Below are 72,089 nucleotides of genomic sequence, written 5' to 3'. Positions count from 1 at the left end.
GACTTACCTGGATCAAAATTTCACTCTTATGTATAGTCCTGGCACTCTAGATTCGACATCGAAAATTTTCAAAAAATTTGTTTTTTATCAAAAAATGTCAAATTATGATCATTTTTGGCTTATTTAGACTGGGACCAATCATAAAAAACCTAAATATATGCATATCGACTTACCTGGATCAAAATTTCACTCTTTTGTATAGTCCTGGCACTCTAGATTCGACATCGAAAATTTTAAAAAAATTTGTATTTTATCAAAAAATGACAAATTATGATCATTTTTGGCTTATTTAGACTGGGACCAATCATAAAAGACCTATATATATGCATATCGACTTACCTGGATCAAAATTTCACTCTTTTGTATAGTCCTGGCACTCTAGATTCGACATCGAAAATTTTCAAAAAATTTGTATTTTATTAAAAAATGTCAAATTATGATCATTTTTGGCTTATTTAGACTGGGACCAATCATAAAAGACCTATATATATGCATATCGACTTACCTAGATCAAAATTTCACTATTTTGTATAGTCCTGGCACTCTAGATTCGACATCGAAAATTTTCAAAAAATTTGTATTTTATTAAAAATGTCAAATTATGATCATTTTTGGCTCATTTAGACTGGGACCAATCATAAAAGACCTATACATATGCATATCGACTTCCCTGGATCAAAATTTCACTCTTTTGTATAGTCCTGGCAATCGAGATTCGACATCGAAAATTTTCAAAAAATTTGTATTTTATCAAAAAATGTCAAATTATGATCATTTTTGACTTATTTAGACTGGGACCAATCATAAAAGACCTATATATATGCATATCGACTTACCTGGATCAAAATTTCACTCTTTTGTATAGTCCTTGCCCTCTAGATTCGACATCGAAAATTTTCAAAAAATTTGTATTTTATCAAAAAATGTCAAATTATGATCATTTTTGGCTTATTTAGACTGGGACCAATCATAAAAGACCTATATATATGCATATCGACTTACCTGGATCAAAATTTCACTCTTTTGTATAGTCCTGGCACTCTAGATTCGACATCGAAAATTTTCAAAAAATTTGTTTTTTATCAAAAAATGTCAAATTATGATCATTTTTGGCTTATTTAGACTGGGACCAATCATAAAAGACCTATATATATGCATATCGACTTACCTGGATCAAAATTTCACTCTTATGTATAGTCCTGGCACTCTAGATTCGACATCGAAAATTTTCAAAAAATTTGTATTTTATCAAAAAATGTCAAATTATGATCATTTTTGGCTTATTTAGACTGGGACCAATCATAAAAGACCTATATATATGCATATCGACTTACCTGGATCAAAATTTCACTCTTTTGTATAGTCCTGGCACTCTAGATTCGACATCGAAAATTTTCAAAAAATTTGTTTTTTATCAAAAAATGTCAAATTATGATCATTTTTGGCTTATTTAGACTGGGAGCAATCATAAAAGACCTATATATATGCATATCGACTTACCTGGATCAAAATTTCACTCTTTTGTATAGTCCTGGCACTCTAGATTCGACATCGAAAATTTTCAAAAAATTTGTATTTTATTAAAAAATGTCAAATTATGATCATTTTTGGCTTATTTAGACTGGGACCAATCATAAAAGACCTATATATATGCATATCGACTTACCTGGATCAAAATTTCACTCTTTTGTATAGTCCTGGCACTCTAGATTCGACATCGAAAATTTTCAAAAAATTTGTATTTTATCAAAAAATGTCAAATTATGATCATTTTTGGCTCATTTAGACTGGGACCAATCATAAAAGACCTATACATATGCATATCGACTTACCTGGATCAAAATTTCACTCTTTTGTATAGTCCTGGCACTCGAGATTCATCATCGAAAATTTTCAAAAAATTTGTATTTTATAAAAAAATGTCAAATTATGATCATTTTTGGCTTATTTAGACTGGGACCAATCATAAAAGACCTATATATATGCATATCGACTTACCTGGATCAAAATTTCACTCTTTTGTATAGTCCTGGCACTCTAGATTCGACATCGAAAATTTTCAAAAAATTTGTATTTTATAAAAAAAATGTCAAATTATGATCATTTTTGGCTTATTTAGACTGGGACCAATCATAAAAGACCTATATATATGCATATCGACTTACGTGCATCAAAATTTCACTCTTTTGTATAGTCCTGGCACTCTAGATTCGACATCGAAAATTTTCAAAAAATTTGTTTTTTATCAAAAAATGTCAAATTATGATCATTTTTGGCTTATTTAGACTGGGACCAATCATAAAAAACCTATATATATGCATATCGACTTACCTGGATCAAAATTTCACTCTTTTGTATAGTCCTGGCACTCTAGATTCGACATCGAAAATTTTCAAAAAATTTTTATTTTATCAAAAAATGTCAAATTATGATCATTTTTGGCTTATTTAGACTGGGACCAATCATAAAAGACCTAAATATATGCATATCGACTTACCTGGATCAAAATTTCACTCTTTTGTATAGTCCTGGCACTCTAGATTCGACATCGAAAATTTTCAAAAAATTTGTATTTTATCAAAAAATGTCAAATTATGATCATTTTGGGCTTATTTAGACTGGGACCAATCAAAAAAGACCTATATATATGCATATCGACTTACCTGAATCAAAATTTCACTCTTTTGTATAGTCCTGGCACTCTAGATTCGACATCGAAAATTTTCAAAAAATTTGTATTTTATTAAAAAATGTCAAATTATGATCATTTTTGGCTTATTTAGACTGGGACCAATCATAAAAGACCTATATATATGCATATCGAATTACCTGGATCAAAATTTCACTCTTTTGTATAGTCCTGGCACTCTAGATTCGACATCGAAAATTTTCAAAAAATTTTTATTTTATCAAAAAATGTCAAATTATGATCATTTTTGGCTCATTTAGACTGGGACCAATCATAAAAGACCTATACATATGCATATCGACTTACCTGGATCAAAATTTCACTCTTTTGTATAGTCCTGGCACTCGAGATTCGACATCGAAAATTTTCAAAAAATTTGTATTTTATCAAAAAATGTCAAATTATGATCATTTTTGGCTTATTTAGACTGGGACCAATCATAAAAGACCTATATATATATGCATATCGACTTACCTGGATCAAAATTTCACTCTTTTGTATAGTCCTGGCACTCTAGATTCGACATCGAAAATTTTCAAAAAATTTGTATTTTATCAAAAACTGTCAAATTATGATCATTTTTGGCTTATTTAGACTGGGACCAATCATAAAAGACCTATATATATGCATATCGACTTACCTGAATCAAAATTACACTCTTTTGTATAGTCCTGAAACTCTAGATTCGACATCGAAAATTTTCAAAAAATTTGTATTTTATTAAAAAATGTCAAATTATGATCATTTTTGGCTTATTTAGACTGGGACCAATCATAAAAGACCTATATATATGCATATCGACTTACCTGGATCAAAATTTCACTCTTTTGTATAGTCCTGGCACTCTAGATTCGACATCGAAAATTTTCAAAAAATTTGTATTTTATCAAAAAATGTCAAATTATGATCATTTTTGGCTCATTTAGACTGGGACCAATCATAAAAGACCTATACATATGCATATCGACTAACCTGGATCAAAATTTCACTCTTTTGTATAGTCCTGGCACTCGAGATTCGACATCGAAAATTTTCAAAAAATTTGTATTTTATCAAAAAATGTCAAATTATGATCATTTTTGGCTTATTTAGACTGGGACCAATCATAAAAGACCTATATATATGCATATCGACTTACCTGGATCAAAATTTCACTCTTTTGTATAGTCCTGGCACTCTAGATTCGACATCGAAAATTTTCAAAAAATTTGTATTTTATCAAAAAATGTCAAATTATGATCATTTTTGGCTCATTTAGACTGGGACCAATCATAAAAGACCTATACATATGCATATCGACTTACCTGGATCAAAATTTCACTCTTTTGTATAGTCCTGGCACTCGAGATTCCACATCGAAAATTTTCAAAAAATTTGTATTTTATAAAAAAATGTCAAATTATGATCATTTTTGGCTTATTTAGACTGGGACCAATCATAAAAGACCTATATATATGCATATCGACTTACCTGGATCAAAATTTCACTCTTTTGTATAGTCCTGGCACTCTAGATTCGACATCGAAAATTTTCAAAAAATTTGTTTTTTATCAAAAAATGTCAAATTATGATCATTTTTGGCTTATTTAGACTGGGACCAATCATAAAAAACCTAAATATATGCATATCGACTTACCTGGATCAAAATTTCACTCTTTTGTATAGTCCTGGCACTCTAGATTCGACATCGAAAATTTTAAAAAAATTTGTATTTTATCAAAAAATGACAAATTATGATCATTTTTGGCTTATTTAGACTGGGACCAATCATAAAAGACCTATATATATGCATATCGACTTACCTGGATCAAAATTTCACTCTTTTGTATAGTCCTGGCACTCTAGATTCGACATCGAAAATTTTCAAAAAATTTGTTTTTTATCAAAAAATGTCAAATTATGATCATTTTTGGCTTATTTAGACTGGGACCAATCATAAAAGACCTATATATATGCATATCGACTTACCTGGATCAAAATTTCACTCTTATGTATAGTCCTGGCACTCTAGATTCGACATCGAAAATTTTCAAAAAATTTGTTTTTTATCAAAAAATGTCAAATTATGATCATTTTTGGCTTATTTAGACTGGGACCAATCATAAAAGACCTATATATATGCATATCGACTTACCTGGATCAAAATTTCACTCTTTTGTATAGTCCTGGCACTCGAGATTCGACATCGAAAATTTTCAAAAAATTTGTATTTTATCAAAAAATGTCAAATTATGATCATTTTTGACTTATTTAGACTGGGACCAATCATAAAAGACCTATATATATGCATATCGACTTACCTGGATCAAAATTTCACTCTTATGTATAGTCCTGGCACTCTAGATTCGACATCGAAAATTTTCAAAAAATTTGTTTTTTATCAAAAAATGTCAAATTATGATCATTTTTGGCTTATTTAGACTGGGACCAATCATAAAAAACCTAAATATATGCATATCGACTTACCTGGATCAAAATTTCACTCTTTTGTATAGTCCTGGCACTCTAGATTCGACATCGAAAATTTTAAAAAAATTTGTTTTTTATCAAAAAATGTCAAATTATGATCATTTTTGGCTTATTTAGACTGGGACCAATCATAAAAAACCTAAATATATGCATATCGACTTACCTGGATCAAAATTTCACTCTTTTGTATAGTCCTGGCACTCTAGATTCGACATCGAAAATTTTAAAAAAATTTGTATTTTATCAAAAAATGACAAATTATGATCATTTTTGGCTTATTTAGACTGGGACCAATCATAAAAGACCTATATATATGCATATCGACTTACCTGGATCAAAATTTCACTCTTTTGTATAGTCCTGGCACTCTAGATTCGACATCGAAAATTTTCAAAAAATTTGTTTTTTATCAAAAAATGTCAAATTATGATCATTTTTGGCTTATTTAGACTGGGACCAATCATAAAAGACCTATATATATGCATATCGACTTACCTGGATCAAAATTTCACTCTTATGTATAGTCCTGGCACTCTAGATTCGACATCGAAAATTTTCAAAAAATTTGTTTTTTATCAAAAAATGTCAAATTATGATCATTTTTGGCTTATTTAGACTGGGACCAATCATAAAAGACCTATATATATGCATATCGACTTACCTGGATCAAAATTTCACTCTTTTGTATAGTCCTGGCACTCGAGATTCGACATCGAAAATTTTCAAAAAATTTGTATTTTATCAAAAAATGTCAAATTATGATCATTTTTGACTTATTTAGACTGGGACCAATCATAAAAGACCTATATATATGCATATCGACTTACCTGGATCAAAATTTCACTCTTATGTATAGTCCTGGCACTCTAGATTCGACATCGAAAATTTTCAAAAAATTTGTTTTTTATCAAAAAATGTCAAATTATGATCATTTTTGGCTTATTTAGACTGGGACCAATCATAAAAAACCTAAATATATGCATATCGACTTACCTGGATCAAAATTTCACTCTTTTGTATAGTCCTGGCACCTTAGATTCGACATCGAAAATTTTAAAAAAATTTGTATTTTATCAAAAAATGACAAATTATGATCATTTTTGGCTTATTTAGACTGGGACCAATCATAAAAGACCTATATATATGCATATCGACTTACCTGGATCAAAATTTCACTCTTTTGTATAGTCCTGGCACTCTAGATTCGACATCGAAAATTTTCAAAAAATTTGTATTTTATTAAAAAATGTCAAATTATGATCATTTTTGGCTTATTTAGACTGGGACCAATCATAAAAGACCTATATATATGCATATCGACTTACCTAGATCAAAATTTCACTATTTTGTATAGTCCTGGCACTCTAGATTCGACATCGAAAATTTTCAAAAAATTTGTATTTTATTAAAAATGTCAAATTATGATCATTTTTGGCTCATTTAGACTGGGACCAATCATAAAAGACCTATACATATGCATATCGACTTCCCTGGATCAAAATTTCACTCTTTTGTATAGTCCTGGCACTCGAGATTCGACATCGAAAATTTTCAAAAAATTTGTATTTTATCAAAAAATGTCAAATTATGATCATTTTTGACTTATTTAGACTGGGACCAATCATAAAAGACCTATATATATGCATATCGACTTACCTGGATCAAAATTTCACTCTTTTGTATAGTCCTTGCCCTCTAGATTCGACATCGAAAATTTTCAAAAAATTTGTATTTTATCAAAAAATGTCAAATTATGATCATTTTTGGCTTATTTAGACTGGGACCAATCATAAAAGACCTATATATATGCATATCGACTTACCTGGATCAAAATTTCACTCTTTTGTATAGTCCTGGCACTCTAGATTCGACATCGAAAATTTTCAAAAAATTTGTTTTTTATCAAAAAATGTCAAATTATGATCATTTTTGGCTTATTTAGACTGGGACCAATCATAAAAGACCTATATATATGCATATCGACTTACCTGGATCAAAATTTCACTCTTATGTATAGTCCTGGCACTCTAGATTCGACATCGAAAATTTTCAAAAAATTTGTATTTTATCAAAAAATGTCAAATTATGATCATTTTTGGCTTATTTAGACTGGGACCAATCATAAAAGACCTATATATATGCATATCGACTTACCTGGATCAAAATTTCACTCTTTTGTATAGTCCTGGCACTCTAGATTCGACATCGAAAATTTTCAAAAAATTTGTTTTTTATCAAAAAATGTCAAATTATGATCATTTTTGGCTTATTTAGACTGGGAGCAATCATAAAAGACCTATATATATGCATATCGACTTACCTGGATCAAAATTTCACTCTTTTGTATAGTCCTGGCACTCTAGATTCGACATCGAAAATTTTCAAAAAATTTGTATTTTATTAAAAAATGTCAAATTATGATCATTTTTGGCTTATTTAGACTGGGACCAATCATAAAAGACCTATATATATGCATATCGACTTACCTGGATCAAAATTTCACTCTTTTGTATAGTCCTGGCACTCTAGATTCGACATCGAAAATTTTCAAAAAATTTGTATTTTATCAAAAAATGTCAAATTATGATCATTTTTGGCTCATTTAGACTGGGACCAATCATAAAAGACCTATACATATGCATATCGACTTACCTGGATCAAAATTTCACTCTTTTGTATAGTCCTGGCACTCGAGATTCATCATCGAAAATTTTCAAAAAATTTGTATTTTATAAAAAAATGTCAAATTATGATCATTTTTGGCTTATTTAGACTGGGACCAATCATAAAAGACCTATATATATGCATATCGACTTACCTGGATCAAAATTTCACTCTTTTGTATAGTCCTGGCACTCTAGATTCGACATCGAAAATTTTCAAAAAATTTGTATTTTATAAAAAAAATGTCAAATTATGATCATTTTTGGCTTATTTAGACTGGGACCAATCATAAAAGACCTATATATATGCATATCGACTTACGTGCATCAAAATTTCACTCTTTTGTATAGTCCTGGCACTCTAGATTCGACATCGAAAATTTTCAAAAAATTTGTTTTTTATCAAAAAATGTCAAATTATGATCATTTTTGGCTTATTTAGACTGGGACCAATCATAAAAAACCTATATATATGCATATCGACTTACCTGGATCAAAATTTCACTCTTTTGTATAGTCCTGGCACTCTAGATTCGACATCGAAAATTTTCAAAAAATTTTTATTTTATCAAAAAATGTCAAATTATGATCATTTTTGGCTTATTTAGACTGGGACCAATCATAAAAGACCTAAATATATGCATATCGACTTACCTGGATCAAAATTTCACTCTTTTGTATAGTCCTGGCACTCTAGATTCGACATCGAAAATTTTCAAAAAATTTGTATTTTATCAAAAAATGTCAAATTATGATCATTTTGGGCTTATTTAGACTGGGACCAATCAAAAAAGACCTATATATATGCATATCGACTTACCTGAATCAAAATTTCACTCTTTTGTATAGTCCTGGCACTCTAGATTCGACATCGAAAATTTTCAAAAAATTTGTATTTTATTAAAAAATGTCAAATTATGATCATTTTTGGCTTATTTAGACTGGGACCAATCATAAAAGACCTATATATATGCATATCGAATTACCTGGATCAAAATTTCACTCTTTTGTATAGTCCTGGCACTCTAGATTCGACATCGAAAATTTTCAAAAAATTTTTATTTTATCAAAAAATGTCAAATTATGATCATTTTTGGCTCATTTAGACTGGGACCAATCATAAAAGACCTATACATATGCATATCGACTTACCTGGATCAAAATTTCACTCTTTTGTATAGTCCTGGCACTCGAGATTCGACATCGAAAATTTTCAAAAAATTTGTATTTTATCAAAAAATGTCAAATTATGATCATTTTTGGCTTATTTAGACTGGGACCAATCATAAAAGACCTATATATATATGCATATCGACTTACCTGGATCAAAATTTCACTCTTTTGTATAGTCCTGGCACTCTAGATTCGACATCGAAAATTTTCAAAAAATTTGTATTTTATCAAAAAATGTCAAATTATGATCATTTTTGGCTTATTTAGACTGGGACCAATTATAAAAGACCTATATATATGCATATCGACTTACCTGAATCAAAATTACACTCTTTTGTATAGTCCTGAAACTCTAGATTCGACATCGAAAATTTTCAAAAAATTTGTATTTTATTAAAAAATGTCAAATTATGATCATTTTTGGCTTATTTAGACTGGGACCAATCATAAAAGACCTATATATATGCATATCGACTTACCTGGATCAAAATTTCACTCTTTTGTATAGTCCTGGCACTCTAGATTCGACATCGAAAATTTTCAAAAAATTTGTATTTTATCAAAAAATGTCAAATTATGATCATTTTTGGCTCATTTAGACTGGGACCAATCATAAAAGGCCTATACATATGCATATCGACTAACCTGGATCAAAATTTCACTCTTTTGTATAGTCCTGGCACTCGAGATTCGACATCGAAAATTTTCAAAAAATTTGTATTTTATCAAAAAATGTCAAATTATGATCATTTTTGGCTTATTTAGACTGGGACCAATCATAAAAGACCTATATATATGCATATCGACTTACCTGGATCAAAATTTCACTCTTTTGTATAGTCCTGGCACTCTAGATTCGACATCGAAAATTTTCAAAAAATTTGTATTTTATCAAAAAATGTCAAATTATGATCATTTTTGGCTCATTTAGACTGGGACCAATCATAAAAGACCTATACATATGCATATCGACTTACCTGGATCAAAATTTCACTCTTTTGTATAGTCCTGGCACTCGAGATTCCACATCGAAAATTTTCAAAAAATTTGTATTTTATAAAAAAATGTCAAATTATGATCATTTTTGGCTTATTTAGACTGGGACCAATCATAAAAGACCTATATATATGCATATCGACTTACCTGGATCAAAATTTCACTCTTTTGTATAGTCCTGGCACTCTAGATTCGTCATCGAAAATTTTCAAAAAATTTGTTTTTTATCAAAAAATGTCAAATTATGATCATTTTTGGCTTATTTAGACTGGGAGCAATCATAAAAGACCTATATATATGCATATCGACTTACCTGGATCAAAATTTCACTCTTTTGTATAGTCCTGGCACTCTAGATTCGACATCGAAAATTTTCAAAAAATTTGTATTTTATTAAAAAATGTCAAATTATGATCATTTTTGGCTTATTTAGACTGGGACCAATCATAAAAGACCTATATATATGCATATCGACTTACCTGGATCAAAATTTCACTCTTTTGTATAGTCCTGGCACTCTAGATTCGACATCGAAAATTTTCAAAAAATTTGTATTTTATCAAAAAATGTCAAATTATGATCATTTTTGGCTCATTTAGACTGGGACCAATCATAAAAGACCTATACATATGCATATCGACTTACCTGGATCAAAATTTCACTCTTTTGTATAGTCCTGGCACTCGAGATTCCACATCGAAAATTTTCAAAAAATTTGTATTTTATAAAAAAATGTCAAATTATGATCATTTTTGGCTTATTTAGACTGGGACCAATCATAAAAGACCTATATATATGCATATCGACTTACCTGGATCAAAATTTCACTCTTTTGTATAGTCCTGGCACTCTAGATTCGACATCGAAAATTTTCAAAAAATTTGTATTTTATAAAAAAATGTTAAATTATGATCATTTTTGGCTTATTTAGACTGGGACCAATCATAAAAGACCTATATATATGCATATCGACTTACCTAGATCAAAATTTCACTCTTTTGTATAGTCCTGGCACTCTAGATTCGACATCGAAAATTTTCAAAAAATTTGTTTTTTATCAAAAAATGTCAAATTATGATCATTTTTGGCTTATTTAGACTGGGACCAATCATAAAAAACCTATATATATGCATATCGACTTACCTGGATCAAAATTTCACTCTTTTGTATAGTCCTGGCACTCTAGATTCGACATCGAAAATTTTCAAAAAATTTTTATTTTATCAAAAAATGTCAAATTATGATCATTTTTGGCTTATTTAGACTGGGACCAATCATAAAAGACCTATATATATGCATATCGACTTACCTGGATCAAAATTTCACTCTTTTGTATAGTCCTGGCACTCTAGATTCGACATCGAAAATTTTCAAAAAATTTGTATTTTATCAAAAAATGTCAAATTATGATCATTTTGGGCTTATTTAGACTGGGACCAATCATAAAAGACCTATATATATGCATATCGACTTACCTGAATCAAAATTTCACTCTTTTGTATAGTCCTGGCACTCTAGATTCGACATCGAAAATTTTCAAAAAATTTGTATTTTATTAAAAAATGTCAAATTATGATCATTTTTGGCTTATTTAGACTGGGACCAATCATAAAAGACCTATATATATGCATATCGACTTACCTGGATCAAAATTTCACTCTTTTGTAAAGTCCTGGCACTCTAGATTCGACATCGAAAATTTTCAAAAAATTTGTATTTTATCAAAAAATGTCAAATTATGGTCATTTTTGGCTTATTTAGACTGGGACCAATCATAAAAGACCTATATATATATGCATATCGACTTACCTGGATCAAAATTTCACTCTTTTGTATAGTCCTGGCACTCTAGATTCGACATCGAAAATTTTCAAAAAATTTGTATTTTATCAAAAAATGTCAAATTTTGATCATTTTTGGCTTATTTAGACTGGGACCAATCATAAAAGACCTATATATATGCATATCGACTTACCTGAATCAAAATTTCACTCTTTTGTATAGTCCTGGCACTCTAGATTCGACATCGAAAATTTTCAAAAAATTTGTATTTTATTAAAAAATGTCAAATTATGATCATTTTTGGCTTATTTAGACTGGGACCAATCATAAAAGACCTATATATATGCATATCGACTTACCTGGATCAAAATTTCACTCTTTTGTATAGTCCTGGCACTCTAGATTCGACATCGAAAATTTTCAAAAAATTTGTATTTTATTAAAAAATGTCAAATTATGATCATTTTTGGCTTATTTAGACTGGGACCAATCATAAAAGACCTATATATATGCATATCGACTTACCTGGATCAAAATTTCACTCTTTTGTATAGTCCTGGCACTCTAGATTCGACATCGAAAATTTTCAAAAAATTTGTATTTTATTAAAAAATGTCAAATTATGATCATTTTTGGCTTATTTAGACTGGGACCAATCATAAAAGACCTATATATATGCATATCGACTTACCTGGATCAAAATTTCACTCTTTTGTATAGTCCTGGCACTCTAGATTCGACATCGAAAATTTTCAAAAAATTTGTATTTTATTAAAAAATGTCAAATTATGATCATTTTTGGCTTATTTAGACTGGGACCAATCATAAAAGACCTATATATATGCATATCGACTTACCTGGATCAAAATTTCACTCTTTTGTATAGTCCTGGCACTCTAGATTCGACATCGAAAATTTTCAAAAAATTTGTATTTTATCAAAAAATGTCAAATTATGATCATTTTTGGCTCATATAGACTGGGACCAATCATAAAAGACCTATACATATGCATATCGACTTACCTGGATCAAAATTTCACTCTTTTGTATAGTCCTGGCACTCGAGATTCGACATCGAAAATTTTCAAAAAATTTGTATTTTATCAAAAAATGTCAAATTATGATCATTTTTGGCTTATTTAGACTGGGACCAATCATAAAAGACCTATATATATGCATATCGACTAACCTGGATCAAAATTTCACTCTTTTGTATAGTCCTGGCAGTCTAGATTCGACATCGAAAATTTTCAAAAAATTTGTATTTTATCAAAAAATGTCAAATTATGATCATTTTTGGCTTATTTAGACTGGGACCAATCATTAAAGACCTATATATATGCATATCGACTTACCTGGATCAAAATTTCACTCTTTTGTATAGTCCTGGCACTCTAGATTCGACATCGAAAATTTTCAAAAAATTTGTATTTTATCAAAAAATGTCAAATTATGATCATTTTTGGCTTATTTAGACTGAGACCAATCATAAAAGACCTATATATATGCATATCGACTTACCTGGATCAAAATTTCACTCTTTTGTATAGTCCTGGCACTCTAGATTCGACATCGAAAATTTTCAAAAAATTTGTATTATATTAAAAAATGTCAAATTATGATCATTTTTGGCTTATTTAGACTGGGACCAATCATAAAAGACCTATATATATGCATATCGACTTACCTGGATCAAAATTTCACTCTTTTGTATAGTCCTGGCACTCTAGATTCGACATCGAAAATTTTCAAAAAATTTGTATTTTATCAAAAAATGTCAAATTATGATCATTTTTGGCTCATTTAGACTGGGACCAATCATAAAAGACCTATACATATGCATATCGACTTACCTGGATCAAAATTTCACTCTTTTGTATAGTCCTGGCACTCGAGATTCCACATCGAAAATTTTCAAAAAATTTGTATTTTATAAAAAAATGTCAAATTATGATCATTTTTGGCTTATTTAGACTGGGACCAATCATAAAAGACCTATATATATGCATATCGACTTACCTGGATCAAAATTTCACTCTTTTGTATAGTCCTGGCACTCTAGATTCGTCATCGAAAATTTTCAAAAAATTTGTTTTTTATCAAAAAATGTCAAATTATGATCATTTTTGGCTTATTTAGACTGGGAGCAATCATAAAAGACCTATATATATGCATATCGACTTACCTGGATCAAAATTTCACTCTTTTGTATAGTCCTGGCACTCTAGATTCGACATCGAAAATTTTCAAAAAATTTGTATTTTATTAAAAAATGTCAAATTATGATCATTTTTGGCTTATTTAGACTGGGACCAATCATAAAAGACCTATATATATGCATATCGACTTACCTGGATCAAAATTTCACTCTTTTGTATAGTCCTGGCACTCTAGATTCGACATCGAAAATTTTCAAAAAATTTGTATTTTATCAAAAAATGTCAAATTATGATCATTTTTGGCTCATTTAGACTGGGACCAATCATAAAAGACCTATACATATGCATATCGACTTACCTGGATCAAAATTTCACTCTTTTGTATAGTCCTGGCACTCGAGATTCCACATAGAAAATTTTCAAAAAATTTGTATTTTATAAAAAAATGTCAAATTATGATCATTTTTGGCTTATTTAGACTGGGACCAATCATAAAAGACCTATATATATGCATATCGACTTACCTGGATCAAAATTTCACTCTTTTGTATAGTCCTGGCACTCTAGATTCGACATCGAAAATTTTCAAAAAATTTGTATTTTATAAAAAAATGTCAAATTATGATCATTTTTGGCTTATTTAGACTGGGACCAATCATAAAAGACCTATATATATGCATATCGACTTACCTGGATCAAAATTTCACTCTTTTGTATAGTCCTGGCACTCTAGATTCGACATCGAAAATTTTCAAAAAATTTGTTTTTTATCAAAAAATGTCAAATTATGATCATTTTTGGCTTATTTAGACTGGGACCAATCATAAAAAACCTATATATATGCATATCGACTTACCTGGATCAAAATTTCACTCTTTTGTATAGTCCTGGCACTCTAGATTCGACATCGAAAATTTTCAAAAAATTTTTATTTTATCAAAAAATGTCAAATTATGATCATTTTTGGCTTATTTAGACTGTGACCAATCATAAAAGACCTATATATATGCATATCGACTTACCTGGATCAAAATTTCACTCTTTTGTATAGTCCTGGCACTCTAGATTCGACATCGAAAATTTTCAAAAAATTTGTATTTTATCAAAAAATGTCAAATTATGATCATTTTGGGCTTATTTAGACTGGGACCAATCATAAAAGACCTATATATATGCATATCGACTTACCTGAATCAAAATTTCACTCTTTTGTATAGTCCTGGCACTCTAGATTCGACATCGAAAATTTTCAAAAAATTTGTATTTTATTAAAAAATGTCAAATTATGATCATTTTTGGCTTATTTAGACTGGGACCAATCATAAAAGACCTATATATATGCATATCGACTTACCTGGATCAAAATTTCACTCTTTTGTAAAGTCCTGGCACTCTAGATTCGACATCGAAAATTTTCAAAAAATTTGTATTTTATCAAAAAATGTCAAATTATGGTCATTTTTGGCTTATTTAGACTGGGACCAATCATAAAAGACCTATATATATATGCATATCGACTTACCTGGATCAAAATTTCACTCTTTTGTATAGTCCTGGCACTCTAGATTCGACATCGAAAATTTTCAAAAAATTTGTATTTTATCAAAAAATGTCAAATTTTGATCATTTTTGGCTTATTTAGACTGGGACCAATCATAAAAGACCTATATATATGCATATCGACTTACCTGAATCAAAATTTCACTCTTTTGTATAGTCCTGGCACTCTAGATTCGACATCGAAAATTTTCAAAAAATTTGTATTTTATTAAAAAATGTCAAATTATGATCATTTTTGGCTTATTTAGACTGGGACCAATCATAAAAGACCTATATATATGCATATCGACTTACCTGGATCAAAATTTCACTCTTTTGTATAGTCCTGGCACTCTAGATTCGACATCGAAAATTTTCAAAAAATTTGTATTTTATTAAAAAATGTCAAATTATGATCATTTTTGGCTTATTTAGACTGGGACCAATCATAAAAGACCTATATATATGCATATCGACTTACCTGGATCAAAATTTCACTCTTTTGTATAGTCCTGGCACTCTAGATTCGACATCGAAAATTTTCAAAAAATTTGTATTATATTAAAAAATGTCAAATTATGATCATTTTTGGCTTATTTAGACTGGGACCAATCATAAAAGACCTTTATATATGCATATCGACTTACCTGGATCAAAATTTCACTCTTTTGTATAGTCCTGGCACTCTAGATTCGACATCGAAAATTTTCAAAAAATTTGTATTTTATCAAAAAATGTCAAATTATGATCATTTTTGGCTCATTTAGACTGGGACCAATCATAAAAGACCTATACATATGCATATCGACTAACCTGGATCAAAATTTCACTCTTTTGTATAGTCCTGGCACTCGAGATTCCACATCGAAAATTTTCAAAAAATTTGTATTTTATAAAAAAATGTCAAATTATGATCATTTTTGGCTTATTTAGACTGGGATCAATCATAAAAGACCTATATATATGCATATCGACTTACCTGGATCAAAATTTCACTCTTTTGTATAGTCCTGGCACTCTAGATTCGACATCGAAAATTTTCAAAATTTTCTGGGACCAATCATAAAAGACCTATACATATGCATATCGACTTACCTGGATCAAAATTTTACTCTTTTGTATAGTCCTGGCACTCGAGATTTGACATCGAAAATTTTCAAAAAATTTGTATTTTATCAAAAAATGTCAAATTATGATCATTTTTGGCTTATTTAAACTGGGACCAATCATAAAAGACCTATATATATAGGCATATCGACTTACCTGGATCAAAATTTCACTCTTTTGTATAGTCCTGGCACTCTAGATTCGACATCGAAAATTTTCAAAAAATTTGTATTTTATCAAAAAATGTCAAATTATGATCATTTTTGGCTTATTTAGACTGAGACCAATCATAAAAGACCTATATATATGCATATCGACTTACCTGGATCAAAATTTCACTCTTTTGTATAGTCCTGGCACTCTAGATTCGACATCGAAAATTTTCAAAAAATTTGTATTTTATTAAAAAATGTCAAATTATGATCATTTTTGGCTTATTTAGACTGGGACCAATCATAAAAGACCTATATATATGCATATCGACTTACCTGGATCAAAATTTCACTCTTTTGTATAGTCCTGGCACTCTAGATTCGACATCGAAAATTTTCAAAAAATTTGTATTTTATCAAAAAATGTCAAATTATGATCATTTTTGGCTCATTTAGACTGGGACCAATCATAAAAGACCTATACATATGCATATCGACTTACCTGGATCAAAATTTCACTCTTTTGTATAGTCCTGGCACTCGAGTTTCCACATCGAAAATTTTCAAAAAATTTGTATTTTATAAAAAAATGTCAAATTATGATCATTTTTGGCTTATTTAGACTGGGACCAATCATAAAAGACCTATATATATGCATATCGACTTACCTGGATCAAAATTTCACTCTTTTGTATAGTCCTGGCACTCTAGATTCGACATCGAAAATTTTCAAAAAATTTGTTTTTTATCAAAAAATGTCAAATTATGATCATTTTTGGCTTATTTAGACTGGGACCAATCATAAAAAACCTATATATATGCATATCGACTTACCTGGATCAAAATTTCACTCTTTTGTATAGTCCTGGCACTCTAGATTCGACATCAAAAATTTTCAAAAAATTTTTATTTTATCAAAAAATGTCAAATTATGATCATTTTTGGCTTATTTAGACTGGGACCAATCATAAAAGACCTATATATATGCATATCGACTTACCTGGATCAAAATTTCACTCTTTTGTATAGTCCTGGCACTCTAGATTCGACATCGAAAATTTTCAAAAAATTTGTATTTTATTAAAAAATGTCAAATTATGATCATTTTGGGCTTATTTAGACTGGGACCAATCATAAAAGACCTATATATATGCATATCCACTTACCTGGATCAAAATTTCACTCTTTTGTATAGTCCTGGCACTCTAGATTCGACATCGAAAATTTTCAAAAAATTTGTATTTTATTAAAAAATGTCAAATTATGATCATTTTTGGCTTATTTAGACTGGGACCAATCATAAAAGACCTATATATATGCATATCGACTTACCTGGATCAAAATTTCACTCTTTTGTATAGTCCTGGCACTCTAGATTCGACATCGAAAATTTTCAAAAAATTTGTATTTTATCAAAAAATGTCAAATTATGATCATTTTTGGCTCATTTAGACTGGGACCAATCATAAAAGACGTATACATATGCATATCGACTTACCTGGATCAAAATTTCACTCTTTTGTATAGTCCTGGCACTCGAGATTCGACATCGAAAATTTTCAAAAAATTTGTATTTTATCAAAAAATGTCAAATTATGATCATTTTTGGCTTATTTAGACTGGGACCAATCATAAAAGACCTATATATATGCATATCGACTTACCTGGATCAAAATTTCACTCTTTTGTATAGTCCTGGCACTCTAGATTCGACATCGAAAATTTTCAAAAAATTTGTATTTTATTAAAAAATGTCAAATTATGATCATTTTTGGCTTATTTAGACTGGGACCAATCATAAAAGACCTATATATATGCATATCGACTTACCTGGATCAAAATTTCACTCTTTTGTATAGTCCTGGCACTCTAGATTCGACATCGAAAATTTTCAAAAAATTTGTATTATATTAAAAAATGTCAAATTATGATCATTTTTGGCTTATTTAGACTGGGACCAATCATAAAAGACCTTTATATATGCATATCGACTTACCTGGATCAAAATTTCACTCTTTTGTATAGTCCTGGCACTCTAGATTCGACATCGAAAATTTTCAAAAAATTTGTATTTTATCAAAAAATGTCAAATTATGATCATTTTTGGCTCATTTAGACTGGGACCAATCATAAAAGACCTATACATATGCATATCGACTAACCTGGATCAAAATTTCACTCTTTTGTATAGTCCTGGCACTCGAGATTCCACATCGAAAATTTTCAAAAAATTTGTATTTTATAAAAAAATGTCAAATTATGATCATTTTTGGCTTATTTAGACTGGGATCAATCATAAAAGACCTATATATATGCATATCGACTTACCTGGATCAAAATTTCACTCTTTTGTATAGTCCTGGCACTCTAGATTCGACATCGAAAATTTTCAAAATTTTCTGGGACCAATCATAAAAGACCTATACATATGCATATCGACTTACCTGGATCAAAATTTTACTCTTTTGTATAGTCCTGGCACTCGAGATTTGACATCGAAAATTTTCAAAAAATTTGTATTTTATCAAAAAATGTCAAATTATGATCATTTTTGGCTTATTTAGACTGGGACCAATCATAAAAGACCTATATATATAGGCATATCGACTTACCTGGATCAAAATTTCACTCTTTTGTATAGTCCTGGCACTCTAGATTCGACATCGAAAATTTTCAAAAAATTTGTATTTTATCAAAAAATGTCAAATTATGATCATTTTTGGCTTATTTAGACTGAGACCAATCATAAAAGACCTATATATATGCATATCGACTTACCTGGATCAAAATTTCACTCTTTTGTATAGTCCTGGCACTCTAGATTCGACATCGAAAATTTTCAAAAAATTTGTATTTTATTAAAAAATGTCAAATTATGATCATTTTTGGCTTATTTAGACTGGGACCAATCATAAAAGACCTATATATATGCATATCGACTTACCTGGATCAAAATTTCACTCTTTTGTATAGTCCTGGCACTCTAGATTCGACATCGAAAATTTTCAAAAAATTTGTATTTTATCAAAAAATGTCAAATTATGATCATTTTTGGCTCATTTAGACTGGGACCAATCATAAAAGACCTATACATATGCATATCGACTTACCTGGATCAAAATTTCACTCTTTTGTATAGTCCTGGCACTCGAGTTTCCACATCGAAAATTTTCAAAAAATTTGTATTTTATAAAAAAATGTCAAATTATGATCATTTTTGGCTTATTTAGACTGGGACCAATCATAAAAGACCTATATATATGCATATCGACTTACCTGGATCAAAATTTCACTCTTTTGTATAGTCCTGGCACTCTAGATTCGACATCGAAAATTTTCAAAAAATTTGTTTTTTATCAAAAAATGTCAAATTATGATCATTTTTGGCTTATTTAGACTGGGACCAATCATAAAAAACCTATATATATGCATATCGACTTACCTGGATCAAAATTTCACTCTTTTGTATAGTCCTGGCACTCTAGATTCGACATCAAAAATTTTCAAAAAATTTTTATTTTATCAAAAAATGTCAAATTATGATCATTTTTGGCTTATTTAGACTGGGACCAATCATAAAAGACCTATATATATGCATATCGACTTACCTGGATCAAAATTTCACTCTTTTGTATAGTCCTGGCACTCTAGATTCGACATCGAAAATTTTCAAAAAATTTGTATTTTATTAAAAAATGTCAAATTATGATCATTTTGGGCTTATTTAGACTGGGACCAATCATAAAAGACCTATATATATGCATATCCACTTACCTGGATCAAAATTTCACTCTTTTGTATAGTCCTGGCACTCTAGATTCGACATCGAAAATTTTCAAAAAATTTGTATTTTATTAAAAAATGTCAAATTATGATCATTTTTGGCTTATTTAGACTGGGACCAATCATAAAAGACCTATATATATGCATATCGACTTACCTGGATCAAAATTTCACTCTTTTGTATAGTCCTGGCACTCTAGATTCGACATCGAAAATTTTCAAAAAATTTGTATTTTATCAAAAAATGTCAAATTATGATCATTTTTGGCTCATTTAGACTGGGACCAATCATAAAAGACGTATACATATGCATATCGACTTACCTGGATCAAAATTTCACTCTTTTGTATAGTCCTGGCACTCGAGATTCGACATCGAAAATTTTCAAAAAATTTGTATTTTATCAAAAAATGTCAAATTATGATCATTTTTGGCTTATTTAGACTGGGACCAATCATAAAAGACCTATATATATATATGCATATCGACTTACCTGGATCAAAATTTCACTCTTTTGTATAGTCCTGGCACTCTAGATTCGACATCGAAAATTTTCAAAAAATTTGTATTTTATCAAAAAATGTCAAATTATGATCATTTTTGGCTTATATAGACTGGGACCAATCATAAAAGACCTATATATATGCATATCGACTTACCTGAATCAAAATTTCACTCTTTTGTATACTACTGGCACTCTAGATTCGACATCGAAAATTTTCAAAAAATTTGTATTTTATTAAAAAATGTCAAATTATGATCATTTTTGGCTTATTTAGACTGGGACCAATCATAAAAGACCTATATATATGCATATCGACTTACCTGGATCAAAATTTCACTCTTTTGTATAGTCCTGGCACTCTAGATTCGACATCGAAAATTTTCAAAAAATTTGTATTTTATCAAAAAATGTCAAATTATGATCATTTTTGGCTCATTTAGACTGGGACCAATCATAAAAGACCTATACATATGCATATCGACTAACCTGGATCAAAATTTCACTCTTTTGTATAGTCCTGGCACTCGAGATTCCACATCGAAAATTTTCAAAAAATTTGTATTTTATAAAAAAATGTCAAATTATGATCATTTTTGGCTTATTTAGACTGGGATCAATCATAAAAGACCTATATATATGCATATCGACTTACCTGGATCAAAATTTCACTCTTTTGTATAGTCCTGGCACTCTAGATTCGACATCGAAAATTTTCAAAATTTTCTGGGACCAATCATAAAAGACCTATACATATGCATATCGACTTACCTGGATCAAAATTTTACTCTTTTGTATAGTCCTGGCACTCGAGATTCGACATCGAAAATTTTCAAAAAATTTGTATTTTATCAAAAAATGTCAAATTATGATCATTTTTGGCTTATTTAGACTGGGACCAATCATAAAAGACCTATATATATAGGCATATCGACTTACCTGGATCAAAATTTCACTCTTTTGTATAGTCCTGGCACTCTAGATTCGACATCGAAAATTTTCAAAAAATTTGTATTTTATCAAAAAATGTCAAATTATGATCATTTTTGGCTTATTTAGACTGAGACCAATCATAAAAGACCTATATATATGCATATCGACTTACCTGGATCAAAATTTCACTCTTTTGTATAGTCCTGGCACTCTAGATTCGACATCGAAAATTTTCAAAAAATTTGTATTTTATTAAAAAATGTCAAATTATGATCATTTTTGGCTTATTTAGACTGGGACCAATCATAAAAGACCTATATATATGCATATCGACTTACCTGGATCAAAATTTCACTCTTTTGTATAGTCCTGGCACTCTAGATTCGACATCGAAAATTTTCAAAAAATTTGTATTTTATCAAAAAATGTCAAATTATGATCATTTTTGGCTCATTTAGACTGGGACCAATCATAAAAGACCTATACATATGCATATCGACTTACCTGGATCAAAATTTCACTCTTTTGTATAGTCCTGGCACTCGAGTTTCCACATCGAAAATTTTCAAAAAATTTGTATTTTATAAAAAAATGTCAAATTATGATCATTTTTGGCTTATTTAGACTGGGACCAATCATAAAAGACCTATATATATGCATATCGACTTACCTGGATCAAAATTTCACTCTTTTGTATAGTCCTGGCACTCTAGATTCGACATCGAAAATTTTCAAAAAATTTGTTTTTTATCAAAAAATGTCAAATTATGATCATTTTTGGCTTATTTAGACTGGGACCAATCATAAAAAACCTATATATATGCATATCGACTTACCTGGATCAAAATTTCACTCTTTTGTATAGTCCTGGCACTCTAGATTCGACATCAAAAATTTTCAAAAAATTTTTATTTTATCAAAAAATGTCAAATTATGATCATTTTTGGCTTATTTAGACTGGGACCAATCATAAAAGACCTATATATATGCATATCGACTTACCTGGATCAAAATTTCACTCTTTTGTATAGTCCTGGCACTCTAGATTCGACATCGAAAATTTTCAAAAAATTTGTATTTTATTAAAAAATGTCAAATTATGATCATTTTGGGCTTATTTAGACTGGGACCAATCATAAAAGACCTATATATATGCATATCCACTTACCTGGATCAAAATTTCACTCTTTTGTATAGTCCTGGCACTCTAGATTCGACATCGAAAATTTTCAAAAAATTTGTATTTTATCAAAAAATGTCAAATTATGATCATTTTTGGCTTATTTAGACTGGGACCAATCATAAAAGACCTATATATATGCATATCGACTTACCTGGATCAAAATTTCACTCTTTTGTATAGTCCTGGCACTCTAGATTCGACATCGAAAATTTTCAAAAAATTTGTATTTTATCAAAAAATGTCAAATTATGATCATTTTTGGCTCATTTAGACTGGGACCAATCATAAAAGACGTATACATATGCATATCGACTTACCTGGATCAAAATTTCACTCTTTTGTATAGTCCTGGCACTCGAGATTCGACATCGAAAATTTTCAAAAAATTTGTATTTTATCAAAAAATGTCAAATTATGATCATTTTTGGCTTATTTAGACTGGGACCAATCATAAAAGACCTATATATATATATGCATATCGACTTACCTGGATCAAAATTTCACTCTTTTGTATAGTCCTGGCACTCTAGATTCGACATCGAAAATTTTCAAAAAATTTGTATTTTATCAAAAAATGTCAAATTATGATCATTTTTGGCTTATATAGACTGGGACCAATCATAAAAGACCTATATATATGCATATCGACTTACCTGAATCAAAATTTCACTCTTTTGTATACTACTGGCACTCTAGATTCGACATCGAAAATTTTCAAAAAATTTGTATTTTATTAAAAAATGTCAAATTATGATCATTTTTGGCTTATTTAGACTGGGACCAATCATAAAAGACCTATATATATGCATATCGACTTACCTGGATCAAAATTTCACTCTTTTGTATAGTCCTGGCACTCTAGATTCGACATCGAAAATTTTCAAAAAATTTGTATTTTATCAAAAAATGTCAAATTATGATCATTTTTGGCTCATTTAGACTGGGACCAATCATAAAAGACCTATACATATGCATATCGACTAACCTGGATCAAAATTTCACTCTTTTGTATAGTCCTGGCACTCGAGATTCCACATCGAAAATTTTCAAAAAATTTGTATTTTATAAAAAAATGTCAAATTATGATCATTTTTGGCTTATTTAGACTGGGATCAATCATAAAAGACCTATATATATGCATATCGACTTACCTGGATCAAAATTTCACTCTTTTGTATAGTCCTGGCACTCTAGATTCGACATCGAAAATTTTCAAAATTTTCTGGGACCAATCATAAAAGACCTATACATATGCATATCGACTTACCTGGATCAAAATTTTACTCTTTTGTATAGTCCTGGCACTCGAGATTCGACATCGAAAATTTTCAAAAAATTTGTATTTTATCAAAAAATGTCAAATTATGATCATTTTTGGCTTATTTAGACTGGGACCAATCATAAAAGACCTATATATATAGGCATATCGACTTACCTGGATCAAAATTTCACTCTTTTGTATAGTCCTGGCACTCTAGATTCGACATCGAAAATTTTCAAAAAATTTGTATTTTATCAAAAAATGTCAAATTATGATCATTTTTGGCTTATTTAGACTGAGACCAATCATAAAAGACCTATATATATGCATATCGACTTACCTGGATCAAAATTTCACTCTTTTGTATAGTCCTGGCACTCTAGATTCGACATCGAAAATTTTCAAAAAATTTGTATTTTATTAAAAAATGTCAAATTATGATCATTTTTGGCTTATTTAGACTGGGACCAATCATAAAAGACCTATATATATGCATATCGACTTACCTGGATCAAAATTTCACTCTTTTGTATAGTCCTGGCACTCTAGATTCGACATCGAAAATTTTCAAAAAATTTGTATTTTATCAAAATGATGCGGGAATTAATGTTTTGGTGAGGAAATTAAAAAAAAGAAACGAATTTTTTCTCTTCCCTAAACTTAAATACTTAATTGATTCTCGACTTACGTCGAGAACAAGAAGTCAGCCTCATCCAAAATTCCTCGCAACCCCCAGAACACTCAGATTAATATTTACCATATCCAAAAAAATATTAAACCGTGTTACTAAAGGGAAACATCCCGGTTTGAAACATTCAAAAAAATAAAAATGTGTTTAAGATTTTTACTAATGTTTAAAAAAAACCGAAACAGATCAATTTACGTGCTAGGCCCAAAGATAACGCCGAAGGCGATTACCCCCCAGAAAGTATTAACAATACAAATAAAAAAGTCCACGTTTAAAATAAAAAAAATATAAAGTTTGTTTATTTCATTAATTCAAAAAATATAAAATGTTTTACATAACGCAATTGATCTTGAAACTTACATGAAATTTCACATGTTGAATTTAAAGCCAAAATACAAAGTTTTTGAAAAAAACATCTTTCGATATAACTTTAGAAAAAAATTAACATATCTAAATATATAATAAAATGTTACCTGTATGTAGTTTGTGATCACAGTGAATACAATTCCATAAAATTACATTTTATAAGGAATTGTGCTCACAAAAAAAATTCTAAACGCCACAAAAAACATACAAAGGAAAATAATATAAAGTTACACAATTTTTAAATTATTACAGAATGTCTCTTTTACATTCTGTATAATTGCGTGTTTTCAATAAACGACATTTAACAAAAATACATGTATAAACTGTCGTATTCAAAAAATATAAATTCTTGAAAGAATTAATTAAATAAATTATAAAAATTAAATAATTTAATTATTGCCACACACTAAAGGTGTGTTAAAAAAAAAAGAGTATCCATCTTGGAATAAATAATTTAAATTAATTATTCCAAGATGTTTTCCTTATGACGCTTAAAATTTAAAGAGAGTGATTTTAAATCAAATTGCACTGAGCTCTGTTCGGGTGACTGGTGACAATTTTTAGAACTAACAGTTGCAAAAAAATAAATAACAAAGTTGAAAAAAATAAAGTACAGTCACCGACAGAGTAAACTTTTCAATTCAGTATGCACCGTCACAGACAGATTTAAAGTTTGATATTTTACATTATTGTTGCATAATTTATTACTAATTAATTAATTATAATTAGTTTGCCAACAATTTGTAACACTCCCCCGCCCTAAAAAAAATTCGAAGAATAAAGAAAAAGAGAATAAAGCGGAGAGAGAAGAGAAAAAAAAAAAATTAATTTTGCACTATTTGTGGTTGATAGGGCTTCAGATGACTAACATGCACACGAGATAAAGTATTATCATTCTCGTCAAAAAGCTCGACCGACACTGGTCCAGTAAAACGTAAAATTCTTTTTGGCCCTGAATATCTAGGTTGAAATTTACTGTCAGTATCAAAGGTCGCACGATACTTAGGAAGCTTTACACAGACTATCTGATCCACCCTGTATTTAACATCTACAGTATTACCTTTACGTTTATTTATAATTTGATTCATTTTAACTAATGCTTGTTTAACCTCTTCATGTGTTGGTGGTTTATCTGCCGTAAAATAATTATAAGTTTCTAGCCCTAAATCCAAAGTGTTATTTAAACGTCGTTTAAAAAAAATTTCGACTGGAGAAGTTCCAATAGAAGTATGGTAACTATTGTTATATTGAAAAGTAAAATATGGTAAAACTTTAGTCCAAGCTTTATGCTCCAAGGCATATTGCTTTATAATACATGCCATATTAATTTTTAAATTTCTATTTAATCTCTCTGACATATTAGCACATGCGTGATAGCTTGAAATATAAGCTGCTCTAACACCTTGATTGAATAAAAAATTTTTGTATTTTTGAGCCACAAAACATTTGGCATTATCACTAACAACACATGCAGGGTAACCAAATTGCATAAAAGTTTTATGAAGAAATTTAATAACAACTTCCGCAGTTGCCCTACGTGTAGAGTATGTAATAGCAAATTTACTAAATGAATCAAGAATAACTAAAATATATTTCATTCCACCATCCAAAGATGGAATTAAAGGACCGATAAAGTCTATGTAAAGTTTATCCCAAATACCAGTGGGAACCGTTGACTTTGTGTGCACATTGGTATTTTTATTATAAGGTTTAAATTGTTGACAAACTGTACAATTTTTAATAAATTCTACAACTTTTTTATATAATAAATTATGATAAAATCTTTTGGCAATTTCTCTATAAGTTTTAGTTACAGCACCATGCTGACCATATAAAGAATTATGATAATATTTAATGACATATTCAAGCATTGAATCTGGTAGAACTATTCGTTTCAATTTATTTCGTCCAACTTCGCGCAGCAAAAGACCGTCTTTAAGTGAAAAGTTATTAACATTATGGCCATTTTTTAATTGATCCATTATGAATTTACACTGATTACAATTCTCTTGTGCAAGCTTAATTGAAAGAAAACCCTGAGGTTCAGTAACTAAAGTATTTAATAGAAAAACCGGGTCATTTTGTAAAGATTCATCCTTGACCAAATTATTATTGTCAACTAAAGATGGATCTTCACCCGAATAATTGCTACCATTTTCATTTTTTAACAAAAAATTATTTATAGAGAAATTACCATTCGAAAACAATCTAGATAAACAATCTGCTGCAGTATTATCTATGCCCTTAATATGTTTCGGTGTAAATTTGAATTTTGACAGTGTCAAAATCCATCTCGAAAGTTTGTTAAATTTTTGTGGTGAATTAAAAAGATACACTAAAGCATTGTTATCGGTTTCTAAGAAAAAATGTCTATCGACAAGGTAGTCACTAAAGGTATTTAATGAAAAAATTACAGCTAAAAGCTCTAACTCATAAGCGGAATATCTCATTTCAGCGGGATTTAATTTTCTAGAACAATATTCAATTGGGTGTAAATTCCCATTAATATTTTGCAATAAAACGGCTCCTAGGCCAACAGATGACGCATCCGTTCTCACAACAAAGGGATATTTATCGTCAAAAATAGGAAATTTCAAAATTGGTGCAGACGTTAAAGCTTTTTTTTAATTTAGAAATAGCCTCGACATGTACATCAGTTATTTTAAATTGAACATTTTTCTTTTTTAATTCATTCAACGGTGCAACAATAGAACTAAAATGCTCAATATAACGAGCAAAAAACGCTGCCATTCCGATAAATTTTTGCAATTCCTTTATATTTTTTGGAATTGGCATGTCACAAATAGCACTAATTTTGTCAGGATTAGGACGTCTACCTTCTGATGATATAATATGGCCAAGAATTTTTAGACGTGCCATAAAAAATTTATTTTTATTTGGATTTAAAGTTAAATTAAGTTTTTTAAATCTACTTAATACCTGGTTTAAATGAATTTTATGATCATCAATAGAGCTTGAAAAAACTATAATATCATCGTAATAAATTAAGATACACACATTCAACAAATCGTTAAATTCTTTAATTAGAAAACGATATAAGCATTGGGAACTAATATTAAGTCCAAACGGACAACAAACAAAAGAAAATTGTCCCCATTGCGTATTAATAGCAGTAATATCTCTGCTCTCTTTACTCAAGCTACACTGGTAGTAGCTCTTTGACATATCCAAGGTAGAAAACACTTTTGCGCCTCCTAGACTAGAAAATACGTGATTGATCGATACATTTGAAATCGGATCAAACACAATTTTTTTATTAACGAACCTATAGTCAGCTACCATGCGAAAACCATCCTGTTTTTTAACAAAAAACACAGGAGATGCATAACTAGACTGGCTAGGAACTATAATATTTAATTTCAAAAGCTCATCCAAATGTTGCTTTAAGAGTAAAGATTTATCTTTTGGTAAAAAATATGCAGTTTTATAAACTGGTGTATCATCTTTAAGTTTAATATGATATTCATAATTTTTTGCTCTCCCAGGAATTTCAGAAAATACTGACTTATACTTTTTATATAATGAATCCATAAATTCTTTATCCTTTTCTGACAAATTTAGTGGTAATTCACAAATAATATTAACGAAAAATTGTGTGCAATTTTTTTCAAAAGGAATTTCAATATTTCTAAATGAATTAAAAAATACTTTGTTATTACTAAGGTCTAATATCATACCACATTTGTTGAGAGACGGTGCTCCAATAATCATATCAAAAATGGATTTTTCCATTAAGTAAAATTCTAAATTCCAGCTGAAATTACTAATCTTGACATGTAACGTAACCTTCTTCTTCATAGCTACATAATTTGATCCCGGTAATGTAACAGTAATTTTTTCATCTTCATACATAACTTTCTTAATTTTTAATTTACTAAACATTTTTCTAGAAATCACATTTATAGTTGATCCCGAATCTAAAAGAGATAATATTTTAATATTGTTCACAGAAACATAAATTAAGGGCATCGAAGATGCATTTATTGAAGAATTTAATGTGTGGCATGGTTCAAGTTTTTTGAACTTGTTGTGTCTCTATTGGCTAATTTAACACATTGTTGAATTTTGTGTCCTGTTCGTTTGCAATAAACACAAAATATAGATTTACTTTTATTTAAATTTGATTTTGCTATCTGAACAGAAGCTTTTTTATCATTTTGACCTGTAGTTTCAGGCTTAAGATCCTTAACATTTTGAACATTTTGAACATTTTGTTCAATATTAACTAAACTAGAATTTTGATCATTAACACTATTTTGTCTTCTATTTTGATACAAGTTAAATTTATTAAATGAATTTTCTCTTGTTATTATTTCTTGTAAATTTCTTACAAAAGAATTTAAAGAAACTAAAGTTTCAGGAATTGGAAGCAATTTAATCAAATTAAAGGTTTTCTGATTAACATGGGCAAATATAATTTGTATAACTATTTTAATGTCCTCTTTAGGCATTAGTATTTGCGAGTATTTCAAAATATCAGTTACGAAATCAGAAAACTTTTCATTTGGAAGTTGTCTTCTTCTAATGTATCTATCAATTGCAATTTGCAATTGTGCAGGGGATATATACTCAGATAATAAAATGTTTGAAATATAAGTCCAAGTTTTATTATTTGAAATTTGCTTTGACCAAAAGTGTTTTGTATTTGAATTACATTTTGTAATTAAAAATTTAATAAGAGAATTTTCATCAACTAAACTTAATGAAACAACACTATTGGTTTCAATAATAAAATTAATAATTGAACTTGTATCAAATAAATCTAAAATTTTAATGTTATTTGTAAGAGATTCAAATCTAAATTTAAAATCTTGAGATTTCTCTTTACTTATCTTGGTATTTAGTGATGAAATAATGTGTGTTAAATGATCCACATGAATATATTTTGTTGCTTGCATAGTTTCACACGACGTTGACGGTACCGGATCTATTAAACATTGTATTGTCTCATCCTTTTGTTGAACTGATACTTGAACATCTTTGTCGAGCATATTAAAATCCGTTTGTATTCTTTTGTTGTTGGCTTGTTCGTTTTTAACAGGCTTTGGAAAACCAAGAAAATCCTCGTCGTCCGACGACATTTTTCCCTTTTATTTGATTTCCTCAAAAAAAATTAACGAAACGAAAACAAAAAAAGAAATTAGTAAAGTTCAACAAAGTAAAAATTACAAACGTTTGAATTAATTTTGATGAAATATGAACTTGTTTCAAAATAAATATTCATGTAAATAAAAAAAAAATTTTTTTTTTTTAAAAAATAGCCAATAAAGAAACATACAAAAAAAAACTATGAAATAAAATTTGGATTTACAACTTAAATAGTAGACCAATAAAGGTAATCAAAATAGCAATATATTTTAAGATTACATAAAATGTGTAAAAAAACAAAAACAAAATCTAATTAATTCAAACTAGTCAATGTTATATAATTGGATTTATAATGTCAATTCCTTGAACAAATACCAAAAAAAAATATTAGATATTATTTTAATTAATATCCAATATTACGTAAAAATTTTTTTAATTTTCAAAATTTAATGTATATACGAAAATATTCAACTTACGTGATTCCACAAACTACATACAAGAAAACTTTACTAGTCAAAAAAAAAATTTAGAGAAAATTAAATGTAGATTTTTTTAAAGTAATGTAAGCAGATATAACGCAAAAACTAAAAGGTGTTACGCTCACTACCAAGTGTACGAAAATCGTAGATCGCGGAGCTCTGCTAACAAAGTGATACGCTCGCTACCAAGTGATGCGGGAATTAATGTTTTGGTGAGGAAATTAAAAAAAAGAAACGAATTTTTTCTCTTCCCTAAACTTAAATACTTAATTGATTCTCGACTTACGTCGAGAACAAGAAGTCAGCCTCATCCAAAATTCCTCGCAACCCCCAGAACACTCAGATTAATATTTACCATATCCAAAAAAATATTAAACCGTGTTACTAAAGGGAAACATCCCGGTTTGAAACATTCAAAAAATAAAAATGTGTTTAAGATTTTTACTAATGTTTAAAAAAAACCGAAACAGATCAATTTACGTGCTAGGCCCAAAGATAACGCCGAAGGCGATTACCCCCCAGAAAGTATTAACAATACAAATAAAAAAGTCCACGTTTAAAATAAAAAAAATATAAAGTTTGTTTATTTCATTAATTCAAAAAATATAAAATGTTTTACATAACGCAATTGATCTTGAAACTTACATGAAATTTCACATGTTGAATTTAAAGCCAAAATACAAAGTTTTTGAAAAAAACATCTTTCGATATAACTTTAGAAAAAAATTAACATATCTAAATATATAATAAAATGTTACCTGTATGTAGTTTGTGATCACAGTGAATACAATTCCATAAAATTACATTTTATAAGGAATTGTGCTCACAAAAAAAATTCTAAACGCCACAAAAAACATACAAAGGAAAATAATATAAAGTTACACAATTTTTAAATTATTACAGAATGTCTCTTTTACATTCTGTATAATTGCGTGTTTTCAATAAACGACATTTAACAAAAATACATGTATAAACTGTCGTATTCAAAAAATATAAATTCTTGAAAGAATTAATTAAATAAATTATAAAAATTAAATAATTTAATTATTGCCACACACTAAAGGTGTGTTAAAAAAAAAAGAGTATCCATCTTGGAATAAATAATTTAAATTAATTATTCCAAGATGTTTTCCTTATGACGCTTAAAATTTAAAGAGAGTGATTTTAAATCAAATTGCACTGAGCTCTGTTCGGGTGACTGGTGACAATTTTTAGAACTAACAGTTGCAAAAAAATAAATAACAAAGTTGAAAAAAATAAAGTACAGTCACCGACAGAGTAAACTTTTCAATTCAGTATGCACCGTCACAGACAGATTTAAAGTTTGATATTTTACATTATTGTTGCATAATTTATTACTAATTAATTAATTATAATTAGTTTGCCAACAATTTGTAACAAAAAAATGTCAAATTATGATCATTTTTGGCTCATTTAGACTGGGACCAATCATAAAAGACCTATACATATGCATATCGACTTACCTGGATCAAAATTTCACTCTTTTGTATAGTCCTGGCACTCGAGTTTCCACATCGAAAATTTTCAAAAAATTTGTATTTTATAAAAAAATGTCAAATTATGATCATTTTTGGCTTATTTAGACTGGGACCAATCATAAAAGACCTATATATATGCATATCGACTTACCTGGATCAAAATTTCACTCTTTTGTATAGTCCTGGCACTCTAGATTCGACATCGAAAATTTTCAAAAAATTTGTTTTTTATCAAAAAATGTCAAATTATGATCATTTTTGGCTTATTTAGACTGGGACCAATCATAAAAAACCTATATATATGCATATCGACTTACCTGGATCAAAATTTCACTCTTTTGTATAGTCCTGGCACTCTAGATTCGACATCGAAAATTTTCAAAAAATTTTTATTTTATCAAAAAATGTCAAATTATGATCATTTTTGGCTTATTTAGACTGGGACCAATCATAAAAGACCTATATATATGCATATCGACTTACCTGGATCAAAATTTCACTCTTTTGTATAGTCCTGGCACTCTAGATTCGACATCGAAAATTTTCAAAAAATTTGTATTTTATTAAAAAATGTCAAATTATGATCATTTTGGGCTTATTTAGACTGGGACCAATCATAAAAGACCTATATATATGCATATCCACTTACCTGGATCAAAATTTCACTCTTTTGTATAGTCCTGGCACTCTAGATTCGACATCGAAAATTTTCAAAAAATTTGTATTTTATTAAAAAATGTCAAATTATGATCATTTTTGGCTTATTTAGACTGGGGCCAATCATAAAAGACCTATATATATGCATATCGACTTACCTGGATCAAAATTTCACTCTTTTGTATAGTCCTGGCACTCTAGATTCGACATCGAAAATTTTCAAAAAATTTGTATTTTATCAAAAAATGTCAAATTATGATCATTTTTGGCTCATTTAGACTGGGACCAATCATAAAAGACGTATACATATGCATATCGACTTACCTGGATCAAAATTTCACTCTTTTGTATAGTCCTGGCACTCGAGATTCGACATCGAAAATTTTCAAAAAATTTGTATTTTATCAAAAAATGTCAAATTATGATCATTTTTGGCTTATTTAGACTGGGACCAATCATAAAAGACCTATATATATATATGCATATCGACTTACCTGGATCAAAATTTCACTCTTTTGTATAGTCCTGGCACTCTAGATTCGACATCGAAAATTTTCAAAAAATTTGTATTTTATCAAAAAATGTCAAATTATGATCATTTTTGGCTTATTTAGACTGGGACCAATCATAAAAGACCTATATATATGCATATCGACTTACCTGAATCAAAATTTCACTCTTTTGTATAGTACTGGCACTCTAGATTCGACATCGAAAATTTTCAAAAAATTTGTATTTTATTAAAAAATGTCAAATTATGATCATTTTTGGCTTATTTAGACTGGGACCAATCATAAAAGACCTATATATATGCATATCGACTTACCTGGATCAAAATTTCACTCTTTTGTATAGTCCTGGCACTCTAGATTCGACATCGAAAATTTTCAAAAAATTTGTATTTTATCAAAAAATGTCAAATTATGATCATTTTTGGCTCATTTAGACTGGGACCAATCATAAAAGACCTATACATATGCATATCGACTTACCTGGATCAAAATTTCACTCTTTTGTATAGTCCTGGCACTCGAGATTCGACATCGAAAATTTTCAAAAAATTTGTATTTTATAAAAAAATGTCAAATTATGATCATTTTTGGCTTATTTAGACTGGGACCAATCATAAAAGACCTATATATATGCATATCGACTAACCTGGATCAAAATTTTACTCTTTTGTATAGTCCTGGCAGTCTAGATTCGACATCGAAAATTTTCAAAAAATTTGTATTTTATCAAAAAATGTCAAATTATGATCATTTTTGGCTTATTTAGACTGGGACCAATCATAAAAGACCTATATATATGCATATCGACTTACCTGGATCAAAATTTCACTCTTTTGTATAGTCCTGGCACTCTAGATTCGACATCGAAAATTTTCAAAAATTTTGTATTTTATCAAAAAATGTAAAATTATGATCATTTTTGGCTTATTTAGACTGGGACCAATCATAAAAGACCTATATATATGCATATCGACTTACCTGGATCAAAATTTCACTCTTTTGTATAGTCCTGGCACTCTAGATTCGACATCGAAAATTTTCAAAAAATTTGTATTTTATCAAAAAATGTCAAATTATGATCATTTTTGGCTTATTTAGACTGGGACCAATCATAAAAGACCTATATATGCATATCGACTTACCTGGATCAAAATTTCACTCTTTTGTATAGTCCTGGCTCTCTAGATTCGACATCGAAAATTTTCAAAAAATTTGTATTTTATCAAAAAATGTCAAATTATGATCATTTTTGGCTTATTTAGACTGGGACCAATCATAAAAGACCTATATATATGCATATCGACTTACCAGGATCAAAATTTCACTCTTTTGTATAGTCCTGGCACTCTAGATTCGACATCGAAAATTTTCAAAAATTTTGTATTTTATCAAAAAATGTCAAATTATGATCATTTTTGGCTTATTTAGACTGGGACCAATCATAAAAGACCTATATATATGCATATCGATTTATCTGGATCAAAATTTCACTCTTTTGTATAGTCCTGGCACTCTAGATTCGACATCGAAAATTTTCAAAAAATTTCTATTTTATCAAAAAATGTCAAATTATGATCATTTTTGGCTTATTTAGACTGGGACCAATCATAAAAGACCTATATATATGCATATCGACTTACCTGGATCAAAATTTCACTCTTTTGTATAGTCCTGGCACTCTAGATTCGACATCGAAAATTTTCAAAAAATTTGTATTTTATCAAAAAATGTCAAATTATGATCATTTTTGGCTTATTTAGACTTGGACCAATCATAAAAGACCTATATATATGCATATCGACTTACCTGGATCAATATTTCACTCTTTTGTATAGTCCTGGCACTCTAGACTCGACATCGAAAATTTTCAAAAAATTTGTATATTATCAAAAAATGTCAAATTATGATCATTTTTGGCTTATTTAGACTGGGACCAATCATTAAAGACCTATATATATGCATATCGACTTACCTTGATCAAAATTTCACTCTTTTGTATAGTCCTGGCTCTCTAGATTCGACATCGAAAATTTTCAAAAAATTTGTATTTTATCAAAAAATGTCAAATTATGATCATTTTTGGCTTATTTAGACTGGGACCATTCATAAAAGACCTATATATATGCATATCGACTTACCTGGATCAAAATTTCACTCTTTTGTATAGTCCTGGCACTCTAGATTCGACATCGAAAATTTTCAAAAAATTTGTATTTTATCAAAAAATGTCAAATTATGATCATTTTTGGCTTATTTAGACTGGGACCAATCATAAAAGACCTATATATATGCATATCGACTTACCTGGATCAAAATTTCACACTTTTGTATAGTCCTGGCACTCTAGATTCGGCATCGAAAATTTTCAAAAAATTTGTTTTTTATCAAAAAATGTCAAATTATGATCATTTTTGGCTTATTTAGACTGGGACCAATCATAAAAGACCTATATATATGCATATCGACTTACCTGGATCAAAATTTCACTCTTTTGTATAGTCCTGGCTTTCTAGATTCGACATCGAAAATTTTCAAAAAATTTGTATTTTATCAAAAAATGTCAAATTATGATCATTTTTGGCTTATTTAGACTGGGACCAATCATAAAAGACCTATATATATGCATATCGACTTACCTGGATCAAAATTTCACTCTTTTGTGTAGTCCTGGCACTCTAGATTCGACATCAAAATTTTCAAAAAATTTGTATTTTATCAAAAAATGTCAAATTATGATCATTTTTGGCTTATTTAGACTGGGACCAATCATAAAAGACCTATATATATGCATATCGACTTACCTGGATCAAAATTTCACTCTTTTGTATAGTCCTGGCACTCTAGATTCGACATCGAAAATTTTCAAAAAATTTGTATTTTATCAAAAAATGTCAAATTATGATCATTTTTGGCTTATTTAGACTGGGACCAATCATAAAAGACCTATATATATGCATATCGACTAACCTGGATCAAAATTTCACACTTTTGTATAGTCCTGGCACTCTAGATTCGACATCGAAAATTTTCAAAAAATTTGTTTTTTATCAAAAAATGTCAAATTATGATCATTTTTGGCTTATTTAGACTGGGACCAATCATAAAAGACCTATATATATGCATATCGACTTACCTGGATCAAAATTTCACTCTTTTGTATAGTCCTGGCTTTCTAGATTCGACATCGAAAATTTTCAAAAAATTTGTATTTTATCAAAAAATGTCAAATTATGATCATTTTTGGCTTATTTAGACTGGGACCAATCATAAAAGACCTATATATATGCATATCGACTTACCTGGATCAAAATTTCACTCTTTTGTATAGTCCTGGCACTCTAGATTCGACATCGAAAATTTTCAAAAAATTTGTATTTTATCAAAAAATGTCAAATTATGATCATTTTTGGCTTATTTAGACTGGGACCAATCATAAAAGACCTATATATATGCATATCGACTTACCTGGATCAAAATTTCACACTTTTGTATAGTCCTGGCACTCTAGATTCGGCATCGAAAATTTTCAAAAAATTTGTTTTTTATCAAAAAATGTCAAATTATGATCATTTTTGGCTTATTTAGACTGGGACCAATCATAAAAGACCTATATATATGCATATCGACTTACCTGGATCAAAATTTCACTCTTTTGTATAGTCCTGGCACTCTAGATTCGACATCGAAAATTTTCAAAAAATTTGTATTTTATCAAAAAATGTCAAATTATGATCATTTTTGGCTTATTTAGACTGGGACCAATCATAAAAGACCTATATATATGCATATCGACTTACCTGGATCAAAATTTCACTCTTTTGTATAGTCCTGGCACTCTAGATTCGACATCGAAAATTTTCAAAAAATTTGTATATTATCAAAAAATGTCAAATTATGATCATTTTTGGCTTATTTAGACTGGGACCAATCATAAAAGACCTATATATATGCATATCGACTTACCTGGATCAAAATTTCACACTTTTGTATAGTCCTGGCACTCTAGATTCGACATCGAAAATTTTCAAAAAATTTGTTTTTTATCAAAAAATGTCAAATTATGATCATTTTTGGCTTATTTAGACTGGGACCAATCATAAAAGACCTATATATATGCATATCGACTTACCTGGATCAAAATTTCACTCTTTTGTATAGTCCTGGCTTTCTAGATTCGACATCGAAAATTTTCAAAAAATTTGTATTTTATCAAAAAATGTCAAATTATGATCATTTTTGGCTTATTTAGACTGGGACCAATCATAAAAGACCTATATATATGCATATCGACTTACCTGGATCAAAATTTCACTCTTTTGTGTAGTCCTGGCACTCTAGATTCGACATCAAAATTTTCAAAAAATTTGTATTTTATCAAAAAATGTCAAATTATGATCATTTTTGGCTTATTTAGACTGGGACCAATCATAAAAGACCTATATATATGCATATCGACTTACCTGGATCAAAATTTCACTCTTTTGTATAGTCCTGGCACTCTAGATTCGACATCGAAAATTTTCAAAAAATTTGTATTTTATCAAAAAATGTCAAATTATGATCATTTTTGCCTTATTTAGACTGGGACCAATCATAAAAGACCTATATATATGCATATCGACTTACCTGGATCAAAATTTCACTCTTTTGTATAGTCCTGGCACTCTAGATTCGACATCGAAAATTTTCAAAAAATTTGTATATTATCAAAAAATGTCAAATTATGATCATTTTTGGCTTATTTAGACTGGGACCAATCATTAAAGACCTATATATATGCATATCGACTTACCTTGATCAAAATTTCACTCTTTTGTATAGTCCTGGCTCTCTAGATTCGACATCGAAAATTTTCAAAAAATTTGTATTTTATCAAAAAATGTCAAATTATGATCATTTTTGGCTTATTTAGACTGGGACCAATCATAAAAGACCTATATATATGCATATCGACTTACCTGGATCAAAATTTCACTCTTTTGTATAGTCCTGGCACTCTAGATTCGACATCGAAAATTTTCAAAAATTTTGTATTTTATCAAAAAATGTCAAATTATGATCATTTTTGGCTTATTTAGACTGGGACCAATCATAAAAGACCTATATATATGCATATCGACTTACCTGGATCAAAATTTCACTCTTTTGTATAGTCCTGGCACTCTAGATTCGACATCGAAAATTTTCAAAAAATTTGTATTTTATCAAAAAATGTCAAATTATGATCATTTTTGGCTTATTTAGACTGGGACCAATCATAAAAGACCTATATATATGCATATCGACTTACCTGGATCAAAATTTCACACTTTTGTATAGTCCTGGCACTCTAGATTCGACATCGAAAATTTTCAAAAAATTTGTTTTTTATCAAAAAATGTCAAATTATGATCATTTTTGGCTTATTTAGACTGGGACCAATCATAAAAGACCTATATATATGCATATCGACTTACCTGGATCAAAATTTCACACTTTTGTATAGTCCTGGCACTCTAGATTCGACATCGAAAATTTTCAAAAAATTTGTTTTTTATCAAAAAATGTCAAATTATGATCATTTTTGGCTTATTTAGACTGGGACCAATCATAAAAGACCTATATATATGCATATCGACTTACCTGGATCAAAATTTCACTCTTTTGTATAGTCCTGGCTTTCTAGATTCGACATCGAAAATTTTCAAAAAATTTGTATTTTATCAAAAAATGTCAAATTATGATCATTTTTGGCTTATTTAGACTGGGACCAATCATAAAAGACCTATATATATGCATATCGACTTACCTGGATCAAAATTTCACTCTTTTGTATAGTCCTGGCACTCTAGATTCGACATCGAAAATTTTCAAAAAATTTGTATATTATCAAAAAATGTCAAATTATGATCATTTTTGGCTTATTTAGACTGGGACCAATCATTAAAGACCTATATATATGCATATCGACTTACCTTGATCAAAATTTCACTCTTTTGTATAGTCCTGGCTCTCTAGATTCGACATCGAAAATTTTCAAAAAATTTGTATTTTATCAAAAAATGTCAAATTATGATCATTTTTGGCTTATTTAGACTGGGACCAATCATAAAAGACCTATATATATGCATATCGACTTACCTGGATCAAAATTTCACTCTTTTGTATAGTCCTGGCACTCTAGATTCGACATCGAAAATTTTCAAAAATTTTGTATTTTATCAAAAAATGTCAAATTATGATCATTTTTGGCTTATTTAGACTGGGACCAATCATAAAAGACCTATATATATGCATATCGACTTACCTGGATCAAAATTTCACTCTTTTGTATAGTCCTGGCACTCTAGATTCGACATCGAAAATTTTCAAAAAATTTGTATTTTATCAAAAAATGTCAAATTATGATCATTTTTGGCTTATTTAGACTGGGACCAATCATAAAAGACCTATATATATGCATATCGACTTACCTGGATCAAAATTTCACACTTTTGTATAGTCCTGGCACTCTAGATTCGACATCGAAAATTTTCAAAAAATTTGTTTTTTATCAAAAAATGTCAAATTATGATCATTTTTGGCTTATTTAGACTGGGACCAATCATAAAAGACCTATATATATGCATATCGACTTACCTGGATCAAAATTTCACTCTTTTGTATAGTCCTGGCTTTCTAGATTCGACATCGAAAATTTTCAAAAAATTTGTATTTTATCAAAAAATGTCAAATTATGATCATTTTTGGCTTATTTAGACTGGGACCAATCATAAAAGACCTATATATATGCATATCGACTTACCTGGATCAAAATTTCACTCTTTTGTGTAGTCCTGGCACTCTAGATTCGACATCAAAATTTTCAAAAAATTTGTATTTTATCAAAAAATGTCAAATTATGATCATTTTTGGCTTATTTAGACTGGGACCAATCATAAAAGACCTATATATATGCATATCGACTTACCTGGATCAAAATTTCACTCTTTTGTATAGTCCTGGCACTCTAGATTCGACATCGAAAATTTTCAAAAAATTTGTATTTTATCAAAAAATGTCAAATTATGATCTTTTTTGGCTTATTTAGACTGGGACCAATCATAAAAGACCTATATATATGCATATCGACTTACCTGGATCAAAATTTCACTCTTTTGTATAGTCCTGGCACTCTAGATTCGACATCGAAAATTTTCAAAAAATTTGTATATTATCAAAAAATGTCAAATTATGATCATTTTTGGCTTATTTAGACTGGGACCAATCATTAAAGACCTATATATATGCATATCGACTTACCTTGATCAAAATTTCACTCTTTTGTATAGTCCTGGCTCTCTAGATTCGACATCGAAAATTTTCAAAAAATTTGTATTTTATCAAAAAATGTCAAATTATGATCATTTTTGGCTTATTTAGACTGGGACCAATCATAAAAGACCTATATATATGCATATCGACTTACCTGGATCAAAATTTCACTCTTTTGTATAGTCCTGGCACTCTAGATTCGACATCGAAAATTTTCAAAAATTTTGTATTTTATCAAAAAATGTCAAATTATGATCATTTTTGGCTTATTTAGACTGGGACCAATCATAAAAGACCTATATATATGCATATCGACTTACCTGGATCAAAATTTCACTCTTTTGTATAGTCCTGGCACTCTAGATTCGACATCGAAAATTTTCAAAAAATTTGTATTTTATCAAAAAATGTCAAATTATGATCATTTTTGGCTTATTTAGACTGGGACCAATCATAAAAGACCTATATATATGCATATCGACTTACCTGGATCAAAATTTCACACTTTTGTATAGTCCTGGCACTCTAGATTCGACATCGAAAATTTTCAAAAAATTTGTTTTTTATCAAAAAATGTCAAATTATGATCATTTTTGGCTTATTTAGACTGGGACCAATCATAAAAGACCTATATATATGCATATCGACTTACCTGGATCAAAATTTCACTCTTTTGTATAGTCCTGGCTTTCTAGATTCGACATCGAAAATTTTCAAAAAATTTGTATTTTATCAAAAAATGTCAAATTATGATCATTTTTGGCTTATTTAGACTGGGACCAATCATAAAAGACCTATATATATGCATATCGACTTACCTGGATCAAAATTTCACTCTTTTGTGTAGTCCTGGCACTCTAGATTCGACATCAAAATTTTCAAAAAATTTGTATTTTATCAAAAAATGTCAAATTATGATCATTTTTGGCTTATTTAGACTGGGACCAATCATAAAAGACCTATATATATGCATATCGACTTACCTGGATCAAAATTTCACTCTTTTGTATAGTCCTGGCACTCTAGATTCGACATCGAAAATTTTCAAAAAATTTGTATATTATCAAAAAATGTCAAGTTATGATCATTTTTGGCTTATTTAGACTGGGACCAATCATTAAAGACCTATATATATGCATATCGACTTACCTTGATCAAAATTTCACTCTTTTGTATAGTCCTGGCTCTCTAGATTCGACATCGAAAATTTTCAAAAAATTTGTATTTTATCAAAAAATGTCAAATTATGATCATTTTTGGCTTATTTAGACTGGGACCAATCATAAAAGACCTATATATATGCATATCGACTTACCTGGATCAAAATTTCACTCTTTTGTATAGTCCTGGCACTCTAGATTCGACATCGAAAATTTTCAAAAATTTTGTATTTTATCAAAAAATGTCAAATTATGATCATTTTTGGCTTATTTAGACTGGGACCAATCATAAAAGACCTATATATATGCATATCGACTTACCTGGATCAAAATTTCACTCTTTTGTATAGTCCTGGCACTCTAGATTCGACATCGAAAATTTTCAAAAAATTTGTATTTTATCAAAAAATGTCAAATTATGATCATTTTTGGCTTATTTAGACTGGGACCAATCATAAAAGACCTATATATATGCATATCGACTTACCTGGATCAAAATTTCACACTTTTGTATAGTCCTGGCACTCTAGATTCGACATCGAAAATTTTCAAAAAATTTGTTTTTTATCAAAAAATGTCAAATTATGATCATTTTTGGCTTATTTAGACTGGGACCAATCATAAAAGACCTATATATATGCATATCGACTTACCTGGATCAAAATTTCACTCTTTTGTATAGTCCTGGCTTTCTAGATTCGACATCGAAAATTTTCAAAAAATTTGTATTTTATCAAAAAATGTCAAATTATGATCATTTTTGGCTTATTTAGACTGGGACCAATCATAAAAGACCTATATATATGCATATCGACTTACCTGGATCAAAATTTCACTCTTTTGTGTAGTCCTGGCACTCTAGATTCGACATCAAAATTTTCAAAAAATTTGTATTTTATCAAAAAATGTCAAATTATGATCATTTTTGGCTTATTTAGACTGGGACCAATCATAAAAGACCTATATATATGCATATCGACTTACCTGGATCAAAATTTCACTCTTTTGTATAGTCCTGGCACTCTAGATTCGACATCGAAAATTTTCAAAAAATTTGTATATTATCAAAAAATGTCAAATTATGATCATTTTTGGCTTATTTAGACTGGGACCAATCATAAAAGACCTATATATATGCATATCGACTTACCTGGATCAAAATTTCACACTTTTGTATAGTCCTGGCACTCTAGATTCGACATCGAAAATTTTCAAAAAATTTGTTTTTTATCAAAAAATGTCAAATTATGATCATTTTTGGCTTATTTAGACTGGGACCAATCATAAAAGACCTATATATATGCATATCGACTTACCTGGATCAAAATTTCACTCTTTTGTATAGTCCTGGCTTTCTAGATTCGACATCGAAAATTTTCAAAAAATTTGTATTTTATCAAAAAATGTCAAATTATGATCATTTTTGGCTTATTTAGACTGGGACCAATCATAAAAGACCTATATATATGCATATCGACTTACCTGGATCAAAATTTCACTCTTTTGTGTAGTCCTGGCACTCTAGATTCGACATCAAAATTTTCAAAAAATTTGTATTTTATCAAAAAATGTCAAATTATGATCATTTTTGGCTTATTTAGACTGAAACCAATCATAAAAGACCTATATATATGCATATCGACTTACCTGGATCAAAATTTCACTCTTTTGTATAGTCCTGGCACTCTAGATTCGACATCGAAAATTTTCAAAAAATTTGTATTTTATCAAAAAATGTCAAATTATGATCATTTTTGGCTTATTTAGACTGGGACCAATCATAAAAGACCTATATATATGCATATCGACTTACCTGGATCAAAATTTCACTCTTTTGTATAGTCCTGGCACTCTAGATTCGACATCGAAAATTTTCAAAAAATTTGTATATTATCAAAAAATGTCAAATTATGATCATTTTTGGCTTATTTAGACTGGGACCAATCATTAAAGACCTATATATATGCATATCGACTTACCTTGATCAAAATTTCACTCTTTTGTATAGTCCTGGCTCTCTAGATTCGACATCGAAAATTTTCAAAAAATTTGTATTTTATCAAAAAATGTCAAATTATGATCATTTTTGGCTTATTTAGACTGGGACCAATCATAAAAGACCTATATATATGCATATCGACTTACCTGGATCAAAATTTCACTCTTTTGTATAGTCCTGGCACTCTAGATTCGACATCGAAAATTTTCAAAAATTTTGTATTTTATCAAAAAATGTCAAATTATGATCATTTTTGGCTTATTTAGACTGGGACCAATCATAAAAGACCTATATATATGCATATCGACTTACCTGGATCAAAATTTCACTCTTTTGTATAGTCCTGGCACTCTAGATTCGACATCGAAAATTTTCAAAAAATTTGTATTTTATCAAAAAATGTCAAATTATGATCATTTTTGGCTTATTTAGACTGGGACCAATCATAAAAGACCTATATATATGCATATCGACTTACCTGGATCAAAATTTCACACTTTTGTATAGTCCTGGCACTCTAGATTCGACATCGAAAATTTTCAAAAAATTTGTTTTTTATCAAAAAATGTCAAATTATGATCATTTTTGGCTCATTTAGACTGGGACCAATCATAAAAGACCTATATATATTCATATCGACTTACCTGGATCAAAATTTCACTCTTTTGTATTGTCCTGGCTTTCTAGATTCGACATCGAAAATTTTCAAAAAATTTGTATTTTATCAAAAAATGTCAAATTATGATCATTTTTGGCTTATTTAGACTGGGACCAATCATAAAAGACCTATATATATGCATATCGACTTACCTGGATCAAAATTTCACTCTTTTGTGTAGTCCTGGCACTCTAGATTCGACATCAAAATTTTCAAAAAATTTGTATTTTATCAAAAAATGTCAAATTATGATCATTTTTGGCTTATTTAGACTGGGACCAATCATAAAAGACCTATATATATGCATATCGACTTACCTGGATCAAAATTTCACTCTTTTGTATAGTCCTGGCACTCTAGATTCGACATCGAAAATTTTCAAAAAATTTGTATTTTATCAAAAAATGTCAAATTATGATCATTTTTGGCTTATTTAGACTGGGACCAATCATAAAAGACCTATATATATGCATATCGACTTACCTGGATCAAAATTTCACTCTTTTGTATAGTCCTGGCTCTCTAGATTCGACATCGAAAATTTTCAAAAAATTTGTATTTTATCAAAAAATGTCAAATTATGATCATTTTTGGCTTATTTAGACTGGGACCAATCATAAAAGACCTATATATATGCATATCGACTTACCTGGATCAAAATTTCACTCTTTTGTATAGTCCTGGCACTCTAGATTCGACATCGAAAATTTTCAAAAATTTTGTATTTTATCAAAAAATGTCATAATTATGATCATTTTTGGCTTATTTAGACTGGGACCAATCATAAAAGACCTATATATATGCATATCGACTTACCTGGATCAAAATTTCACTCTTTTGTATAGTCCTGGCACTCTAGATTCGACATCGAAAATTTTCAAAAAATTTGTATTTTATCAAAAAATGTCAAATTATGATCATTTTTGGCTTATTTAGACTGGGACCAATCATAAAAGACCTATATATATGCATATCGACTTACCTGGATCAAAATTTCACACTTTTGTATAGTCCTGGCACTCTAGATTCGACATCGAAAATTTTCAAAAAATTTGTTTTTTATCAAAAAATGTCAAATTATGATCATTTTTGGCTTATTTAGACTGGGACCAATCATAAAAGACCTATATATATGCATATCGACTTACCTGGATCAAAATTTCACTCTTTTGTATAGTCTTGGCTTTCTAGATTCGACATCGAAAATTTTCAAAAAATTTGTATTTTATCAAAAAATGTCAAATTATGATCATTTTTGGCTTATTTAGACTGGGACCAATCATAAAAGACCTATATATATGCATATCGACTTACCTGGATCAAAATTTCACTCTTTTGTGTAGTCCTGGCACTCTAGATTCGACATCAAAATTTTCAAAAAATTTGTATTTTATCAAAAAATGTCAAATTATGATCATTTTTGGCTTATTTAGACTGGGACCAATCATAAAAGACCTATATATATGCATATCGACTTACCTGGATCAAAATTTCACTCTTTTGTATAGTCCTGGCACTCTAGATTCGACATCGAAAATTTTCAAAAAATTTGTATTTTATCAAAAAATGTCAAATTATGATCATTTTTGGCTTATTTAGACTGGGACCAATCATAAAAGACCTATATATATGCATATCGACTTACCTGGATCAAAATTTCACTCTTTTGTATAGTCCTGGCTCTCTAGATTCGACATCGAAAATTTTCAAAAAATTTGTATTTTATCAAAAAATGTCAAATTATGATCATTTTTGGCTTATTTAGACTGGGACCAATCATAAAAGACCTATATATATGCATATCGACTTACCTGGATCAAAATTTCACTCTTTTGTATAGTCCTGGCACTCTAGATTCGACATCGAAAATTTTCAAAAATTTTGTATTTTATCAAAAAATGTAAAATTATGATCATTTTTGGCTTATTTAGACTGGGACCAATCATAAAAGACCTATATATATGCATATCGACTTACCTGGATCAAAATTTCACTCTTTTGTATAGTCCTGGCACTCTAGATTCGACATCGAAAATTTTCAAAAAATTTGTATATTATCAAAAAATGTCAAATTATGATCATTTTTGGCTTATTTAGACTGGGACCAATCATTAAAGACCTATATATATGCATATCGACTTACCTTGATCAAAATTTCACTCTTTTGTATAGTCCTGGCTCTCTAGATTCGACATCGAAAATTTTCAAAAAATTTGTATTTTATCAAAAAATGTCAAATTATGATCATTTTTGGCTTATTTAGACTGGGACCAATCATAAAAGACCTATATATATGCACATCGACTTACCTGGATCAAAATTTCACTCTTTTGTATAGTCCTGGCACTCTAGATTCGACATCGAAAATTTTCAAAAATTTTGTATTTTATCAAAAAATGTCAAATTATGATCATTTTTGGCTTATTTAGACTGGGACCAATCATAAAAGACCTATATATATGCATATCGACTTACCTGGATCAAAATTTCACTCTTTTGTATAGTCCTGGCACTCTAGATTCGACATCGAAAATTTTCAAAAAATTTGTATTTTATCAAAAAATGTCAAATTATGATCATTTTTGGCTTATTTAGACTGGGACCAATCATTAAAGACCTATATATATGCATATCGACTTACCTTGATCAAAATTTCACTCTTTTGTATAGTCCTGGCACTCTAGATTCGACATCGAAAATTTTCAAAAAATTTGTATTTTATCAAAAAATGTCAAATTATGATCATTTTTGGCTTATTTAGACTGGGACCAATCATAAAAGACCTATATATATGCATATCGACTTACCTGGATCAAAATTTCACTCTTTTGTATAGTCCTGGCTTTCTAGATTCGACATCGAAAATTTTCAAAAAATTTGTATTTTATCAAAAAATGTCAAATTATGATCATTTTTGGCTTATTTAGACTGGGACCAATCATAAAAGACCTATATATATGCATATCGACTTACCTGGATCAAAATTTCACTCTTTTGTGTAGTCCTGGCACTCTAGATTCGACATCGAAAATTTTCAAAAAATTTGTATTTTATCAAAAAATGTCAAATTATGATCATTTTTGGCTTATTTAGACTGGGACCAATCATAAAAGACCTATATATATGCATATCGACTTACCTGGATCAAAATTTCACTCTTTTGTATAGTCCTGGCACTCTAGATTCGACATCGAAAATTTTCAAAAAATTTGTATTTTATCAAAAAATGTCAAATTATGATCATTTTTGGCTTATTTAGACTGGGACCAATCATAAAAGACCTATATATATGCATATCGACTTACCTGGATCAAAATTTCACTCTTTTGTATAGTCCTGGCTCTCTAGATTCGACATCGAAAATTTTCAAAAAATTTGTATTTTATCAAAAAATGTCAAATTATGATCATTTTTGGCTTATTTAGACTGGGACCAATCATAAAAGACCTATATATATGCATATCGACTTACCTGGATCAAAATTTCACTCTTTTGTATAGTCCTGGCACTCTAGATTCGACATCGAAAATTTTCAAAAAATTTGTATTTTATCAAAAAATGTCAAATTATGATCATTTTTGGCTCATTTAGACTGGGACCAATCATAAAAGACCTATATATATGCATATCGACTTACCTGGATCAAAATTTCACTCTTTTGTATAGTCCTGGCACTCTAGATTCGACATCGAAAATTTTCAAAAAATTTGTATTTTATCAAAAAATGTCAAATTATGATCATTTTTGGCTTATTTAGACTGGGACCAATCATAAAAGACCTATACATATGCATATCGACTTACCTGGATCAAAATTTCACTCTTTTGTATAGTCCTGGCACTCTAGATTCGACATCGAAAATTTTCAAAAAATTTGTTTTTTATCAAAAAATGTCAAATTATGATCATTTTTGGCTTATTTAGACTGACACCAATCATAAAAGACCTATATATATGCATATCGACTTACCTGGATCAAAATTTCACTCTTTTGTATAGTCCTGGCACTCTAGATTCGACATCGAAAATTTTCAAAAAATTTGTATTTTATCAAAAAATGTCAAATTATGATCATTTTTGGCTTATTTAGACTGGGACCAATCATAAAAGACCTATATATATGCATATCGACTTACCTGGATCAAAATTTCACTCTTTTGTATAGTCCTGGCACTCTAGATTCGACATCGAAAATTTTCAAAAAATTTGTATTTTATCAAAAAATGTCAAATTATGATCATTTTTGGCTTATTTAGACTGGGACCAATCATAAAAGACCTATATATATGCATATCGACTTACCTGGATCAAAATTTCACTCTTTTGTATAGTCCTGGCACTCTAGATTCGACATCGAAAATTTTCAAAAATTTTGTATTTTATCAAAAAATGTAAAATTATGATCATTTTTGGCTTATTTAGACTGGGACCAATCATAAAAGACCTATATATATGCATATCGACTTACCTGGATCAAAATTTCACTCTTTTGTATAGTCCTGGCACTCTAGATTCGACATCAAAAATTTTCAAAAAATTTGTATTTTATCAAAAAATGTCAAATTATGATCATTTTTGGCTTATTTAGACTGGGACCAATCATAAAAGACCTATATATGCATATCGACTTACCTGGATCAAAATTTCACTCTTTTGTATAGTCCTGGCTCTCTAGATTCGACATCGAAAATTTTCAAAAAATTTGTATTTTATCAAAAAATGTCAAATTATGATCATTTTTGGCTTATTTAGACTGGGACCAATCATAAAAGACCTATATATATGCATATCGACTTACCAGGATCAAAATTTCACTCTTTTGTATAGTCCTGGCACTCTAGATTCGACATCGAAAATTTTCAAAAAATTTGTATTTTATCAAAAAATGTCAAATTATGATCATTTTTGGCTTATTTAGACTGGGACCAATCATAAAAGACCTATATATATGCATATCGATTTATCTGGATCAAAATTTCACTCTTTTGTATAGTCCTGGCACTCTAGATTCGACATCGAAAATTTTCAAAAAATTTCTATTTTATCAAAAAATGTCAAATTATGATCATTTTTGGCTTATTTAGACTGGGACCAATCATAAAAGACCTATATATATGCATATCGACTTACCTGGATCAAAATTTCACTCTTTTGTATAGTCCTGGCACTCTAGATTCGACATCGAAAATTTTCAAAAAATTTGTATTTTATCAAAAAATGTCAAATTATGATCATTTTTGGCTTATTTAGACTGGGACCAATCATAAAAGACCTATATATATGCATATCGACTTACCTGGATCAATATTTCACTCTTTTGTATAGTCCTTGCACTCTAGATTCGACATCGAAAATTTTCAAAAAATTTGTTTTTTATCAAAAAATGTCAAATTATGATCATTTTTGGCTTATTTAGACTGGGACCAATCATAAAAGACCTATATATATGCATATCGACTTACCTGGATAAAAATTTCACTCTTATGTATAGTCCTGGCACTCTAGATTCGACATCGAAAATTTTCAAAAAATTTGTTTTTTATCAAAAAATGTCAAATTATGATCATTTTTGGCTTATTTAGACTGGGACCAGTCATAAAAGACCTATATATATGCATATCTACTTACCTGGATCAAAATTTTACTCTTATGTATAGTCCTGGCACTCTAGATTCGACATCGAAAATTTTCAAAAAATTTGTTTTTTATCAAAAAATGTCAAATTATGATCATTTTTGGCTTATTTAGACTGGGAACAATCATAAAAGACCTATATATATGCATATCGACTTACCTGGATCAAAATTTCACTCTTTTGTATAGTCCTGGCACTCTAGATTCGACATCGAAAATTTTCAAAAAATTTGTATTTTATCAAAAAATGTCAAATTATGATCATTTTTGGCTCATTTAGACTGGGACCAATCATAAAAGACCTATACATATGCATATCGACTTACCTGGATCAAAATTTCACTCTTTTGTATAGTCCTGGCACTCGAGATTCGACATCGAAAATTTTCAAAAAATTTGTATTTTATAAAAAAATGTCAAATTATGATCATTTTTGGCTTATTTAGACTGGGACCAATCATAAAAGACCTATATATATGCATATCGACTAACCTGGATCAAAATTTCACTCTTTTGTATAGTCCTGGCAGTCTAGATTCGACATCGAAAATTTTCAAAAAATTTGTATTTTATCAAAAAATGTCAAATTATGATCATTTTTGGCTTATTTAGACTGGGACCAATCATAAAAGACCTATATATATGCATATCGACTTACCTGGATCAAAATTTCACTCTTTTGTATAGTCCTGGCACTCTAGATTCGACATCGAAAATTTTCAAAAATTTTGTATTTTATCAAAAAATGTAAAATTATGATCATTTTTGGCTTATTTAGACTGAGACCAATCATAAAAGACCTATATATATGCATATCGACTTACCTGGATCAAAATTTCACTCTTTTGTATAGTCCTGGCACTCTAGATTCGACATCGAAAATTTTCAAAAAATTTGTATTTTATCAAAAAATGTCAAATTATGATCATTTTTGGCTTATTTAGACTGGGACCAATCATAAAAGACCTATATATATGCATATCGACTTACCTGGATCAAAATTTCACTCTTTTGTATAGTCCTGGCACTCTAGATTCGACATCGAAAATTTTCAAAAAATTTGTATTTTATCAAAAAATGTCAAATTATGATCATTTTTGGCTTATTTAGACTGGGACCAATCATAAAAGACCTATATATATGCATATCGACTTACCAGGATCAAAATTTCACTCTTTTGTATAGTCCTGGCACTCTAGATTCGACATCGAAAATTTTCAAAAATTTTGTATTTTATCAAAAAATGTCAAATTATGATCATTTTTGGCTTATTTAGACTGGGACCAATCATAAAAGACCTATATATATGCATATCGATTTACCTGGATCAAAATTTCACTCTTTTGTATAGTCCTGGCACTCTAGATTCGACATCGAAAATTTTCAAAAAATTTGTATTTTATCAAAAAATGTCAAATTATGATCATTTTTGGCTTATTTAGACTGGGACCAATCATAAAAGACCTATATATATGCATATCGACTTACCAGGATCAAAATTTCACTCTTTTGTATAGTCCTGGCACTCTAGATTCGACATCGAAAATTTTCAAAAATTTTGTATTTTATCAAAAAATGTCAAATTATGATCATTTTTGGCTTATTTAGACTGGGACCAATCATAAAAGACCTATATATATGCATATCGATTTACCTGGATCAAAATTTCACTCTTTTGTATAGTCCTGGCACTCTAGATTCGACATCGAAAATTTTCAAAAAATTTCTATTTTATCAAAAAATGTCAAATTATGATCATTTTTGGCTTATTTAGACTGGGACCAATCATAAAAGACCTATATATATGCATATCGACTTACCTGGATCAAAATTTCACTCTTTTGTATAGTCCTGGCACTCTAGATTCGACATCGAAAATTTTCAAAAAATTTGTATTTTATCAAAAAATGTCAAATTATGATCATTTTTGGCTTATTTAGACTGGGACCAATCATAAAAGACCTATATATATGCATATCGACTTACCTGGATCAATATTTCACTCTTTTGTATAGTCCTTGCACTCTAGATTCGACATCGAAAATTTTCAAAAAATTTGTTTTTTATCAAAAAATGTCAAATTATGATCATTTTTGGCTTATTTAGACTGAGACCAATCATAAAAGACCTATATATATGCATATCGACTTACCTGGATCAAAATTTCACTCTTTTGTATAGTCCTGGCACTCTAGATTCGACATCGAAAATTTTCAAAAAATTTGTATTTTATCAAAAAATGTCAAATTATGATCATTTTTGGCTCATTTAGACTGGGACCAATCATAAAAGACCTATACATATGCATATCGACTTACCTGGATCAAAATTTCACTCTTTTGTATAGTCCTGGCACTCGAGATTCGACATCGGAAATTTTCAAAAAATTTGTATTTTATAAAAAAATGTCAAATTATGATCATTTTTGGCTTATTTAGACTGGGACCAATCATAAAAGACCTATATATATGCATATCGACTAACCTGGATCAAAATTTCACTCTTTTGTATAGTCCTGGCAGTCTAGATTCGACATCGAAAATTTTCAAAAAATTTGTATTTTATAAAAAAATGTCAAATTATGATCATTTTTGGCTTATTTAGACTGGGACCAATCATAAAAGACCTATATATATGCATATCGACTTACCTGGATCAAAATTTCACTCTTTTGTATAGTCCTGGCACTCTAGATTCGACATCGAAAATTTTCAAAAATTTTGTATTTTATCAAAAAATGTAAAATTATGATCATTTTTGGCTTATTTAGACTGGGACCAATCATTAAAGACCTATATATATGCATATCGACTTACCTGGATCAAAATTTCACTCTTTTGTATAGTCCTGGCACTCTAGATTCGACATCAAAAATTTTCAAAAAATTTGTATTTTATCAAAAAATGTCAAATTATGATCATTTTTGGCTTATTTAGACTGGGACCAATCATAAAAGACCTATATATGCATATCGACTTACCTGGATCAAAATTTCACTCTTTTGTATAGTCCTGGCTCTCTAGATTCGACATCGAAAATTTTCAAAAAATTTGTATTTTATCAAAAAATGTCAAATTATGATCATTTTTGGCTTATTTAGACTGGGACCAATCATAAAAGACCTATATATATGCATATCGACTTACCAGGATCAAAATTTCACTCTTTTGTATAGTCCTGGCACTCTAGATTCGACATCGAAAATTTTCAAAAAATTTGTATTTTATCAAAAAATGTCAAATTATGATCATTTTTGGCTTATTTAGACTGGGACCAATCATAAAAGACCTATATATATGCATATCGATTTACCTGGATCAAAATTTCACTCTTTTGTATAGTCCTGGCACTCTAGATTCGACATCGAAAATTTTCAAAAAATTTCTATTTTATCAAAAAATGTCAAATTATGATCATTTTTGGCTTATTTAGACTGGGACCAATCATAAAAGACCTATATATATGCATATCGACTTACCTGGATCAAAATTTCACTCTTTTGTATAGTCCTGGCACTCTAGATTCGACATCGAAAATTTTCAAAAAATTTGTATTTTATCAAAAAATGTCAAATTATGATCATTTTTGGCTTATTTAGACTGGGACCAATCATAAAAGACCTATATATATGCATATCGACTTACCTGGATCAATATTTCACTCTTTTGTATAGTCCTTGCACTCTAGATTCGACATCGAAAATTTTCAAAAAATTTGTTTTTTATCAAAAAATGTCAAATTATGATCATTTTTGGCTTATTTAGACTGGGACCAATCATAAAAGACCTATATATATGCATATCGACTTACCTGGATCAAAATTTCACTCTTATGTATAGTCCTGGCACTCTAGATTCGACATCGAAAATTTTCAAAAAATTTGTTTTTTATCAAAAAATGTCAAATTATGATCATTTTTGGCTTATTTAGACTGGGACCAGTCATAAAAGACCTATATATATGCATATCGACTTACCTGGATCAAAATTTTACTCTTATGTATAGTCCTGGCACTCTAGATTCGACATCGAAAATTTTCAAAAAATTTGTTTTTTATCAAAAAATGTCAAATTATGATCATTTTTGGCTTATTTAGACTGGGACCAATCATAAAAGACCTATATATATGCATATCGACTTACCTGGATCAAAATTTCACTCTTTTGTATAGTCCTGGCACTCTAGATTCGACATCGAAAATTTTCAAAAAATTGGTTTTTTATCAAAAAATGTCAAATTATGATCATTTTTGGCTTATTTAGACTGGGACCAATCATAAAAAACCTATATATATGCATATCGACTTACCTGGATCAAAATTTCACTCTTTTGTATAGTCCTGGCACTCTAGATTCGACATCGAAAATTTTCAAAAAATTTGTATTTTATCAAAAAATGACAAATTATGATCATTTTTGGCTTATTTAGACTGGGACCAATCATAAAAAACCTATATATATGCATATCGACTTACCTGGATCAAAATTTCACTCTTTGGTATAGTCCTGGCACTCTAGATTCGACATCGAAAATTTTCAAAAAATTTGTATTTTATCAAAAAATGTCAAATTATGATCATTTTTGGCTTATTTAGACTGGGACCAATCATAAAAGACCTATATATATGCATATCGACTTACCTGGATCAAAATTTCACTCTTTTGTATAGTCCTGGCACTCTAGATTCGACATCGAAAATTTTCAAAAAATTTGTATTTTATTAAAAAATGTCAAATTATGATCATTTTTGGCTTATTTAGACTGGGACCAATCATAAAAGACCTATATATATGCATATCGACTTACCTGGATCAAAATTTCACTATTTTGTATAGTCCTGGCACTCTAGATTCGACATCGAAAATTTTCAAAAAATTTGTATTTTATCAAAAAATGTCAAATTATGATCATTTTTGGCTCATTTAGACTGGGACCAATCATAAAAGACCTATACATATGCATATCGACTTACCTGGATCAAAATTTCACTCTTTTGTATAGTCCTGGCACTCGAGATTCGACATCGAAAATTTTCAAAAAATTTGTATTTTATCAAAAAATGTCAAATTATGATCATTTTTGGCTTATTTAGACTGGGACCAATCATAAAAGACCTATATATATGCATATCGACTTACCTAGATCAAAATTTCACTTTTTTGTATAGTCCTGGCACTCTAGATTCGACATCGAAAATTTAAAAAAAATTTGTATTTTATCAAAAAATGTCAAATTATGATCATTTTTGGCTTATTTAGACTGAGACCAATCATAAAAGACCTATATATATACATATCGACTTACCTGGATCAAAATTTCACTCTTTTGTATAGTCCTGGCACTCTAGATTCGACATCGAAAATTTTCAAAAAATTTGTATTTTATTAAAAAATGTCAAATTATGATCATTTTTGGCTTATTTAGACTGGGACCAATCATAAAAGACCTATATATATGCATATCGACTTACCTGGATCAAAATTTCACTCTTTTGTATAGTCCTGGCACTCTAGATTCGACATCGAAAATTTTCAAAAAATTTGTATTTTATCAAAAAATGTCAAATTATGATCATTTTTGGCTCATTTAGACTGGGACCAATCATAAAAGACCTATACATATGCATATCGACTTACCTGGATCAAAATTTCACTCTTTTGTACAGTCCTGGCACTCTAGATTCGACATCGAAAATTTTAAAAAAATTTGTATTTTATCAAAAAATGTCAAATTATGATCATTTTTGGCTTATTTAGACTGAGACCAATCATAAAAGACCTATATATATGCATATCGACTTACCTGGATCAAAATTTCACTCTTTTGTATAGTCCTGGCACTCTAGATTCGACATCGAAAATTTTCAAAAAATTTGTATTTTATCAAAAAATGTCAAATTATGATCATTTTTGGCTTATTTAGACTGGGACCAATCATAAAAGACCTATATATATGCATATCGACTTACCTGGATCAAATTTTCACTCTTTTGTATAGTCCTGGCACTCTAGATTCGACATCGAAAATTTTCAAAAAATTTGTATTTTATCAAAAAATGTCAAATTATGATCATTTTTGGCTTATTTAGACTGGGACCAATCATAAAAGACCTATATATATGCATATCGACTTACCTGGATCAAAATTTCACTCTTTTGTATAGTCCTGGCACTCTAGATTCGACATCGAAAATTTTCAAAAAATTTGTATTTTATCAAAAAATGTCAAATTATGATCATTTTTGGCTTATTTAGTCTGGGACGAATCATAAAAGACCTATATATATGCATATCGACTTACCTGGATCAAAATTTCACTCTTTTGTATAGTCCTGGCACTCTAGATTCGACATCGAAAATTTTCAAAAAATTTGTATTTTATCAAAAAATGTCAAATTATGATCATTTTTGGCTTATTTAGACTGGGACCAATCATAAAAGACCTATATATATGCATATCGACTTACCTGGATCAAAATTTCACTCTTTTGTATAGTCCTGGCACTCTAGATTCGACATCGAAAATTTTCAAAAATTTTGTATTTTATTAAAAAATGTCAAATTATGATCATTTTTGGCTTATTTAGACTGGGACCAATCATAAAAGACCTATATATATGCATATCGACTTACCTGGATCAAAATTTCACTCTTTTGTATAGTCCTGGCACTCTAGATTCGACATCGAAAATTTTCAAAAAATTTGTATTTTATCAAAAAATGTCAAATTATGATCATTTTTGGCTTATTTAGACTGGGACCAATCATAAAAGACCTATATATATGCATATCGACTTACCTGGATCAAAATTTCACTCTTTTGTATAGTCCTGGCACTCTAGATTCGACATCGAAAATTTTCAAAAAATTTGTATTTTATCAAAAAATGTCAAATTATGATCATTTTTGGCTTATTTAGACTGGGACCAATCATAAAAGACCTATATATATGCATATCGACTTACCTGGATCAAAATTTCACTCTTTTGTATAGTCCTGGCACTCTAGATTCGACATCGAAAATTTTCAAAAAATTTGTATTTTATCAAAAAATGTCAAATTATGATCATTTTTGGCTTATTTAGTCTGGGACCAATCATAAAAGACCTATATATATGCATATCGACTTACCTGGATCAAAATTTCACTCTTTTGTATAGTCCTGGCACTCTAGATTCGACATCGAAAATTTTCAAAAAATTTGTATTTTATCAAAAAATGTCAAATTATGATCATTTTTGGCTTATTTAGACTGGGACCAATCATAAAAGACCTATATATATGCATATCGACTTACCTGGATCAAAATTTCACTCTTTTGTATAGTCCTGGCACTCTAGATTCGACATCGAAAATTTTCAAAAATTTTGTATTTTATTAAAAAATGTCAAATTATGATCATTTTTGGCTTATTTAGACTGGGACCAATCATAAAAGACCTATATATATGCATATCGACTTACCTGGATCAAAATTTCACTCTTTTGTATAGTCCTGGCACTCTAGATTCGACATCGAAAATTTTCAAAAAATTTGTATTTTATCAAAAAATGTCAAATTATGATCATTTTTGGCTCATTTAGACTGGGACCAATCATAAAAGACCTATACATATGCATATCGACTTACCTGGATCAAAATTTCACTCTTTTGTATAGTCCTGGCACTCGAGATTCGACATCGAAAATTTTCAAAAAATTTGTATTTTATCAAAAAATGTCAAATTATGATCATTTTTGGCTTATTTAGACTGGGACCAATCACAAAAGACCTATATATATGCATATCGACTAACCTGGATCAAAATTTCACTCTTTTGTATAGTCCTGGCACTCTAGATTCGACATCGAAAATTTTCAAAAAATTTGTATTTTATCAAAAAATGTCAAATTATGATCATTTTTGGCTTATTTAGTCTGGGACCAATCATAAAAGACCTATATATATGCATATCGACTTACCTGGATCAAAATTTCACTCTTTTGTATAGTCCTGGCACTCTAGATTCGACATCGAAAATTTTCAAAAAATTTGTATTTTATCAAAAAATGTCAAATTATGATCATTTTTGGCTTATTTAGACTGGGACCAATCATAAAAGACCTATATATATGCATATCGACTTACCTGGATCAAAATTTCACTCTTTTGTATAGTCCTGGCACTCTAGATTCGACATCGAAAATTTTCAAAAATTTTGTATTTTATTAAAAAATGTCAAATTATGATCATTTTTGGCTTATTTAGACTGGGACCAATCATAAAAGACCTATATATATGCATATCGACTTACCTGGATCAAAATTTCACTCTTTTGTATAGTCCTGGCACTCTAGATTCGACATCGAAAATTTTCAAAAAATTTGTATTTTATCAAAAAATGTCAAATTATGATCATTTTTGGCTTATTTAGACTGGGACCAATCATAAAAGACCTATATATATGCATATCGACTTACCTGGATCAAAATTTCACTCTTTTGTATAGTCCTGGCACTCTAGATTCGACATCGAAAATTTTCAAAAAATTTGTATTTTATCAAAAAATGTCAAATTATGATCATTTTTGGCTTATTTAGACTGGGACCAATCATAAAAGACCTATATATATGCATATCGACTTACCTGGATCAAAATTTCACTCTTTTGTATAGTCCTGGCACTCTAGATTCGACATCGAAAATTTTCAAAAAATTTGTATTTTATCAAAAAATGTCAAATTATGATCATTTTTGGCTTATTTAGTCTGGGACCAATCATAAAAGACCTATATATATGCATATCGACTTACCTGGATCAAAATTTCACTCTTTTGTATAGTCCTGGCACTCTAGATTCGACATCGAAAATTTTCAAAAAATTTGTATTTTATCAAAAAATGTCAAATTATGATCATTTTTGGCTTATTTAGACTGGGACCAATCATAAAAGACCTATATATATGCATATCGACTTACCTGGATCAAAATTTCACTCTTTTGTATAGTCCTGGCACTCTAGATTCGACATCGAAAATTTTCAAAAATTTTGTATTTTATTAAAAAATGTCAAATTATGATCATTTTTGGCTTATTTAGACTGGGACCAATCATAAAAGACCTATATATATGCATATCGACTTACCTGGATCAAAATTTCACTCTTTTGTATAGTCCTGGCACTCTAGATTCGACATCGAAAATTTTCAAAAAATTTGTATTTTATCAAAAAATGTCAAATTATGATCATTTTTGGCTCATTTAGACTGGGACCAATCATAAAAGACCTATACATATGCATATCGACTTACCTGGATCAAAATTTCACTCTTTTGTATAGTCCTGGCACTCGAGATTCGACATCGAAAATTTTCAAAAAATTTGTATTTTATCAAAAAATGTCAAATTATGATCATTTTTGGCTTATTTAGACTGGGACCAATCACAAAAGACCTATATATATGCATATCGACTAACCTGGATCAAAATTTCACTCTTTTGTATAGTCCTGGCACTCTAGATTCGACATCGAAAATTTTCAAAAATTTTGTATTTTATCAAAAAATGTAAAATTATGATCATTTTTGGCTTATTTAGACTTGGACCAATCATAAAAGACCTATATATATGCATATCGACTTACCTGGATCAAAATTTCACTCTTTTGTATAGTCCTGGCACTCTAGACTCGACATCGAAAATTTTCAAAAAATTTGTATATTATCAAAAAATGTCAAATTATGATCATTTTTGGCTTATTTAGACTGGGACCAATCATTAAAGACCTATATATATGCATATCGACTTACCTTGATCAAAATTTCACTCTTTTGTATAGTCCTGGCTCTCTAGATTCGACATCGAAAATTTTCAAAAAATTTGTATTTTATCAAAAAATGTCAAATTATGATCATTTTTGGCTTATTTAGACTGGGACCATTCATAAAAGACCTATATATATGCATATCGACTTACCTGGATCAAAATTTCACTCTTTTGTATAGTCCTGGCACTCTAGATTCGACATCGAAAATTTTCAAAAAATTTGTATTTTATCAAAAAATGTCAAATTATGATCATTTTTGGCTTATTTAGACTGGGACCAATCATAAAAGACCTATATATATGCATATCGACTTACCTGGATCAAAATTTCACACTTTTGTATAGTCCTGGCACTCTAGATTCGGCATCGAAAATTTTCAAAAAATTTGTTTTTTATCAAAAAATGTCAAATTATGATCATTTTTGGCTTATTTAGACTGGGACCAATCATAAAAGACCTATATATATGCATATCGACTTACCTGGATCAAAATTTCACTCTTTTGTATAGTCCTGGCTTTCTAGATTCGACATCGAAAATTTTCAAAAAATTTGTATTTTATCAAAAAATGTCAAATTATGATCATTTTTGGCTTATTTAGACTGGGACCAATCATAAAAGACCTATATATATGCATATCGACTTACCTGGATCAAAATTTCACTCTTTTGTGTAGTCCTGGCACTCTAGATTCGACATCAAAATTTTCAAAAAATTTGTATTTTATCAAAAAATGTCAAATTATGATCATTTTTGGCTTATTTAGACTGGGACCAATCATAAAAGACCTATATATATGCATATCGACTTACCTGGATCAAAATTTCACTCTTTTGTATAGTCCTGGCACTCTAGATTCGACATCGAAAATTTTCAAAAAATTTGTATTTTATCAAAAAATGTCAAATTATGATCATTTTTGGCTTATTTAGACTGGGACCAATCATAAAAGACCTATATATATGCATATCGACTTACCTGGATCAAAATTTCACTCTTTTGTATAGTCCTGGCACTCTAGATTCGACATCGAAAATTTTCAAAAAATTTGTATATTATCAAAAAATGTCAAATTATGATCATTTTTGGCTTATTTAGACTGGGACCAATCATAAAAGACCTATATATATGCATATCGACTAACCTGGATCAAAATTTCACACTTTTGTATAGTCCTGGCACTCTAGATTCGACATCGAAAATTTTCAAAAAATTTGTTTTTTATCAAAAAATGTCAAATTATGATCATTTTTGGCTTATTTAGACTGGGACCAATCATAAAAGACCTATATATATGCATATCGACTTACCTGGATCAAAATTTCACTCTTTTGTATAGTCCTGGCTTTCTAGATTCGACATCGAAAATTTTCAAAAAATTTGTATTTTATCAAAAAATGTCAAATTATGATCATTTTTGGCTTATTTAGACTGGGACCAATCATAAAAGACCTATATATATGCATATCGACTTACCTGGATCAAAATTTCACTCTTTTGTGTAGTCCTGGCACTCTAGATTCGACATCAAAATTTTCAAAAAATTTGTATTTTATCAAAAAATGTCAAATTATGATCATTTTTGGCTTATTTAGACTGGGACCAATCATAAAAGACCTATATATATGCATATCGACTTTCCTGGATCAAAATTTCACTCTTTTGTGTAGTCCTGGCACTCTAGATTCGACATCAAAATTTTCAAAAAATTTGTATTTTATCAAAAAATGTCAAATTATGATCATTTTTGGCTTATTTAGACTGGGACCAATCATAAAAGACCTATACATATGCATATCGACTTACCTGGATCAAAATTTCACTCTTTTGTATAGTCCTGGCACTCGAGATTCGACATCGAAAATTTTCAAAAAATTTGTATTTTATCAAAAAATGTCAAATTATGATCATTTTTGGCTTATTTAGACTGGGACCAATCACAAAAGACCTATATATATGCATATCGACTAACCTGGATCAAAATTTCACTCTTTTGTATAGTCCTGGCACTCTAGATTCGACATCGAAAATTTTCAAAAATTTTGTATTTTATCAAAAAATGTAAAATTATGATCATTTTTGGCTTATTTAGACTGGGACCAATCATAAAAGACCTATATATATGCATATCGACTTACCTGGATCAAAATTTCACTCTTTTGTATAGTCCTGGCACTCTAGATTCGACATCGAAAATTTTCAAAAAATTTGTATATTATCAAAAAATGTCAAATTATGATCATTTTTGGCTTATTTAGACTGGGACCAATCATTAAAGACCTATATATATGCATATCGACTTACCTTGATCAAAATTTCACTCTTTTGTATAGTCTTGGCTCTCTAGATTCGACATCGAAAATTTTCAAAAAATTTGTATTTTATCAAAAAATGTCAAATTATGATCATTTTTGGCTTATTTAGACTGGGACCAATCATAAAAGACCTATATATATGCATATCGACTTACCTGGATCAAAATTTCACTCTTTTGTATAGTCCTGGCACTCTAGATTCGACATCGAAAATTTTCAAAAATTTTGTATTTTATCAAAAAATGTCAAATTATGATCATTTTTGGCTTATTTAGACTGGGACCAATCATAAAAGACCTATATATATGCATATCGACTTACCTGGATCAAAATTTCACTCTTTTGTATAGTCCTGGCACTCTAGATTCGACATCGAAAATTTTCAAAAAATTTGTATTTTATCAAAAAATGTCAAATTATGATCATTTTTGGCTTATTTAGACTGGGACCAATCATAAAAGACCTATATATATGCATATCGACTTACCTGGATCAAAATTTCACACTTTTGTATAGTCCTGGCACTCTAGATTCGGCATCGAAAATTTTCAAAAAATTTGTTTTTTATCAAAAAATGTCAAATTATGATCATTTTTGGCTTATTTAGACTGGGACCAATCATAAAAGACCTATATATATGCATATCGACTTACCTGGATCAAAATTTCACTCTTTTGTATAGTCCTGGCACTCTAGATTCGACATCGAAAATTTTCAAAAAATTTGTATTTTATCAAAAAATGTCAAATTATGATCATTTTTGGCTTATTTAGACTGGGACCAATCATAAAAGACCTATATATATGCATATCGACTTACCTGGATCAAAATTTCACTCTTTTGTATAGTCCTGGCACTCTAGATTCGACATCGAAAATTTTCAAAAAATTTGTATATTATCAAAAAATGTCAAATTATGATCATTTTTGGCTTATTTAGACTGGGACCAATCATAAAAGACCTATATATATGCATATCGACTTACCTGGATCAAAATTTCACACTTTTGTATAGTCCTGGCACTCTAGATTCGACATCGAAAATTTTCAAAAAATTTGTTTTTTATCAAAAAATGTCAAATTATGATCATTTTTGGCTTATTTAGACTGGGACCAATCATAAAAGACCTATATATATGCATATCGACTTACCTGGATCAAAATTTCACTCTTTTGTATAGTCCTGGCTTTCTAGATTCGACATCGAAAATTTTCAAAAAATTTGTATTTTATCAAAAAATGTCAAATTATGATCATTTTTGGCTTATTTAGACTGGGACCAATCATAAAAGACCTATATATATGCATATCGACTTACCTGGATCAAAATTTCACTCTTTTGTATAGTCCTGGCACTCTAGATTCGACATCGAAAATTTTCAAAAAATTTGTATTTTATCAAAAAATGTCAAATTATGATCATTTTTGCCTTATTTAGACTGGGACCAATCATAAAAGACCTATATATATGCATATCGACTTACCTGGATCAAAATTTCACTCTTTTGTATAGTCCTGGCACTCTAGATTCGACATCGAAAATTTTCAAAAAATTTGTATATTATCAAAAAATGTCAAATTATGATCATTTTTGGCTTATTTAGACTGGGACCAATCATTAAAGACCTATATATATGCATATCGACTTACCTTGATCAAAATTTCACTCTTTTGTATAGTCCTGGCTCTCTAGATTCGACATCGAAAATTTTCAAAAAATTTGTATTTTATCAAAAAATGTCAAATTATGATCATTTTTGGCTTATTTAGACTGGGACCAATCATAAAAGACCTATATATATGCATATCGACTTACCTGGATCAAAATTTCACTCTTTTGTATAGTCCTGGCACTCTAGATTCGACATCGAAAATTTTCAAAAATTTTGTATTTTATCAAAAAATGTCAAATTATGATCATTTTTGGCTTATTTAGACTGGGACCAATCATAAAAGACCTATATATATGCATATCGACTTACCTGGATCAAAATTTCACTCTTTTGTATAGTCCTGGCACTCTAGATTCGACATCGAAAATTTTCAAAAAATTTGTATTTTATCAAAAAATGTCAAATTATGATCATTTTTGGCTTATTTAGACTGGGACCAATCATAAAAGACCTATATATATGCATATCGACTTACCTGGATCAAAATTTCACACTTTTGTATAGTCCTGGCACTCTAGATTCGACATCGAAAATTTTCAAAAAATTTGTTTTTTATCAAAAAATGTCAAATTATGATCATTTTTGGCTTATTTAGACTGGGACCAATCATAAAAGACCTATATATATGCATATCGACTTACCTGGATCAAAATTTCACTCTTTTGTATAGTCCTGGCTTTCTAGATTCGACATCGAAAATTTTCAAAAAATTTGTATTTTATCAAAAAATGTCAAATTATGATCATTTTTGGCTTATTTAGACTGGGACCAATCATAAAAGACCTATATATATGCATATCGACTTACCTGGATCAAAATTTCACTCTTTTGTGTAGTCCTGGCACTCTAGATTCGACATCAAAATTTTCAAAAAATTTGTATTTTATCAAAAAATGTCAAATTATGATCATTTTTGGCTTATTTAGACTGGGACCAATCATAAAAGACCTATATATATGCATATCGACTTACCTGGATCAAAATTTCACTCTTTTGTATAGTCCTGGCACTCTAGATTCGACATCGAAAATTTTCAAAAAATTTGTATATTATCAAAAAATGTCAAATTATGATCATTTTTGGCTTATTTAGACTGGGACCAATCATTAAAGACCTATATATATGCATATCGACTTACCTTGATCAAAATTTCACTCTTTTGTATAGTCCTGGCTCTCTAGATTCGACATCGAAAATTTTCAAAAAATTTGTATTTTATCAAAAAATGTCAAATTATGATCATTTTTGGCTTATTTAGACTGGGACCAATCATAAAAGACCTATATATATGCATATCGACTTACCTGGATCAAAATTTCACTCTTTTGTATAGTCCTGGCACTCTAGATTCGACATCGAAAATTTTCAAAAATTTTGTATTTTATCAAAAAATGTCAAATTATGATCATTTTTGGCTTATTTAGACTGGGACCAATCATAAAAGACCTATATATATGCATATCGACTTACCTGGATCAAAATTTCACTCTTTTGTATAGTCCTGGCACTCTAGATTCGACATCGAAAATTTTCAAAAAATTTGTATTTTATCAAAAAATGTCAAATTATGATCATTTTTGGCTTATTTAGACTGGGACCAATCATAAAAGACCTATATATATGCATATCGACTTACCTGGATCAAAATTTCACACTTTTGTATAGTCCTGGCACTCTAGATTCGACATCGAAAATTTTCAAAAAATTTGTTTTTTATCAAAAAATGTCAAATTATGATCATTTTTGGCTTATTTAGACTGGGACCAATCATAAAAGACCTATATATATGCATATCGACTTACCTGGATCAAAATTTCACTCTTTTGTATAGTCCTGGCTTTCTAGATTCGACATCGAAAATTTTCAAAAAATTTGTATTTTATCAAAAAATGTCAAATTATGATCATTTTTGGCTTATTTAGACTGGGACCAATCATAAAAGACCTATATATATGCATATCGACTTACCTGGATCAAAATTTCACTCTTTTGTGTAGTCCTGGCACTCTAGATTCGACATCAAAATTTTCAAAAAATTTGTATTTTATCAAAAAATGTCAAATTATGATCATTTTTGGCTTATTTAGACTGGGACCAATCATAAAAGACCTATATATATGCATATCGACTTACCTGGATCAAAATTTCACTCTTTTGTATAGTCCTGGCACTCTAGATTCGACATCGAAAATTTTCAAAAAATTTGTATTTTATCAAAAAATGTCAAATTATGATCTTTTTTGGCTTATTTAGACTGGGACCAATCATAAAAGACCTATATATATGCATATCGACTTACCTGGATCAAAATTTCACTCTTTTGTATAGTCCTGGCACTCTAGATTCGACATCGAAAATTTTCAAAAAATTTGTATATTATCAAAAAATGTCAAATTATGATCATTTTTGGCTTATTTAGACTGGGACCAATCATTAAAGACCTATATATATGCATATCGACTTACCTTGATCAAAATTTCACTCTTTTGTATAGTCCTGGCTCTCTAGATTCGACATCGAAAATTTTAAAAAAATTTGTATTTTATCAAAAAATGTCAAATTATGATCATTTTTGGCTTATTTAGACTGGGACCAATCATAAAAGACCTATATATATGCATATCGACTTACCTGGATCAAAATTTCACTCTTTTGTATAGTCCTGGCACTCTAGATTCGACATCGAAAATTTTCAAAAATTTTGTATTTTATCAAAAAATGTCAAATTATGATCATTTTTGGCTTATTTAGACTGGGACCAATCATAAAAGACCTATATATATGCATATCGACTTACCTGGATCAAAATTTCACTCTTTTGTATAGTCCTGGCACTCTAGATTCGACATCGAAAATTTTCAAAAAATTTGTATTTTATCAAAAAATGTCAAATTATGATCATTTTTGGCTTATTTAGACTGGGACCAATCATAAAAGACCTATATATATGCATATCGACTTACCTGGATCAAAATTTCACACTTTTGTATAGTCCTGGCACTCTAGATTCGACATCGAAAATTTTCAAAAAATTTGTTTTTTATCAAAAAATGTCAAATTATGATCATTTTTGGCTTATTTAGACTGGGACCAATCATAAAAGACCTATATATATGCATATCGACTTACCTGGATCAAAATTTCACTCTTTTGTATAGTCCTGGCTTTCTAGATTCGACATCGAAAATTTTCAAAAAATTTGTATTTTATCAAAAAATGTCAAATTATGATCATTTTTGGCTTATTTAGACTGGGACCAATCATAAAAGACCTATATATATGCATATCGACTTACCTGGATCAAAATTTCACTCTTTTGTGTAGTCCTGGCACTCTAGATTCGACATCAAAATTTTCAAAAAATTTGTATTTTATCAAAAAATGTCAAATTATGATCATTTTTGGCTTATTTAGACTGGGACCAATCATAAAAGACCTATATATATGCATATCGACTTACCTGGATCAAAATTTCACTCTTTTGTATAGTCCTGGCACTCTAGATTCGACATCGAAAATTTTCAAAAAATTTGTATATTATCAAAAAATGTCAAGTTATGATCATTTTTGGCTTATTTAGACTGGGACCAATCATTAAAGACCTATATATATGCATATCGACTTACCTTGATCAAAATTTCACTCTTTTGTATAGTCCTGGCTCTCTAGATTCGACATCGAAAATTTTCAAAAAATTTGTATTTTATCAAAAAATGTCAAATTATGATCATTTTTGGCTTATTTAGACTGGGACCAATCATAAAAGACCTATATATATGCATATCGACTTACCTGGATCAAAATTTCACTCTTTTGTATAGTCCTGGCACTCTAGATTCGACATCGAAAATTTTCAAAAATTTTGTATTTTATCAAAAAATGTCAAATTATGATCATTTTTGGCTTATTTAGACTGGGACCAATCATAAAAGACCTATATATATGCATATCGACTTACCTGGATCAAAATTTCACTCTTTTGTATAGTCCTGGCACTCTAGATTCGACATCGAAAATTTTCAAAAAATTTGTATTTTATCAAAAAATGTCAAATTATGATCATTTTTGGCTTATTTAGACTGGGACCAATCATAAAAGACCTATATATATGCATATCGACTTACCTGGATCAAAATTTCACACTTTTGTATAGTCCTGGCACTCTAGATTCGACATCGAAAATTTTCAAAAAATTTGTATTTTATCAAAAAATGTCAAATTATGATCATTTTTGGCTTATTTAGACTGGGACCAATCATAAAAGACCTATATATATGCATATCGACTTACCTGGATCAAAATTTCACTCTTTTGTATAGTCCTGGCTTTCTAGATTCGACATCGAAAATTTTCAAAAAATTTGTATTTTATCAAAAAATGTCAAATTATGATCATTTTTGGCTTATTTAGACTGGGACCAATCATAAAAGACCTATATATATGCATATCGACTTACCTGGATCAAAATTTCACTCTTTTGTGTAGTCCTGGCACTCTAGATTCGACATCAAAATTTTCAAAAAATTTGTATTTTATCAAAAAATGTCAAATTATGATCATTTTTGGCTTATTTAGACTGGGACCAATCATAAAAGACCTATATATATGCATATCGACTTACCTGGATCAAAATTTCACTCTTTTGTATAGTCCTGGCACTCTAGATTCGACATCGAAAATTTTCAAAAAATTTGTATATTATCAAAAAATGTCAAATTATGATCATTTTTGGCTTATTTAGACTGGGACCAATCATAAAAGACCTATATATATGCATATCGACTTACCTGGATCAAAATTTCACACTTTTGTATAGTCCTGGCACTCTAGATTCGACATCGAAAATTTTCAAAAAATTTGTTTTTTATCAAAAAATGTCAAATTATGATCATTTTTGGCTTATTTAGACTGGGACCAATCATAAAAGACCTATATATATGCATATCGACTTACCTGGATCAAAATTTCACTCTTTTGTATAGTCCTGGCTTTCTAGATTCGACATCGAAAATTTTCAAAAAATTTGTATTTTATCAAAAAATGTCAAATTATTATCATTTTTGGCTTATTTAGACTGGGACCAATCATAAAAGACCTATATATATGCATATCGACTTACCTGGATCAAAATTTCACTCTTTTGTGTAGTCCTGGCACTCTAGATTCGACATCAAAATTTTCAAAAAATTTGTATTTTATCAAAAAATGTCAAATTATGATCATTTTTGGCTTATTTAGACTGAAACCAATCATAAAAGACCTATATATATGCATATCGACTTACCTGGATCAAAATTTCACTCTTTTGTATAGTCCTGGCACTCTAGATTCGACATCGAAAATTTTCAAAAAATTTGTATTTTATCAAAAAATGTCAAATTATGATCATTTTTGGCTTATTTAGACTGGGACCAATCATAAAAGACCTATATATATGCATATCGACTTACCTGGATCAAAATTTCACTCTTTTGTATAGTCCTGGCACTCTAGATTCGACATCGAAAATTTTCAAAAAATTTGTATATTATCAAAAAATGTCAAATTATGATCATTTTTGGCTTATTTAGACTGGGACCAATCATTAAAGACCTATATATATGCATATCGACTTACCTTGATCAAAATTTCACTCTTTTGTATAGTCCTGGCTCTCTAGATTCGACATCGAAAATTTTCAAAAAATTTGTATTTTATCAAAAAATGTCAAATTATGATCATTTTTGGCTTATTTAGACTGGGACCAATCATAAAAGACCTATATATATGCATATCGACTTACCTGGATCAAAATTTCACTCTTTTGTATAGTCCTGGCACTCTAGATTCGACATCGAAAATTTTCAAAAATTTTGTATTTTATCAAAAAATGTCAAATTATGATCATTTTTGGCTTATTTAGACTGGGACCAATCATAAAAGACCTATATATATGCATATCGACTTACCTGGATCAAAATTTCACTCTTTTGTATAGTCCTGGCACTCTAGATTCGACATCGAAAATTTTCAAAAAATTTGTATTTTATCAAAAAATGTCAAATTATGATCATTTTTGGCTTATTTAGACTGGGACCAATCATAAAAGACCTATATATATGCATATCGACTTACCTGGATCAAAATTTCACACTTTTGTATAGTCCTGGCACTCTAGATTCGACATCGAAAATTTTCAAAAAATTTGTTTTTTATCAAAAAATGTCAAATTATGATCATTTTTGGCTCATTTAGACTGGGACCAATCATAAAAGACCTATATATATGCATATCGACTTACCTGGATCAAAATTTCACTCTTTTGTATTGTCCTGGCTTTCTAGATTCGACATCGAAAATTTTCAAAAAATTTGTATTTTATCAAAAAATGTCAAATTATGATCATTTTTGGCTTATTTAGACTGGGACCAATCATAAAAGACCTATATATATGCATATCGACTTACCTGGATCAAAATTTCACTCTTTTGTGTAGTCCTGGCACTCTAGATTCGACATCAAAATTTTCAAAAAATTTGTATTTTATCAAAAAATGTCAAATTATGATCATTTTTGGCTTATTTAGACTGGGACCAATCATAAAAGACCTATATATATGCATATCGACTTACCTGGATCAAAATTTCACTCTTTTGTATAGTCCTGGCACTCTAGATTCGACATCGAAAATTTTCAAAAAATTTGTATTTTATCAAAAAATGTCAAATTATGATCATTTTTGGCTTATTTAGACTGGGACCAATCATAAAAGACCTATATATATGCATATCGACTTACCTGGATCAAAATTTCACTCTTTTGTATAGTCCTGGCTCTCTAGATTCGACATCGAAAATTTTCAAAAAATTTGTATTTTATCAAAAAATGTCAAATTATGATCATTTTTGGCTTATTTAGACTGGGACCAATCATAAAAGACCTATATATATGCATATCGACTTACCTGGATCAAAATTTCACTCTTTTGTATAGTCCTGGCACTCTAGATTCGACATCGAAAATTTTCAAAAATTTTGTATTTTATCAAAAAATGTCATAATTATGATCATTTTTGGCTTATTTAGACTGGGACCAATCATAAAAGACCTATATATATGCATATCGACTTACCTGGATCAAAATTTCACTCTTTTGTATAGTCCTGGCACTCTAGATTCGACATCGAAAATTTTCAAAAAATTTGTATTTTATCAAAAAATGTCAAATTATGATCATTTTTGGCTTATTTAGACTGGGACCAATCATAAAAGACCTATATATATGCATATCGACTTACCTGGATCAAAATTTCACACTTTTGTATAGTCCTGGCACTCTAGATTCGACATCGAAAATTTTCAAAAAATTTGTTTTTTATCAAAAAATGTCAAATTATGATCATTTTTGGCTTATTTAGACTGGGACCAATCATAAAAGACCTATATATATGCATATCGACTTACCTGGATCAAAATTTCACTCTTTTGTATAGTCCTGGCTTTCTAGATTCGACATCGAAAATTTTCAAAAAATTTGTATTTTATCAAAAAATGTCAAATTATGATCATTTTTGGCTTATTTAGACTGGGACCAATCATAAAAGACCTATATATATGCATATCGACTTACCTGGATCAAAATTTCACTCTTTTGTGTAGTCCTGGCACTCTAGATTCGACATCAAAATTTTCAAAAAATTTGTATTTTATCAAAAAATGTCAAATTATGATCATTTTTGGCTTATTTAGACTGGGACCAATCATAAAAGACCTATATATATGCATATCGACTTACCTGGATCAAAATTTCACTCTTTTGTATAGTCCTGGCACTCTAGATTCGACATCGAAAATTTTCAAAAAATTTGTATTTTATC

The sequence above is a fragment of the Chrysoperla carnea genome, unplaced genomic scaffold, assembly GCF_905475395.1.
Source record: "Chrysoperla carnea unplaced genomic scaffold, inChrCarn1.1, whole genome shotgun sequence".
Lineage (NCBI taxonomy): Eukaryota > Metazoa > Arthropoda > Insecta > Neuroptera > Chrysopidae > Chrysoperla > Chrysoperla carnea.
The sequence above is the reverse complement of the archived record's forward strand: the minus strand, read 5'-3'. Positions refer to the sequence as shown.